General features: G+C 44.9%; 1 protein-coding gene across 1 annotated transcript; it reads left to right on the top strand.

Moving 5' to 3' along the window:
- Positions 1-32,561: 32,561 nt before the first annotated feature.
- H3-3A (H3.3 histone A) lies at positions 32,562-60,664 on the top strand. The gene is made up of 4 exons (XM_069608688.1): positions 32,562-32,678; positions 34,350-34,507; positions 45,590-45,743; positions 60,004-60,664. The coding sequence occupies exons 2-4, from the start codon at positions 34,380-34,382 to the stop codon at positions 60,130-60,132; spliced, it is 411 nt and encodes a 136-aa protein (XP_069464789.1). The 5' UTR covers positions 32,562-32,678; positions 34,350-34,379; the 3' UTR covers positions 60,133-60,664.
- The last annotated feature ends 11,425 nt before the right edge of the window (positions 60,665-72,089 follow it).

Below are 72,089 nucleotides of genomic sequence, written 5' to 3'. Positions count from 1 at the left end.
TGTTTCCCACTTCAGGGGTCAAGCCTACTGCCATGTGTAATACAGGAGAGCCTGCCTCATTCGCAGTCATTGTTTCCTTTACGGCGTGGTGCCCTTGGTAGGGTCTCAAGAAATGTGTGTGCCTCTTCTGGAGTGTAGAAAAACAATGTTCTCCCTTCATGTTCCACTCTTAGTTTGGCAGAAAAGAGCATAGCATATTTCATGTCTCTGTCTGTTAACTGCCTTTTGATGTCGATGAACGTCTTCCTAGTGGACTGTACTTTGTCCGCTGAGAAGTCGAGAAAAAGCAGCATCTGGACACCTTGGTATGTCAGAGGGCCCTTTTCCCTGGCCTTTCGTAAGGCCAGGTCCATATCTCGATAGTTAAGCAGTCTGGCAATCAGAGGTCGAGTGGTGCCCCTTCAGGCACCCCCACAATGCGCAAATTATTGCAGCTGGAGCAGGATTCCAGGTCATCCTATTTGTCCATTAGTTCTTTGATCGCTTATTTGATCGAGGCCAGATCTCTCCCGGCGGTGTTAGTCTCATCTTCAGTTGTGGACACAAAGCCGTCAACCTCGTCTAATTGGTCTCCATGCTTGTCCAGGCACACCTGCATATGATCCACCTTACATGTTAAAGTATCCATCTTGCCATCCAAGGACTGAATGCTTGCTTGCACCTGGCAAGCATTATCTTAATGTCACTTAGTGCTCCACCTGGATCCATCAGTGAAGGCTGTGAGGTCTCACCCGGGGAGCAGCCCTCGGATGCTGAGGGTTTGGCCTGTCTCTAAAAGTGCAGTTTGGTCTGCTGTTTGCCCGATTTCTGTGATTTAGACACCAAGACTCAGTCGGTGCCCTTCTCAGGGCTTGCCACACATCAAGAGTTATCTGGTTATGTTGGGCTGATTAGTAGCTGCTGCCTTCTCTCCAACCCCTCCTGTTGTGTTTTCCGCGTCTTGAAGGCTGATCTGCAGAGTCTGAGCTCCAACCCACCTGCGCCTTCCAAGCAGTATCCTAGTAGCGTGGTGCTATGCCCTCCAGGCTCTTGGTACTGATCCTCTTGCCAGCCAGGGTTTGCGCCCCCAGGGTCAGAATCGTATTAGTGAGGACAACACTCTTTGATTATATGGCACTAGTGATACACAGATTGGTTTCCCCATTGCCAGGGCCCCACACCTCCCAGTTGCACAGCGTGCTGTTCAGGATATCAGGTAAGGCTAGGTGCCACCCTCAATTGATCCTCGTCTCCTCACCGTGCTAATTCCCCCGGCCGCAGCATCTCCACTCCCGGTGCACTCCCACACACCGGAATTGGACCACCGGAGTGATCGTAGTGCTATCCACTTCATTATAAGGCACTGCAAGATGAAGAGACTGTTCGAGCGGCAGGATAAAAGACTGGGTTTATATAGTCTCACCCAAGAGCTCACAGCCTTGCAGCCATCTTGACTGGGCTCTCTAGTGCCCCTTCCCCCCCAGTTGCATTTTTTTGATAGTGTGAAAGTGGTAGGGGGGAGAGCAGCTCTCAACAACTGGTTAAGATCAGTACATGTAAATCAGTAGATGTAGGTTTATAACAATCCATAATGATCTAGAATTCCTCTTGAAATTTAGCAGGGTTCTCTGGGATCTTTGGAAAACTTTAGACAATATTAAACAAGTCAGTAAAGCTTCATGGTGCTTGCACGGTAACTAGTGTGTTTCCTTTCCGTATTAAGGGGAACATGGTAGCAGCATTTTGAGATGGTGTGTTCGGAAAACCTTCAAAAGTCACAGAGGTGCCAGTGGACGGGGAACCAAAAAGATTGGGCAGTTGCCAGCAATCACGTAAGGTAACAATAGCCGATATCGATTGTGTGGAGCTAAGTGTGGATTGGCTGTGCACTTAGGGTTGAGTCTGGGCTTCATGTCAGTTGGAGCTGAAGTGGAGACCTGAATTGGTTCGGGTCACTTTTCGAGTACAAAATTCAAAATAGCAGGATTGTATGAATGCAGAATGCATTTGGCAGCTTCTTTCAGTGGAGGACCGGATACAACTTTTCCTATTTCTGGGGACTCCCAAACTAGAACGTTCAGTTTTTAATTCTTTTAGCTAATCCTGGAGCTTTTCTTGAGCGTCGTTGAACGGATGAGATTTAGACTCAAACTGTCTATTTGGGGAATTTGACCCACGTATACCGATTTAACTACCCCGATCATGTAAGCAGTGTTAAGAAAGATGTGTGGATGGCTGGAACTCCTTACACCTGTCCTGGTTCAGTAAAATGGCTGTTATTAAAATTAATGTTCTCCTAAGAAAAAAATAAAATAAATAACAACTGTCTCTACTGATTTTGCATACCAGTCGAAGAAAGAGTCCCATTGTTGCTGGTGCACCTATTCACCTTTGGGTTCTAGGGACCCTCATAAGTGGACCACTCGGTCGAGATCAGAAGTGGCTAGTCCAGGGAACTGTTTTTCTGGGTCTCCATGAGTAAAATAGTGCTATTTGTCCAGGAATTTACATGTTTTTAGAGAATAGTGTGTAAACATGAAGTGAAATTGACTCAGTTTGGAAGGGACTGGCCCTTCTCTCAACCTTCCTGTAACCATTCTTACAAGGGAACAAAATAGATGGTTTACCCCATACCTAAAGCTTTCATTTTGTTATGAAATTAATGTACATGTCTGGTGCCCTTCACTGTTTCTTTAACCACACTTGCAACCAGATATCTCTTTCTGCAACAAGGTCTCCTGTGTACCCATTGTTTTTCAGAGCAAGTTTGTACCTACTACATGTTTGCCTTAATCTGTGAAGCTATGTAATATCTATCACTGTCAAAACACGCCAACACCCCTTTCGATCTGGGAGCAAATAATATCTTCTTTTGTATTCAGAGTTGTTTCCTCTCCACGTATGTAAAGGACATAATGTCATGAACGGATCGTGGACTTGGTTGCTTTGGCACCGTTGGCGTCACGTTCACGGCATCTCTTCCCCTCGTACCAAGATGGCGGCCAAAGTATCAGTCAGCTGTCTAGAGCTTGGGAGGGGATCGCAAAGAGTGACTCCACCCCTTTCCTGGGAACCAGTATTTCCGAACAGGGAACCGGAGCGGCGTCGCGTTGCAACTGCTTTCAGACGCTACGCTCAGTGAGTTTGAATTATTACTCGGCTTTTCTTAGTCTGAAATAATTTCATTCACTAACTTTCTGTCCCTCTTCAGCTCACCTAGCCTCTCCTCTGACGTACGCGATCCCGCTCTGTTTACCTCCGAGTTCGGCGGTCAAGTAAGCAATTCCCATTTAAGCCTTTTCAGCTCTCGGTGCTGCCCCGCTGAATTCAACATCTTGTATGTTTTCCCTCATTAGTCTTCAATCACCCGAACCCTCGCTCGGATCCCCCTGACCAGCATGCATCTCTCCTCTCCCGAGAATCATTTCTCCCTCGGCAGAACGATCCCTCCTCACACAAGGAAAGGTAGGTTTCACTTTCACTTTTCACACAGCACCCATTAATCTTGCTAAAACAGATACTTACGTACTCTCTTTCCCAAGGGTGCACTCCTGTGCTTTCCACAAAGACCTCCAAGGTTTATTGAATGAACACGACTTCCAAGACAGGTATATCACCTCATTTAAGTGATTTACATCCCGCACTTATATCCACTCTTTTAATCCTGCTGTCTCCCTTCTACAGCGCTTCCAGAAAGATCACTGGGGTCACGCAAGTTCTCCCTTTGCTTCTAACCAACGCTCTCTAAATTCCTTGAAGCCAGTTTCATCTCAGCTTTCGTGCTCCCGCGCAGCAGGGGTTTTTTCCCCAGGAGGGTTTCCCTGGCGTTTTCTCTCCCAGTCAGGTTTGTCTTAGGATGGTCGAGAGAACCTCAGGTGAATTACTCAAATCATCTATATAACCCGAAGAACAGGTCAGTGGACTGCTTTATCTATTGTTTGCGGGCTGAGGGCTGTTTGTGTTACTACCTTACTCTTGGAATATCTATTTGATTCATGTGTTTTCTATCTAACCTTGCACAATTCTAGCACTCGAATTGTGCACAGGTTAGACATAATGTGTCTGATTAAAAATGCTGATGTATGCTGACATTCTCAGTCATGAAAGCAATAAGTGTTTCTATCTAGATGCATATGCTCGGAGCATAGCGATGAGTGTGTATAGATCTCTTAGCATAGGTGAGATCACGTATGGGTTATATTGATTCCCAAATATCTGATTCCCAGTTTAAAAGGGTAATATTCTCTAACGATTTCCTTAGCAGTGTGTGGACTGATAAATTCAGGATTTCCATCTCAGCGACATTAATCTTGAAACCTGAAACAGAACTGAATACCTCAATTTCGCTCAGAACTGCTTTTAACGTTCTTTTGCTCAGTCACTCTTCTCAGGGATATTTGATCCAAAAGTAGCCTATTCATCTTCATTCTAGAGGAGGAATTCATGTAGCTGGTATGAATCATTGTTTGTGTCTTAATTCTGAACCCCATCTTTGTTAGAACTGCCTTTTTGGTGTGCCCACTCAACCCTGTCTTAACGCCTTTTCAGCATCTAGAGCCAACACTGATGGACTGGGCATTCTCTCTGATGTATCGACCAAATGCAGATTATGCCTAATGTTGCCAAAGGTGTTCCTTTGGTGAATATAACCTGATTGATCCTGGTCTATTTGATATTGCAGTACCAATTCAAGTCTGTTTGCTAAAATGTGTATGTGTAAATCTTTGTAAGAGTAATCGAACAGAAGGAAGTGCATAAACTTGGATCCTTCCCTGCCTTTGGTATGAGCGTTTTGTGTGCCTCTAACATTGTGGGAGCTAATTCACCGCCTTCCCTAAACGAGCAAAAGAGATTTGTCAGGAGTCATGCCCGGACTGGGGCCATTACTCAATGGAATAATGCTGTAAACCTGTCTGGGCTGAGCTCTTCCAAGTTTTTTGTAATTGTGTCCAGTACTTCTTGGACTGTTACTACATCTTCGAGTAATTATTTCTGTGAGTCATTTAGAGTTAGAAGATTAGCTGAGTTCAGATACTGCATTCATTTGCTAGGGTTCACTAAATCCGAGGAATATAATGATTTATAGAAAGTATTGAAGACACTTCATCACTGCTTTCAGTCCTTTTCCCATCAATTGTAGTTTGTAGGTTTGTGCTTGTTGGGCTTTGATTCCATTGGACAGCAAATGGCGTCCGATTTAGTTGGCTCTTAGAATCATTCTCTTTGCTGCATTCATTCTCAGTGCATTTAATTGGCCCCGTGATGCTGTCAATTTCCTATGCAGCTTCTTTGTGGGTGAACTAAATGCTGAGTCATTACCATTTTCAATTTGCTTTGGCGAGCTTTCTCAGTTGTTTTAACTTTTTCTTTTCAAGGAACCGGGGTACTGATGAATGTTGACCTTGCCACTAGGTTACATTTGGTGATACACTATTTCTACAAAAACAATGTAGAAACAGACTATGGGAGCCAAACGTGGGCCTCCTGCTGCTAATCGTTTCATGCATTGCTATGACAAAGAGTGTGTCACACTGCTACTGAATAGCATATTTAAAGACAGAATACTAATCTGGCAACACTAATCATAAACTGATGATGAATTGGTATTTTCGAAAGGGACAGAAGAGGAACTCCACATATTCAATGCAGAAATTAGTCAGAATAAATGAAAACGTTTGCACACAGTAAATTACCAATAGATATAGCTAACTCATCTTGGACTAGAACTATGCATAGATAGAAATCAGCTACACAATGGCAAGTTCAGGAAATAATGTATCAGGAGGATAGCTCAGGGGCAACGTGCTGGCCTTGGAAGCAAGACAACACGGAGCACCACAGGTTCGATCCCTGGGTCCTCGCTTAGAAACCTCTGGGTATTAAGCACATTATAAATAACCTATCATATCATATTAATGCTATGTTTAATGTGTAAAACGCACACAAAAGGTTGCTCATTGAAAATATTCCCAAAGGGGAGTTTTTTTTTACCAGGCGTGTTTGCAATCAACATTGGCAGTATTTTACAGTAGCTGACAACATTACCAACAGATTTCTAGAAAAAGGATACCTGAAACTTGCAGTTATTTATTTATTTAATGTGATTTAGTCAGAGAAAACTCAAACTTTACACATATTATAAAAATATAAATTATATATAGAATAACTCACACAATTATACAATGTATATATAGCAGTAATTCCATAATTACAATTTCAATAAATCACTTTAAGAAAACATACAGCTTAAAATGAGGAGTAATAGAGCCAACAAACAAAACAAGAAGTCCGAACTCTACTAGCTTATCACTTACTTACTCATCCTACCTCCGATCATAATTCCCATCACCTCTCAAACTTTATCACTCAATCGACTCTCATCTTCGATTCTATTCAGGTTCAGCTCCTGCTCGCCAATATCTCTCTTAACCAATTCAATCTTGGTTTCAGCCTTAAGCCATACATTATAAAGGGCAATTAGTAGACACATATTCCCTGAGTTAATACAATAGCACCAAAAGGATAGCTCTTTCAGAGAGTCCAGATTATGCACATATTCACCCAGCAACAAATGGATCATATTGTTCATTTCATGACAATCCGTTAATAGATGTCTGGCTGTTTCTAGTTTGTCCATTTGTTTGCAAAGCCGGCAAATACGATCTTGGATAGGCATCTTAGATCTACTCCCAAGATTCATCATGGTTGGTAATTGTTCCATTCTCAGTAGGATGATAAATCTTCTAAGTTTTTTAGCTGGGCAGAGGTTCAAATAGTTCTGTGGCTGCTTAAAGGTATACATTCTGTTTTGGACAAAATGATAATTTTTCAATGTACTTAAGTGAGCAAAATTCTCGAGCCAGTCCCACAAATCAACTTTCTTATTCAATGCATTAATAGCAGATTTTGTAATGCTAGTTCCTGTATGATTCCAACCTATGTCCGCTAGATATTCCATCATGGGTACATATAATCTATCCCTAATGTATTTTTTATTTAATTCCTGGTGCACAGCAGATAAAAGGGTATTGGAGGTAGTATTCATCATTTTTAAAAAGAACACCACTCTCTTTTTTAACACCACAGCTTTTAGGGAGGTGAGTCCTAATTCCAGTCTTATAAAGGCCATAGGCACTCCAGGGGGCAGCCCCAAGATCCTTCTCCAAAATTTGCCTTCAATGATTTGTAGCCAGTTTAAATCAGAAGTTAACAACGCCTCCAGGCCATAGGTAATCGTAGGGATAAATACTTGGATGTACAGTTGACGTGTTGCCCATACCGTAGATCCACCCTGTTTACGAGTGAAATTGGCCATTAAAGCTGTAATTTGGGCTGCTCTGATGGTACGTATTTGTCTACAAGATTTGTAATCCCCGTGGGGTTCGAATTCTACCCCTAAATAGCGATAAAACGGTGCATAGAGAATGGTAGTGTTACCCACCACAAGGTTAACCCGGGATACTTTTTTATGAGTGTATCTTAACACTTTCGTTTTCTCTAAATTAATGGTCAAGCCATTCTTACTGACATACTCCCAAAAGGCTATGGCCGACCTTCGTAATCCACTTATGGTATTATCTAATATTACCAGGTCGTCTGCATAAGCAAGGACCACACAAGGGGATTCTCCTACTTTAGGGGGACAATTATCCACAGCAGCTAAGACTATTGGAATGTCATGAACATACAAGTTATATACTAACGGGGCCGTAACACACCCCTGCTTCACCCCTCTGTTCTGCAAGACACTACTGGTCAAATGTCCTTCCTGATCTAATTTAAGACGGACTGAGGTATTTAAGTGGAGAAGTCTAAGGTAGTATAGTAGCCTTTCAGGGCAACCCATACTTTCAAGTTTTACCCATAACCGTTCTCTAGGAATGGTGTCGAACGCTGCCTTAAAATCGATATATAATGCATACATAGGCGGCTGCCCCTTAATGCTTGCTCTAGTACGCAAAATGTCTTTAATTATCAAATTGTGGATCGTGGAATATCCCCTTCGAAATCCGCTCTGGAATTTGCACAGGATGTTAGCTTCATCAGCCCACTTCTGGATTTCGCTCAACAGTAAAGAGGCAAACAGTTTTCCAGTAATATCTAGCATTGATAATAACCTGTAGTTATGAGGATCAAGCCGATTTCCCTTTTTAAAAATGGGAATTAGGATCGCTGTTTGCCAGGTATTAGGTATTTCTCCTACTGCCATGATCTTCTTAAACAAGATAGTAAGCAAACTGGCCCAAAAATCTGGATAGTTCTTAATAACGGCGTTAGACAATCCGTTAGGGCCAGGGGCTCTTGAATCTTTCAAATCTTTAATTTTATTATATATCACCTCGTATGATACCTCAAACGGCTGCTCATATGGAATTTGTCTTTTCGGCCTGACTTTATCTACTTGACTTTTCAGATTACGAGTTTCAAGGAATTCTACCCATGCTGCCCCATTTATGGGATTGACCAATTGACCTTTATTCTTACCCTTAGCCTCGCTTAGCAGCGCCCAAATGCTACGCGAGTGTCTAGACCCAATTGTCTGCACCAATCGTTAGTACAATCGTGTACTCTCGGTCTTTTTGATGTTCTTAATTGTTATCCTGTATCTATTTTTTATTTTCCTAGTCAGTTCACTATATTGAAGCATGGGTAGTTTCATGGTCTTAATTCTTCGTAACTCGGCTCTGAGATCCCTTTTAGCATTTCTTATTTCTTTATTAAAGGATCTCATATTGCCTTCTGTTCTTAACATTGTCCCTATGGAATTGGAAGCACGTTTGCCGGAGAAGGCCAAGATCCAGTCTTCTATTGCATTAATGTTCATAGCCTCAAAATACAAAGGGTTCAAATTGTCAAGCTGGATCAGTGACTCCGTTGCTGATCTTATGTTTTTATCAGACCAGCTTATACGTGTACCAGCGTTATTAACTTTAATATTACCCATATAAGATTGAGGAGTAGGGTCCAAAGCAATTTTAAGCGCGCACCTTAAAATTGCATGGTCACTCCAGCTGTTATTGATCACTTACATGTCCATCATCTGATGTAATAATATTGGACTCATAAAAATATAATCCAGCGTACTCGAAGCGCTACCATTGGACCAAGTGTGCTTGGCTGGGGAATCACTAATTGTGCGACCATTAATCATTTCTAATTCCCAACAGTCAAACAGACTAATCCACCCCTGTTTCTCCCCACTCTTCTTCACATGTGTCATAGTACATTTTTCCTTTAATTTAGGATATTGCATGTTACCTCCTTTACCCTTCATATGACAGTTAAAGTCCCCCAATACGATTACTGCTGCATTTCCTGAGTATATCATCCAGTCTGTCATAAGCTCTTCTAGCGCCTCTTGAATTTGCTCATAAAATGTATCGCCCGGGGGGTTGTAGAGGCTTAAGAGAAGCAATCTTTCCAGGCTGCTCTCTCTTCCCAACTCCACCTCTACCGCAATAAGGTAATCATCAAAGAGTCCATGCCACCGTTTGGAGACTAATGCATTTGTCACCCCTATGATTAATCCACCATACGGGCGACCTCTTGTGCCCCTTTTTACAAATGCTTGATGAACAACAAAGCCGTCTAGTAATAAGGGATCTACTGCCCATGTCTCCTGTAAACAAAAACAACTATGTTTTGATAATAGAGCCGTAGATCCCTCATCTCTAAGTAGGTGTGTGAAACCACGGCAGTTCCAAGACAAGACAGTAAAATCTCAGTGGTTCTTTAAAACCCCCGGCAAAGATTCCAGCACCCACTTTAGCACTAGTTGCACATCAGCAAGCTCAAGTTTTTTCCCTTCCAAATTCTTGACATTGACTGTTTCGCTTTCTGGGGTGATCAGTTGCTCTTTGCAGTGTAATGCAGAAACATTGGGATTAGGGCCGTTCAAAGGCTCGACAAACAAGAAGTCTTCAGATGTTAATACACGTAGTTGAGGGACGCAATTGAGCCTGTTTAATAACTCTGATCGTGTTAGCCATTTATTTTTGCCACTTTGATATAGATTTTTTATCAGGCAGACCCTATTTTCCGGGAGGTCTTCCTGATCTTTGATCATATTAGTCGGCGTTCTCATAGCTTTCCCTTCTTCCAGATTTTTCATAGATTGTTCAGGCGGCTCTATTTCAATTTTGTCTTCTTCTTGGTCATCAAGCACCAAAGCTTCATCTTCTTCAGCTACTGTTTTAGTTACTTCTTGATCCTTACGAAGCCAGCTTGTAAGCTGGCCCTCCGCAGGTGGATTCTTATTCCTAGCTTTACTCGCTCTTTTCCTTGCTTTTTTAGAGAGGGATTCGAAGGCAGGTGATCCTTCTAAACAGCCCGGTTGAGGCTTCAATTTGGCAAGTTTTTGAGCCTTCCTTGCCAATCTCCGCTGCTTACGCGAGAAGAAGACATGCGCGCTATGTACATATTGGGTGTCCATCTCTTTATCTGATTGTTCCTCTGACTCTACAGGGGTTGTTGTCTCCGTTTCCTTCCCCAGTAGTACTTCTTGTTCTTTAACTATTTGTATAACTTCCTCGTGTATGGCTTCAGTCTCTTCTATTTCTTTTTCTTTAAGTTCATGTACCGCAGTCAAAGTTACGGTGTTAGCTAGAATGCGTCCAGACATTTGTAAGAGAATATTAAGTGCAAATTGTAATGCCGCTACTGAAGACTGGAGCTCGGCGATCTTGTTTGTCATATTTATTTGACAACCCAGCTCTTCTATTTCTTTTTCAGGTGCGTCCTCCATGGAGGTCATTACCAGATTCGGGGAGGCAGATAGCCTCCCTGCACTCTCTGTCAGTATAGGTAAACCAGGTGACGCACACATTACACTTCCACTTGCTGACTGATGCAGCCCTCCATTTTCTGCTGTTAATCGGGTTTGCGATGCCATCTCCTTTTGTATACTCAAACACAGCTCCAATAGTGAGTTATTGTCAATATCCTCATAATTAGAGGAGCTCATTAGTGCACTACTTCTAATTTCGTGCACCTCTTCTTCCTCAGTAATTGTTAAATTGATATCGGCTGGAGGGTATGGAGGAAAAAAGCCAGTTATTGTACCTTGGCCTGCGACCATGTTGCCCCTCTTTTTCTTTCTAGACTTGATGTTTTTCGTCATAGGTAATTCTTCCTCACTCTCCTTATTTGGTTGTGCTATTAAATTACGAAGGTGGTATCGATTCTTTGCAGATCCTCGGCCCGCTGGCATTATAATTCCAGTCAGTACCAACCACAACAGCGGGGGAAAGGGGACTACTTAAGATGTTATTATCCAATGCTACTACCTGTAGCAGTCAATGAGTCTTAAATTACTATGTTGGACTGGCTAGCCTCCCAAAGACAAAGTATAGCGTAGCACCCAGCACCCTCAGCTATTATTTTCCATATAAATGAGAGAGCGTTGTATCATGAAACGTATGGGATCAAAGGTATAACGCCCACAGGCTCCCAAATGTTTTTCCCCCGCTCCACTAACAGTTATCAAAATTAATGAAGTGGGTAAAAGGAAGGTGAGAGAGGGGAGACGAGAGGCAGACAGCTAGTTCACAACTAGCACTGGGTGATTATCAGGCACCTTGTCCTTGACGTTGCTCCCAGACTCCCTCTACTCCCTCCACTCCTCCTCTGCTATCAGCAGTCAAGGCCTGTAAGCCACCCTCACTGGCGGCCACCCGGAGTCCCCGAAACCCAAGGCTCAAGGCCGCGTCACAGGGAGGGGTTACAGCAGGCAGCACGGGGTAGCAGGGGGGACACAAAAGTATCCCGGAGAACCACTGGACATCAACTGCAGGGCTCCGGGCTCAGGGCTCAGGGCTCACCGTCGTCCAACCCAGCTACTGGGCTCCGGCCCAGCCCAGCCCAGCTTACCACTGTCCACCACAGTTGCGCTCCTCCTTTGTACTCCGCTCCGCACCGCTTTAAGATGTAGAGTCGATGTTGAGCCGCGTGACGCTGCTCGGTGCTGCCGAGCACTTTCTCCCCAAGGTGGGTGCCTCTGCACCCTGTGCCACGAACGGGGTCCCCAGGGATCCACAGGGTTCACACCGCTCGCCGAACGCAGGACGCAGCTCGCCGTCTGCAGCTTCCTCCGTCGCTGCCAATCTCCGCCTCTTCGAAAAAGGGACCCACAGGTCGTCAAGCCGCACCAGCTTCCGTAATACGGAGCACGTCAAACATCAACGCTGGCCGCTTCCGACAATCTTGGGCCAGTCCCAGCCGACAATCTAAAGCCAATAGAAGTTGCAGTTATACAAGCTAGAAGATCAGCAGTAAAACAGTCAGGAAATCATTGACCTAAATTGGTAAAATGCTGAAAAAGGCACTATTCATCTCCAAGTACTCAAGTTACAATCCAGGTGTAACTAAGATCCCCTGCAGTCATTGACACATATTGAAACTAGGCAATGAATTGGAACCATGCATATATCAATACCCCGAGTTTGTATATAAGAGAGCAGCCCCTATACATGCTGAAATATGTCTGAGTTTTCTTAATTCAATACATTCTCATGATGGTACATGGCTTTACATGTGGCTGTTATAAAACCAGCGAATATGCCTTGGTTACAACTAAGGGGATAATCATCATTCAAACTTTATTTCGACATTTCGACACAAAAGTATTTGCATAGATAAACAAATATAAAGTTTTGCTATAATACGTTGGGTGGTAATTAATACATCATTTTGAAACCTGTAAAATGCCTGTGGTAAATAAGCACAACAATAGTTAACACAATTTCCAACATCTTGTAGTATGAACATAAAAGAATCACATATCAAAAGTCCCAAGAATAACCGGACATAATTGTCTGGGCTTATTGAGCATTGGAGATGTTCCTCCTTCTACACCAGGCTTTATAGAGACGGAGGCTTTATAAAGATATTGTGAAGCATGGAATACAATGTCCATGCTCTCAGTCGTTTTATAAAGGTGTTCAGCTTGGTTTAAAGTCCTTATCCTATTGCTATTTAAAACAGCCTTAATCGTTCTACTAGGGAGTCAAGGGACACAGAAACAAAAAATGTTGAATGATTTATCTTGAGATTTGACACCCATCATGTTAGGCAGAATTGCATGCAGTACCCTCTGGGACCACTACACACAATTAGGACTACAGGTGTTAGCCAAACAAACCTTTGGTATAAGTCTGTACCACACAGTTTTTGGTAGCGAACTGAGCAGCCAGGCTTATCTCAAGAGTGAATGTGAGCAGTACAAGTGGTTACACAGAGGACTTTCAATTACAGTAATTCAAGTAAACCCTTTTACTCAAGGTTTCTTGGTTAAACACTTATTAATTTATTATACAATCATTTAGAAAACATCTCACTAACAGAAGACAACTTATTTTCATATACCAATACACTGCAATACAAAACTCTAAGATTTTGAGACAGTTTGAGTTCCCCTGAAATAGGAGCCAAATGGCAGTTCGGTTACTTAGAAATGAGCAAAAAGGCTAAATAAAGTAAGTAGAATAGATCACATATACTTGTTAGACAGTGCAAATAGATTCAGTTCACCAGAGGAGTTCAATTCAAGTCAATAGGCCAGGCCAAAGTCAATGGGCTAGTGTTCTGGATGGGAAAGAGCAGTTCTGGTATCAAACGGTAAAGTCTCTGCGAAAGTTCTTAGAAGTAGTGTTTAGGCGAAAAAGGATCATATGTCGGGTCACAAGCTGATTAGGCCTGTAAGTTGGGAAAGTTTCACGAACTTTCACTGCAAGAGTGGCGTTCTCTCAATCGGGTTGGCACAGTACCTTTTGTATGAAGAAACAAATGCTGCTGAAGTCGTGGTTCCTGGCAGTTCCTGCAGATCTCGCTGTTCCTGAGCCTCAGTCGTGGGGACAAGAGGGAGGACGTCGGGGGACACCGGCACTGCACGGGATTGTTGAAGAAAGCAAACAAGATGGATTCACTTCATTTCCAGTAGCTGCAGATTCAAGGACACAAACTGGTGTCCCTCTCCCTGATTAATCTTAACCAGCCTTGAGAATGGTATCCAGGGGCCTCATTACACAGATGGCGGTAACCATGGCGCTACAAGCGCCATGGTTGCTGCCGGAGTCCGGCATGGTGAATGGCGGAGTTACCGCCCCATTCCAAGGTTGGCGGGGGATGTAATTCCCCATTCACCATGGCCCTTCCCCATTCCCATTTGAGCCCCCATAGGGCTCAATGGGAATGGGGAAGGAGCAAATAACGGTACCGCAATTAGCGGTACCGTTATTTGCTCTGAAGTCCCTCAGCGGGTCCTGTCCTTAACGTGTGGTCTGACCACACGTTAAGGACGGGACCCGCTGAGGGACCTCGTAGTAGAGCGGTAAGGGATTACCGGCACCGGTGCCCTTACCGGTGCTGGTAATCCCTTATCGCCATCCGTGTAATGATGCCCCAGGTGTCTTATGAGTTGATTGGTCCCACCAACTCAAAGGAAGAAGCCGTCCTTGAAGGACCTTCTCTGACGAATGGAGTTTGGCAATACGGACCAGCAGCAGGGCTTCACTGGGCAAACCAACGGTCCAGGAGTTGCAGCAGCCGTCCTCTTCCAGCTCGTCTTTGGTCCTTTTGTTCCAGTGGTCGACTCTGCCTTTTAGTCCTGGAGACTCGCCTTTTAAACAGTTTTCTCCCTTTCATTCCAGCCTAGCTGTCACTCACTCAGCAGGGTGGCTGTCCATGCCGGACAGTCAGCCAGCCAATCATGCCAGAGTGCATTTGGGTCTTCTAGGAGACTAAGCACAGGGAGTTTCGGGCACCTCCCTCACTTCCTGCCCACCCCAGACACTCAGATGCCAGAGGTGGTCTTCAGTCCTGAAGACCGCCAAAGGCACACGAACAAAGGGACCAAACCTGGTTTGGCGCGCAGAGACAAATACTAGAAGGACCTTTCCAAAAAGAAACAGCGAATAAAGAAGACCGGGACCTGTTTAAACAAAGGGACTTAAGGTGCCATCTTGAAAAACATGGCTCCTGTGATTTTTAGCTACCGGTGTTCGCGGTCGGGAAAAATCATGGTAGTTCGTTGTAAAACCACTGCCACCAGCCTTTTCAATAGGAAAGGGTAACATTTGACTGCTACATGAGTATTTAGACACAGGGGGTACTATGTAACCCCTCCAGCACTCCATTGTAAGATGGTGTGTGCTGAGTCTAGGAATTTGGAAAGACTAGTAAAGTCAATTTCACTTTACATTTTCTGGGAAACAGTAGTTTATCCCAGAGAAGGTATTTAAACCTGTGGGACGTCTAAAAGACAACTCTGTGTCACTGCACTGAGGGTGTTGTGTAACACACAGGAAAAGACAAGTTGGTGATCAGGTGCAAGTGGATGTAGGTGACATGGCCTTAGCCCCACCCAACTTCTTAGACCTGCCTATTCCCTTTTGCTCTTAACTTTTAGATCAAGCGCGGTACTCGCCGGGGCAGATGAAGTGAAGGGCAGACGAAGAAAAGGGCAATTCCTGTCTGGGAGGACCCCAGGCCCAAACCCCTGCTCAGTCAAAAAGTGAGCATGCGCTGTCATGTGTTTTCTCGATCTGTCCCCACAGGCCAACCCCACCATCACCAGCAATGCCAACCTTAAGACATCGCCCCACCTCTAATGCATGGACACTGCAATGCAGCATCCTCGCCCACATCAGTCCCAGGCCCATCAGCAGCCCCTCACCGTCCACAACATGGAGGTTGATGCTTGCCAACATCCGCTCAGCTATCACCCATGCAGCAACACGGCCAACCTCATTAATACACACAAGCTTGACACCATCTTCATCACCGAGACCTGGCTGACACCCACCTCTACCCACATGCTAGACGTCCTTGTCCCCGACGGCTACAGCATCCAAGACAGAGACAAGCCAAACAAGACTGGAGGAGGCCTCGCAGTCGTCCACAAGACCTTGTGGCCTTGCACCAGACTTGACATCGACAAACATTGGCTCCTTTGAAGCCCTCTCCTGCCACTTCCTGCTCTCCTCGATGGACACAGTAACCATCCATCTCATTTACAGACCACCCAAACCCTGCCTTCATTGGAGACTTCACCGACCTGGTCCCCACCATGTCCCTCACGCACAGCAACAACATCCTCCTGGGCAACTTCAACCTCCCAGGCAACAAGGCCACCAGACCAATGAAGGAAGCTCTCCTCGGCCTTCTCAATATCCTTGACCTCACACAGCACATGAAAGACCCAACACACGAGAAAGGTAACGTCATCGACCCATTCATCACCACACTGCTACTCTCCACTACAGCTCTCCTATCCAGTTTGACTGGTCTGACCACCTAGCCGTGCCTTTCAACATCCTGCACACCACCCCAGTCAAGCACTGCAAGCAGAAACCCATCAGACAAACCTTCATGTCCTTCAAAAACTTCCCGGTGGAAGCCTCTAAGAAAAACCTTGGCAACGTCGACCTTACATGGACCGAACACCGCCCAACTGCACTGCAACTCTCTACTTAAAGCACTGAACGCCACCCTTTCAACATCCATCGACCGACACACGTCTCTGAAACAACGCACCTGCAAACCGAAACCGTCAGCACCCTGGTACACGCAATAACTCAACCTCAGCAAAAAAGTAATCAGGAAACATGAGAAAATCTGTCTCTGCTCCAGGATCGCATCCGTCCTGGTGCTCCTCAAGGAACTACGAGCAACCCGCTGACAACTAAAAAGCACAGCCAAGGCCTCATACTATCAGAACACTATAGCAGAAGCGGACAACAAAGGCAGAGCCCTCTTCAAAGCGGTCAAGCACTGCGGAACCAGCTGCACGCCCCTGCCATACCACACTCCATTGAAAAATCAACTGCCATCAACACCTTCTTCATCAACAAAAATGTGCAAGATTCACCACCACATAGACACCAGCTCTGCATCCACAGACCCACCTCAACTCCCTCATCACGAAATCTCCACAGCCTGGACAACATTTGAGACACTCTAGACGGAGGACCTGGTAGAAACCTTGCCCACCCTCAAAGCTACATCGCATACAGACGACATCCTCCGAGCATCCATCCTCAAGACTCTTCCTGCAGCAGCGCTCTTTTCCTACCTGGAAATCATCAACAGCTCCCTAACTCAAGGCACCTTGCCATCGACCCTAAAAAAAGGACAAATCATCCTCTACTAAAGAAACCCACCCAGATCTCGACAACCTAGGTAACCCCATCACCCATCTTCCCTTCCAAGGTCAGAACATCGAGAAAGCGGTAGCCGCACAACTGCAGCAACTCATCGACACAACAATCTCTTCCGAACCTACCAATCCGGGTTCAGACCCAGATGCAGCATGGAGACAGCAACCATACAGGTGGTCAACAACGTCCTCCACATCCTTGACGACGGCCACCCCTGCCTCCTGGTTCTACTTGACCTCTCGGCCGCTTTCGACACAGTAAACCACCAGGCGCTAACGGACACCCTACATTGGCGCATGGGAATCAGTAACTTTGTCCTATGGTGGTTCAAGTCCTACCTCTTTCACAAAAGAACGGGCAATGGGGTATATATATATATATATATCTGTGGTTATAATAACTCAAAACGTTACTGTCAAAAACACATCAAGACTGTTCCTATTCAGAAGCACACCCTGGCCCTATCTGGGCAAACTCTCCCTAGAAATCTGGTGGTGCGCCGCCTATCTAATAGGGATAGAAAGAGATCTGTCCCTCATCTAAATACCACACTCACATTGATCACAAACAATTAAAAAGCCAGTGCAGGTATTAATTGAGAATGTTAACATTAGATCATGTCTCTTTTTGTATGGGTGGTTACTTCTCGCAGGAATTTCTCTATATTGTTTAATCACCAATTAAGTAGAGACCTCCCCAACAACAGACCTTGAACTGGATAGTTAAAACAACAAACACCCGAATACTACGGTGTGCCCCTAGCAGCAGTGAGCCTTTCTAGGAAAACTTTTTATTCTAGCGTGTTCAATTTTGCTAATAGAAACATTGTTGTGGTCATGATCTGAACCTATGGTCGACCGGTTTCGATGACCACTCCAATTGGGGTCCTCATCTTCAGGACCCGGTGGTTTATCTTGGGCGTCACTCCGTGAATAATCCGCTGTGGCGGATCAGGCAGTGCCTCCATCCTCTGGGGAGAGATAAAAGAGGTAGGATACTGAGATTAATTCTCAGTATACTAGACACTCTTCCTATTTTAGAGTTTTTATGCTCAGTCTCTGTGCTTATTTTTTTACTGAGCCTTTCATTTGGCTATGTCTACTGTATGGGGCTTCCTTAATGCCCTGCACTAGAGAGACCCTGACAGGTAGGAGGAGGGGAAGGAATTGGGGAGTGTGGAGTGAAGGGTAGTCCCAGAGATCCCGGATTTTTAGAAGAGGGGCCATCTAAATGGTGTCTGATGTTGTGTCACACAAAATGTCGTCTTAATACCACATACCAGTGTTCCAATGGTTAATGTAGCTCTGGGAGGCGGAGGTTATGAACCAGGTGATGCAGGCAAGTTATTGTGCTTCTTTCGTGTTCCTGCTGTGCAGGGATAAAGAAGACTTCAGTGAAATAAACTGAATAAATGTGACCAGATCTTTATTTCTACAGGCTGTGGCTAGATGGTCCCCTTAGCTGTAGCACGCCGTGGTGCAGCGAGCTTACGCGTCTCACTGTGGGCAGCTATTACCTTTGTTTCTGTAATACAAGAGAGAGGGATCAACAGAACCGCTCTCTGAGTTGTGTAAAGGAACGGGTCATGCTTTTAAGCTCCTAATCTCTTCTTACCTGTGACTATTCGGGGCATTATTCCTCTGACGCCGCTCCGCTTGTGTTTACACTGACTGAAGCCAGCTGGCGGCTTCATATTCGTTTGGCAACTCGTATCCGCGTATGTGAACAAGTGGCCGTGGGTATGCGCGTGCCTATTTTTTGTTGTAATAGCATGGCAGACATCTTGGAGCAGGGTTTTTACTTATACGGAAATGTCGTAAATTCTCAAGAGATTAACAGGATTATCGAGATGAGAGGGTCTTCACCTTTCAGCCCAAACATGACAACTACTACAAAACTACCTCTAGAGAGAGCACTCCCAACAGCTCCCCACAGAGCTCAGATGTGGACAGTGAGCCGGAAAACACTAATCAAGAATAATCTAACACAGACAACACCACAGAGGAGGAAGTAAATGAACCAGAAGCAATGACAGCAAGCAAACAAAGAGGATACCGTGTTTTAGATGAAATCAAGAAATACAAGAAAGGGAACAAACCAACAAACGCAAAACATGTCAGGTTTCAAGACCCTATCGAAGCAAGTACGTCAACCTCAAGAACAAACACAGAGGTAAAAGAGGCGGAATTAAGAAACCAAACCGCAGAAAACAAAGGAATTTTAAGACTAACCAGATCGAGAACCCAGCTACAACAGAGAGACCAGAGACAATGAACCTGGTGATGAACCTATCCTGACATAACGGAATCAGAAACAACCATGCTGAACAGAGGCCTTTCATTTGCACCAACAACAAAAAATTGAACTATACAAGTGCTAACATAGACCTGTTCAAGTTCACTCGTAAACTAAAATTGAAAAAACACTTCTCAAAGAAAGTAGACTGGAAACCAAAACCAGCATTCGAACCAACAATCAGCGAAGTGACAATGGATACTTTAGAACAAACACATCTCCTTGTCAACCTACCATGCCAAACCCAAGAGCAAGAATTATCAAAACAATCAGTTATGCAAGACCTGGACATAGAGGAATGCAATTTCAAAATAAAGGAACTGAAGAAAAAATCAAACTGTACACCCAATCTACAGGGGGACAATGCTATTGACATTTCTTCTAAAACAGTAGCAAGAGGCCTGGAGAAAATGGAAGATAAAACCCAAAAAGGGAACAAGAGAGGACACATGAATCTTAACAGCAAACAACTCAGGTCACTGAAAGTTCTACAGACAAAGGGGGTAATATAGTGATAATGGACAGACAGGACTACTTCCAGATGGCCATGACCCACCTACGAACACCCGGATGCTACAAGACCCTACTATCTAACCCTACTAACACCATCAAAGACCAAGCAACTACCCTGATCAAGAAATGGCATCTAAGAGGATTACTCACAGATGATGAAGCTAAATACCTCAAAACAGACCATCCTAAGACTCCAACCATATATTTTCTACCAAAGATCCATAAAGCATACACAGAAATACCTGAAGGAAGACCAATTGTGAGTGCAATTGGATTTATTAATGAACCTTTTGCCAAATACATTAATGGTGTTATAGAAAAAGAAGTCCCTAAAATCTCCACCTACTTACGGGACACCATGCACACATTGGCAGTACTACAAGAAATAAAATGGAAACCCGGTTACCTGTTGGTAACCCTAGATGCCAAGGCTCTGTATACTGCAATTGAACATACACAGGCACTAGAGGCGATAGACTATGCTTTCATACAAGCCTCTGCCTCATACTATTTGCACTTGACCATGACAAAAGAATTGCTGGAATTCTCACTCGCCAACAATTATTTTCTGTTTAACGGAACATTCTATAAACAAAATAAAAGGAATCGTCATGGCTGCCACATATGCTCCAGCAATTGCGAATTTGTTCATAAGCAGATAGGAACAAATACATGCCTTCAGTGATGACAACTACAGCAGATACATCCTCAAATGGTATCGATTCATTGGCAATATTCTCCTTATATGGACAGGAGGTAAAGACAAACTGACCCAATTCAAAGCATACTTGAACAAGAATAGTTTTGGGATAGAATTAACAGGAACTAAGAGTGAAAACACCATCAACTTTCTGGACATTAGAATCTCAGCTACGGCATCAGGCATTGAAACAAGAACCTACAGAAAACCGACAGAGGTTAACTCTGTCTTATTCTTGACAAGCTGTCACAAGAAAAAAGTGATTGAAAACCTACCAAAAGGAGAGTTCATTCAGGCCAGAAGGAACTGCAGCACTATGCGAAGCTACCGAGAGGAATGTGACCTCCTTCAAGATAGATTCAAGAAGAGGGGATACAAGACAACCAACATTGAAGAAGCAATTACCAAAGCTATTGGGACACCAAGACACAAACTACTCAAACCAAAACCAAAGAGCGCCAGGGACTTGACTGGCAACAGTATCAGATTTGTTATAGAATACAATGCAGACAGCGGTAAACTCCAAACAAATCCTCAGGAAACATTGGCATATTCTTGAGGTGGACAAAGATATACAAGAATGGGTGTCAGATGTACCGAAAATATCGTTTTGTAGAGCACCCACTTTAAAAAGCATACTGAGCCCCTCATTCATGGAACCTGAGGTAACAACTAATTGTCTTTCAAATCAAATAAAACCAGCGTTCCACAAATGTGGCACCTTCTCAATGTACTCACATGCACTTACCACCAATTGTGTAACCTTTGGATCAACATATGAGAAGAAAATCAAACAATTTATTAACTGCAGATATAAGTTTGTCGTCTACTCAATCATATGTATTTGTGGCTTAAAGTACCTTGGGAGCACCATTCGGAAAGTACGGACAAAAATAAGAGAACATCTGAACTCTTTCAGAACACCGGAACCAAAATAACCTCTTTCCATCCACTGGCAGGAAAGACATCAAATGGACAACCAAAAAGGGATCCACTTCGTCAGACTGGAGATCATCACAAAAGATTCCAGAGGCGGCAACAGGGCCCTGAAACTTCACCAAAGTGAAGCAAGACTAATCTGCAGAACAAGGAATACAGAATTCGGCCTAAACACGGAACATGAGTTGAATGTATTCTTATGACCCACAGAAGGAATGTATAAACCTTACCATCATGCTCAGAGTTAACATGTACATCCATTATGCAACAGCACCAACCCATCCTGTTATACTCTCCAATCTGTTCACTGCCAAACCCGCACGGTTTATTTATTTAAAGCTAGTCTGGAACTTCGAATATGTAGATCCAGTATTACCACACAACCAAAGTGAGAAAATTAAGTTAGGCCCTTCAGCATACTCAGGTATGCATCCTCAGTACAGCAGCAAACATGTGGCTACTCAAATAAGTGTATGTATGTTTATACTGATGGATATAAATCTCCAATCTTAGGCCATGCAACACCCACCAAACACCAGGCAACACCATTCTCTCAAATAGGGGAGAAGCACCAATATTAAAAACTCAGAGAACCACCACTTATGAGCAAGATATCTACTAAATAAGCCATATATAGTTTTCATTTAACTCTGCCCACTCGGATGGAAAGCCTCCTCAGCCGGACTCCCATATCACTCCTCGCAACACCTCAAGTGGCTCATTATTATGGACCAAGCCACTCACTGGTTAATAGTAGATCAAATTAACAAGTAATCCATCCCGAGAACAAAGACCCAGCATGCATGTTTTTCATGGAAACCAATTCATTTAACTAACTGAATGGATGCCCTCCGTGGGAATTACGCCACATCCCTAGTCAGGCACAGCGTCACTCGGCACAAACGCACCGATCAGCCTCCAGGAGACAAACTAGGCCGATGTTGGGAACGCCCCGCCAATCAACAAGCTCTGTTTATTTAATGGACCGAGGGCGAGAGCTCTTTGTCAACACCAACGCAGACCAGAACGATATGAGGAGCATGACCTTGAGCTATTCAGCTCTTTCAATTTAAGGTAAGCGAGGAGCTTTCTAACCCTTACACAAGGGTAGCTCAAGACTCCTAGAGTCAACCACGGACCCCTCCGCTACATTTAAATGTAGCAACCCTTGGAGGGGTCCCAGGGCATCCATGCCCATTACGACTGTCACTCTTTCACTAAATAATACGCATCGGCCTAGTATGACCACCACTGAGACCCACACACCCTTCCGGATCCCTCTGCATTTTAGCAATACCAATATTAAGAGGGGTTAGCTCATGCTGGCACCACTGTCCTCTGACCTTGATAAACCATTTATTTTAATCGATACCTCTGGCTTTCCAAATCACAGAAAACCCAGTTGAATCCTTGACTTCACATGCAAAAGCCGGCCTCCACGCACCAACCAGGCGTAGCAGGCGTAGCAGGCATACGTAAAGTCAGCTGAAAGTTGCACCACCGGATCACTTCTACTTGTCACATGTTTGTGAACACCGAACCAACTCAGAACCTGCAGGGGAAATGTGCTCTTCTCTCGTCCCGGCGTCCCTTAAGTGATCACACGTCCTCATGAACTACCAGCCTTGTGCTCTCCTCCTTCTGCTACTACTGCCAGCCTTTCAGCTCCTGCTCCAGCTCCTTCCCCAGCTGCTTTTCCAGCTCCTTCTCCATTCCCCTTACTGCTTCAGCCTTTTATGCTTCTCGGGTGGGGTAATTGATTTTCGGTGTAGGCCCTTAATGTTAATTGCCTAACTCTGGTCAAAGCTTGTTAGGCCTACTTACCTGTCCTCTACTTCTGCAGGCCTCTTCAGTCATCTTCTTTGTCTCAGTCCCTGTGGAATTTTGGGACATGTAGTCTACTTTAGTGAAATTAGGTTTTCCCGCAACTTTTACACTTTTAAGGGTAGTTTTAATTCCCTTATTATTTTTAGAAGAGGAATTGTGGGTTTCAATGTTATTAGGGACAGGTGGTGTAGAGGCCACATTTCTGCCATTCCTTGTACTATACCTTTGATATTGAGGAGGACGCGTGATCTTGGGGATAAAGAAGATTCTTTCCTTGGGTGTTACCACCTTAGTTTTAACAGGAGGTTCAGGGATATTAATATGGATGTAGGCCATAACCTCTTCTGGCATAGTGGTAGGAGGAAAAATACTGCGTTTCACCCCACATATTCTCCTCCATACGCTGAGCCATATCTCCACCCAGGTGATCCTCCCGCAGTAAACCACCCCCAGGATTGGGATCAGCAAGCGTCTCCCCTCTCCTGGCCACCTGGGGGGAGACTGTAGGCAAGGTTTTGGTGAAGGATCGTAGGATTCTTCACAATGTCTTGTAGGTCAATTGACTTTACGGTTGAGTTGTCCCATCCTTTTCAATATCTTTTTCCTGCTTATGTCACTCACTAGTTATTACTTTTCATCCATAAACCAATGTATCATATCCCATCCTCAAAAACATTTTAAGTTCCTTTAATACTATATTTTTAACAATTAAATTTGTAGTGTAATATTACATGTTGTAAACTGTTATTTGGAAATTCCATCCAGACAATATCACAAGACAGAAAAAGTTCTCAAATTGGGTAGCTACTGAAACAGTGAAAACACCTACAATTGATTTAATGGAGACACACTACTGATCTATACGCAAGACATATTCCTTTCCGAGAGAAAGGTTTTTAAACCCTTGCGTAGCGTGCTCACAGGGCTGACATGCCGCAGGGAGAGGGAGGAACCCAAAAGCAGTTAGGTCACCACTAACGCAATCCAATGGGTTCTTAACAAATCCTTCACCAGTCTCCAATGGTGCCTCCGAAGAGTCACGTCATTATGGTATGCACACATAGGAAATGATGAAAGGTGTTTTTGATATTACAGCTGCAGTTGCATACAGGTTCCTGGCCAGACTGTACTTCCCAGCAATTGTAGATTAGTGTTATGCAAAAGAACAGAGAGCATTTACTTCTGCAAATTAAGTGGATTCATCGCATGCAGTGAGATACATATAATATTCTGTTCTTATATATCGCTTCGTGCTAGATTCCTCCAGATTCTAAGCACTGCAAAAATAGGTGTTTTAGTAGCCCATTTTGAATGGTCACTGTATGAACACATATGTGTTCTCCTGAGACCTTTATGTAACTTGCATGCATATGTTGGAATTCTGACAGGGCCATCTTTGCCTTTAATCTTATTCAGTCAATAAAATCAGTACCATTTACTTGGGTAACAACAAAATCTATGGGCCTCATTATAAGAATTGCGGAATGGGTTAACGGGTGCCTCTAATGGTGGCGGACCCGTTAAACCCATTCCGCAATAATATAAGTAGCCTTTTGTCAGAGAATAGCGTGTGAGACCGGAGGGTTAGGGGGAGCTGGTTACATATTGCTCCCTTTTTTGACCAATCCCCGGGAGACCCAGATTCTGCAAAACACAATGATGTTTTACATAGTTTTCCCCCACACCCTCCTGAAATTCTGGATACTCCCCAGTCCCCTTCTCAAGATAAAGATTGAGGACCAAAAAGGGGGAACAAGCTATTTCCCACATTATTTTAATTGGATTAGGGGATATTTCAGAAAAGGGAACTGTAGGGATGTACACTCGCAAGAGCCGAGGGGAGGAGCCAAACGGCAGGGTCATCCCGCCCATGGCCTTGAGGAGAACCATCATGTGCAGAGCCCATGCAGGGAACCCGGGGAGCAATATAACAAGGAGATGGGTGAGAGAGTCGTACTGGTGGCCAGGCATGGACCTAGATATAAGAGTCATGACTGAAAGGTGCCATGTGTGCCTCGATAGTGACAAGAGGTTGAAAGTGAGACAGGCACCACTACACCCCACAGAAATCCCAGACGGTGTGGCAGAAGCTTGGACTGGACTTCATAGGTCCACTGGAGCCCATGGAACCTGAGAGCAAGCACGGGATTGTGATGGTCGACTACCTATCAAAGTGGGTGGAAGTCGAGTTTGTCCCAGACATCACGTCTGCCACAGTCATTGGGGTGTTGAAAAATATCTTCGAGAGGGAAGGACTGCCGGAGGAATTAGTCACTGACAATGGTGTCCAATTGCTTACTCGTAAAATGGACATGTTTCTAAAGGACAACAACATCCATCAGGTGAAAGCAGTGCTGTACCATCCCCAGGCCAATGGCTTGGTGGAACGGGCTAACAGATTTATCAAGGGGGCGATGCAACTAGCCACAGCGTCAGGGATGGATCTCTATTGCACAGTCAAGTAAGCAGTAGCGGCCCACCATTTGACCCCACAATGGCACTACCAATGTGTCCCTGTTTCGACTGGTAAGTGGACGCAGAGCGGCATCCACCTTGATTCCTCCATTGTTGGCACGAGTAAGGGAGGATGATGAGGATGACATGGAAGAACTGGTATGGAGAATGAAGAAGAGCAAGAAGCCCATGAAAGAGTGGAACAACAAAAGGAGAGCGTACCGGATCAGTGAGGTATACGAAGGAGATTGGGTGAAGATAAAATTGTCACATAGAGACCTTGTCACAAGCTCCAAATTGAGCAGACCCATCAGGGTGTGCCAAAGGGGTACCAATCATGTGTGCACTCAAGATGGGAGGAGATGGAACTTGGAGTCAGTGGACCTATTCGAAAGAAGACTCAGGGAAGCACCAGATACCACAACTCAGGACCATGTGCACGACATTCAAGAGAAAGGAGGAAAGAAAGAAGAGGAAGTCCGGGTGAACAAGAGGAGGGCTGCCCAGCACCCCGGGAGGAGAGAATTGACTGGACGCCTGAAGTAGAGGCCCCACAAGAGGAGGCGGAGAGCAGAGGTCGTCCCCAGAAGGAGAGAAAGAATCCAGCATGGGTCACAGACTATGTAACGGTTTTGTCTCCCAAAAAAAGGAGGTATGTGTGATGTTACGAGTGGGGGCGGATTGGTTTGGAAGCAGGCCCTCACCGCTCATAACGTTCGGGCCTCTTCGGGCCCCCTTTCGCTGCGCACAACGCAGCAGAGTCGCCAGCATACAAAAGAGACGCGACCACCGTGATCGGGATCAACTCCGGACTGGCGCCGTGACGCCAGTTCCAGTTAAAACTTTATTCCGAGTCACGTGACCTCCGTCTCGCGGGGCAAGTGACACCACATTCCTCCCCAAATTGGAGGTATTTACACGGCTGTCAAAAACATACATCTTAACTGGTACTTAACATTATGGTCAAACTTGCGGTTGCAAACATACATCTTAACTGGTACCTTAACATTGTGGTCAAACTTGCGGTTGTATTCAGGGTTCGCCTCGGTGTGATTTTGGCTGGCCTATTCTGTCCACTACGTATCCTTTGAGGCGGGACGACGGCTTGGGCTTCTCCCTCAGATGATACCGTGTGTTCTTCTTCTCTGGCGCTTCTGCTTTGGGAGACGAGGCCTCGTCTCCCCCTGTTCGCTGATGTGAATTGTCTGATGTTCCTAGGATGGCTGTGTTCCTTGGCGCCATTTGGTCGGGGGGTGAAGGCGGTGTTTCTACTTCTTCTCTAGGAGACATCGGTCGCTCTTCCCACTGTTCTGGGGGTACCTTCCTGAAGTGAGATACGTTCCTCGTCACCGTCTCCCCTCCTCGGGTGGCTGTGACCATGCTGTGGTTTGCGGTGCTCACCGTCCATGGTCGGAGTTCAAAGTTGAGGGACATCTTTTTTTGTGGTGCTCGGTTCTTGACGATGACGGTGTCTCCTGGCATCAGCTCTCTGTGACAGGCTCGCCTGGCGATGCTTTCTTGCTCATTTCGCGCGTCTATGGCAGGGATGTCTGGTTCCGGGGCTATCCATTGGGGGTGTATGGGTAGTTCTGCCTGTATGGGTACGCCTAGCATGAGGGCCGCCGGGCTGATACCTGTGGAGGAGTGTGGGGTTTGTCTGTGTGTTCTCAGGAACCGGTAAACTGTTTTCAGACACGGGCGTCCTTGTTCTTTTGCGATCCTGATGACTTTGTTGAGTGACCCCATGAACCTTTCGGCGTCTCCATTTGCTTGGGGCCACCTCGGGGTGATTCGCTGGTGTTTGACATTTACCTCTTTGAAGTACTCGCGTAATTCTTGACTGGTGAATGACGGTCCGTTGTCACTTTTCACTTTTCTCGGTATCCCGTGTGTGGCAAATATCTTTTCCAGTGTGAGGATGGTGGTCTCTGCATTGGTGGATGTTACGTGCTCCACTTCCGGGTATCGACTAAACTCGTCGATCACTACGAGGAGATATCCTTCACCGGCAATAGTGCAGTGGTCCATGCTGACCGCGTCCCAGCGTTTGCAGCTTCTTGGGGCACTGCTGATGGGTTCGGGATTTTCCAATCTCCTGGATGCTTGGCAGGCTGCGCAGGCATCTACTAACTCTACCACCCTTTGTTGCAGGTTCGGCATCCACATTCTGGACTTCAGATAGGCGTTGGTTTTAACAATACCTTGGTGTCCACTGTGTGCTAGGAGGAGAGCTCTTTCTTCTAGTGACTCAGGCAGTATGATCCTGTGTCCCTTGAGTAGGACACCTTCTGGGGCTACCGAGAGTTCATGTCGAATCCCAAACAGGGCTCTGAGTTTCGCTTGGGCTGGCGCGGTGCGCTGGGCCATTGACGTGAGAAAGGTCTTCCAGTTTCCGGATCGGACGGTATTAGTGGTATGTTGTAGGATGGTGTCTGCTTCCGTTTCGGTGGCTACTTCGTGCATGGTCAGGGCCCGTGGCCTTGCGCAGGTGACTATGTGGCAGACATGTTCGTCGGTTTCTTTTGCTTGACGCCGCTCTCTGTTGGTGGCAGGCCGCGGGTGGCGGGATAAGTAATCTGCTGGGTTGTCTGTTCCTGGGCGATATTCAACCTCGATGTTATAGGGTTGCAACTGCAGCATCCATTTCTCTATGCGCGCTGGTGGGTGAGGAGCAGACCCCCGGAATATAGGGATCAGCGGTTTGTGAGCTGTGAGGACTTCTGCTCGTTAGCCTAGCAGGTACACTTTAAAGTGTCGGCATCCCCATAGAATGGCCAGGGCTTCCTTTTCTATGTGGGCATAGTTTTGTTCAGGTTTTGTAAGAGCTCTGCTGGCAAATGCAACGGGGAACACGTTTCCTTCGTTGTCGGTCTGTATTAAGACTGCTCCGAGGCCGACAGGGCTGGCGTCGACCAGAAGTTCGGTTTGCCGGTCGGTGTTGAAAAACGCCATGGTGGTGGACGCGGAGAGGGTGTCTTTAATTTGTTGGAACGCCTGCTGGTGAGTTTCGGTCCATTCCCACTTTTGGTCTTTCTTCGTTAGTTCTCTGAGTGGGCTTGCTGTGCTGGCGAGGTCGGGGATGAAACGTGCACAATACGTCGCCATTCCCATGAAGCTTCGAACTTCGGAGGCTGATTGGGGTGCTTTGGTGTCTTTTATATCCTGTACTTTGGATGGGTCCGGGGACACGCCCTTGGCGCTGAAGATATATCCGAAGAAGCATATCTCTTCTTTGTTGAACTCGCATTTTTCTGCGTTTAGCGTCAGGCCCGCTTCTTCCAGCCTTGTTAGGACCGCTTCCAGTCGTTTGTGGTGATCTCTTTTGTTCGATGCGTATACAAGGATATCGTCACTGATATTGGTAGTGCCTTCTAACCCTGTGATAACTTTGTGGATTTCGTGCTGGAACACTTCTGCAGCAGATGATATTCCAAAGTTGAGTCGTTTGTACCTCATCAGGCCGAGGTGAGAGGAGAATGTGGTGATATATCTCGACTCTCTGGACAGTCTCAGTTGGTGGTAGCCTGATCTGAGGTCGAATTTGATGAAAATAGTAGCTCCTGTGAGGTCTACGATGAGCTCGTCTATCGTGGGTGTTACATGACGTTCTCTCCCAATGGCTGCGTTGGGAAGCCTCATGTCGATACAAATTCTTACCGCGTCTGGTTGTTTGGGATTCTGGGCCACTACCATGGGCGAGATCCATCTTCCTCTAGCTTAGTCAGTTCTTTCTCTACGGCTCTCCTCAAGTGGAACGGGATTCGACGATGTCTTACTGCCTTAGGTTCAATGGTGGGGTCTATGTGGAGCTTGATGGTTCGCCCTTTCAGACACCCGATGCCTTGGAACAACTTCTTGTGTTTTCCTAGCAGGTTGTCAAGATTGTCCTGTTGGAGCCCGAAGGTGAAGTGGATCAGCTCTAGCTTTTCTGCTGTCCTGCAGCTCATCAGCGTTTCGCAGCCGGCGTAGATGCGCGCTCTGTAGTTGGTGTTTTTGTGAGCAAAGTCCAACTTGAACGATCCTTGTACGGGCAATGGTTTCTTGCTTCCGTAGGCATATAGCTGAACTTTTTTCCTCTGGAGCGTGGGTTTCGGGCGGAGTTTGTTGAATGCCGTCACTGGCATGACGTTCACAGTTGCGCCGGTGTCGATGACTACCTTCAGGGGTGCTCCGTTGGAAAGAACTGTGCACGATGGTCTTTTCCTTTTACGTGCTCGATGTGGTTTTATTGCTAAGATCAGGTGTACTCTGTGTATCCGTTTACTCCCTTTCTTCCGTCTAGGTTTGTCTCTCCTCTCTGGGGACGAGTCGTCATCGCTGTCGTCGCTGCTGCTCGTGTCCGGGGATCTTTGGAGGTCGTCGACGGCTCTAGCTTTACCTTTCCGTTCTTGATGGCGGGAGAATTCTCTAGGCGCGAACTTTTTCCTGCGATCTTGTGAGGGCTGTTGTGTTGTGTCATTTTTGTTCGGTGGGTTCAAACAAACTGCAGCGTAGTGGTTAAGACGATTGCATTTCCTACACGTGGAACCACATGCTGGGCACGAATCACCTTTGTGCCATGGGCCTCCACACCATTTGCAGTTTCTGTCTCGCCCTTGTGTCGTGGTGGGCCTTTGGCTTTGTTTCATGCGATTGCTCTGATGCTTGGAAATGGCTGCAACGTCTTCCGTGTGTTTGGGGTTGTCTAGTGGCAGTCTTTAGATCACAGGTTCCATGATCGCTACTTGATCATCCGTTTGTTCACGGAGGCGTGCCATTTCTAGGATGCGAGAGAGACGGATGTTTTTCTAGGACAGGATGGCTCGTCTTAGTTTTTCTGAGGATATCCCGTTGATGATCTGGAGACGGATGGCGAACTCCTCATCCGGGAACTCGCAACCTACTGCCATTTCTCGTAGGCGAGCGTGGAATTTGTCTACGGTCTCTTTCTCGCGCTGCCTCGCCATGCAGAAATGAAAGCTTTCGTAGTCTGGGTTGAGGTCAGGTTTGAACATATTTGTAAGTGCGGCTTTGGCTGCGTCATAGTTGTTGTCGTTGCCACGGTTTGGGGTAGCGTTGAATAGGCATAGGGTGGCTGCTCCAATGTTGAGTAGGAGGAAAATGCGCCTCTTTTTCGCTATGGTAATGTCTCTCGCATCAAGATGCATCTCAAATTGTTGTAGCCAGATCTCCCACCTAATGGCTGCACCAGTGGTAAAGGGGTCGAATGGTGGCATAAAAGTTGTTTGTGTTGGGTCTGGAGGGTCCAGGGTGAGGCTCCTCCTGGATGACGAACCTATGCTGGCTCTCGTGGGGCTGGTGTTTGGGCTGGACATGTTTTAAAACGCACCTTGCTGTATTGTACTTTTACTTCTTCCTTGCCAATATACTCCTTACTTGGTTTTAGGGTGTGGTAACTCTTGTGGTGAGGTGGGTCTTGTGCTCTCGGTTCTCCACATGTGGGGTGCCTGGAGGTGTTGGAGGAAGAGATGCTTGTTGTGCGTTAGCTTGTTGAGTTTCCTCCACTGCTTCCCATGGAGATAAAGGAGTCCTAGGAGTGGTTGTGTAGACTTGTGGCATGCAGGAGTAGTGGTTCGTGTGATGCACCTGCACGCCGTGGGGTCGTCGTGTGGTCTCCCTGGAATGGATTGAGAGGAGAAAAGAATCTATTCCTCTGCGTCGGTGAGCGGATGAATGATACGCGGCACCGCGTGTGTTTTGGAATGCGGGCCGATCCCGCTTCGTCGCCAGTGTGATGTTACGAGCGGGGGCGGATTGGTTTGGAAGCAGTCCCTCACAGCTCGTAACGTTCGGGCCTCTTCGGGCCCCCTGTCGCTGCGCACAACGCAGCAGAGTCGCCAGCATACAAAAGAGACGCGACCACCGTGATCGGGTTTCAACTCCGGACTGGCGCCGTGACGCCAGTTCCGGTTAAAACTTTATTCTTCCTTCCGTGTCACGTGACCTCCGTCTCGCAGGGCACGTGACACCACAGTATGTAGGGACACACTCTTGCGAGAGTGGAGCCAACTCTCGTGAGAGGGGAGGAGCCAGACGGCAGCAGGGTTCCAAGAGGCATTCAGGCGTGGGCTATCAGCAGATAGACTGCAGCCCCAGTGTCTCTGCAAAGAAGGCAAAACCCTCTTTCCCCACTTGCCATCCACCCCTATTATAGGCCCTCATGCACACCTTTTGTGTGCTGCCACCCACCATGACTCACATTGATGTAACTGTGCTATCACATTGATGTAACTGTGCTGTCACATTGATGTAACTGTGCTGTAACTGTGCTGTCCCAAAGGCCACATTCACTCCAGCTGGTGTCCGAGTAATTATTGTGGGGCAACGCAAAAAACAAGTTGATAAAGACGATCTTCTTGGTACAAAAAATTTAACTTTTAAATGAAGGTGTGTGTGCACTAATTAGTTTGTACACAGTACCTGATTTGTAACGCCCCAAAATAGCATCACTTTATCTTCACTGTGTCCCAATTGTGCCAAGTGTTGCACACGGGACACCTCCTACACCCATTTCGAGTCTGTATTGAACTATTTTTGAAAGCACCAGTGGAAATACTATTTACTATGGTGTCCCGAAACCTCATTCACACACCGTTTTCCCTCTGCAGAGGTTGCAGCGGGGCTGCATGTCCTATTGTGTTTGTATACACAGGCTGGGAGGCCAGCCTTCCCTCCATTGTGTCTGATTGGCTGCGACGCACCGGGAGGGGGCGTGGCCCGCGGGGGCGCTGGGATAGCCCAGTGTCAGCCATCTTTCAATTGTGTTTGCAGCCAGAAGCTTGTGTGTGTGCGCTCCCGTAGCCCGGCTCACAGGAGAGGTAAGTTACCATTCCCAGCCGCAAGACCCCCAAAACGGCGGCTCAGAGCACAAGGCCGCGCACCCCAGCATGGAAGAACCCCTGGAGGAGGCGCCGGGTGCCACCTGCCCCCCTGCAGGAAACTTTCCGGAGCAGAGTGTTGGAGCTGGTTCCCCTTCCACCCCGCTGCCTCTCCCTCTGCTCAGCCAAGGAGCCTGTTTTTCCTTTATGCAGAAACCCCCCTGGATTTTTATTCGATAAAATCCCCTACAAAGACTGGCCATCTCCCCCCAAAACCATCACCAGAGTTGGCACTGTGCTCTCATCTGCCAAATGTGGGGTGCATTCTTGGGTTTTCAGTGAGGGAAAGTGCAGAAAAATGGGTGCAAATGTATCCCCCTTTCCGGCTGGCTTATTTTTTTTCTTCGTCTGCTCCCCAGTTGTTTTCTAGCTTCACCATCTTGTCTTTTTTTTCCTCTGGTCACCGACCATATTTTTTTTCTAGTCTGAAATGCACAAGGTAGCATGGCAGCTGGAGAGAATCCCTCAGGTGACAATGTCTCTGATGGTGCAGACTGTTGAACCCCCTTCACCAGGGACCAAGAAAGCACATGTGGATGCACCGTAGCTTTACATTTGGGGGGTTTTGGGGGTAGCCATATCTATTGTGCACCCTTCTTTGCCTGAACATGGTACCAAGAGAGCATGTGAGCTTGTCAGCCTTGGGAACAGACACCAACATTGCAGATGATTTGGTGGGTCCCAGCAAAACTCAAGCTTCACAGATCATAAGGGTCCCCAGGTTTTAAAATGTTATTGATCCCTGGGGACTCTCCATTTTATATTATTGATTTTCAAAAATGCCATGTTCCCCAATGCAGTGAATGCCAGTCAGAAACCAGCCATGCTCAATGGGACGGAGAACCAGCTTCTATGCTGCCCCCAAGTGTGTTTTTTTTGTTGCAATGAGGATCTGTTGGCTTATTTGGTGGAAGAGTAATTTGTTTTTTGGAAGGAAAAGCGGGTTAAAATACGGTTTTAGATTTTATTGCAGGTTTCCATTATCAACGAGCATAGCTATGTAAGTAATGCTTACCCGTAGCATGCATGCATATAAATGCTTTGGCACTTGGAATAAGGTGCACATGGAGGGTGACGATATTGGCACCGAGTAGTTTGGGTTTGAATTGTGAAATAAAATGTTTTTGTTTAAATTGTAGGATTTGCATGGTGGAGCTGGCTTTGCTGCTGCCCCCTGCCTGGGGGAGGGACAGCAGCTCTTGTAATGTGAGACATCAAACATTTCCCTCGTGCTGCGGCATGCACCCTTGCCCTGACATCCTGCTTGCGGATCCTTGCAGGGGAGCTGGTTATAGCATTTTTGGGGGGATAGGATTCTGATCGTTTTGCTTTTTTCTCCCCCCTCCCCAATTCGTGCATTTGCAGATCTGTGTCTCGGCCAATCGGATCAGAGCAGGGGCAGAGGGAAGGCTCTATCACTAAGAGCAGCAACCAGCGCCACCGTTCAAATGGAACACCATCAAGAACGATTCAGTTCTTTTAATGTCGATTTATTTTCGTTATTTGTGTTCGTTCTGAGAAGGGGGTGGGTGGGACCCCCGCCCCCCTCCCCCCTCCCCCCTCCCCTTTGCTTGGCTGCTGTTACAGTGCAGACTTTCTCCGCCCCGGCAGGTTTGAGAGGAGGAAAGTCCTTGCAGGAAGATGGCTCGTACAAAGCAGACCGCCCGCAAGTCCACCGGAGGCAAGGCGCCCCGCAAGCAGCTGGCCACCAAGGCGGCCCGCAAGAGCGCGCCCTCTACCGGCGGGGTCAAGAAGCCGCATCGCTACAGGTACCACGGCCACGCCGTATGCGCTTTACACTAGCCTTTTCAAACGCAGCGCTATGTGATATATATATATATATATATATATATTTTTTTTTTCCCTCCGAAAGCCGTGTTCTAGAAAAGTACAATTTGTCTGTTGGAACAGTGCGTTTTATAAACCTCACAAGCGGCTTATATTGTCTCGGGTAACTTTTGGACGTCAGTGTATGATTTTTTTTTTTTTTTTTTTTTACGTTACAAGTGGACTTATATTCTTTTGAGCGGGGTATTTTGAATTAATATGTATTTTTCTAAATAAACAGTATGCGAGTATTGAAACTAATAATGCAAGTTTTTTTTTTTTTTTACATTTAAATGTAGGTTCGTTTCTAAGTCCTAAATGATTCCTGTAGTTTCATTAGTGGTTTTCATAATTGCTTAATTTATTGTCCTTTTTTTATTTTATTTTTTTGCTACCACTTGTTTTGTCTATAGTAATGTTCATTTTCTGTTACTCATTTGATTGCATGTGACCCATAAAACCGCAGTGCACTGGTTAACGAATTATATTCGCCACTCGTAGCAGGTGCTTCCGTCCCGCTCGATGGAGCACGCGATTTAGCGCCCGCCGGTTTTTAACGTGTATTTTTTTTTTTTTTGTGGTTTAGGGAAACCGTTGCGAGCAGCATCCGTTGGAATGCACAACGGCCGTGCTCGAGTCATCGGCCACGCGCCTCGCTCTCGCCGTGATCTTTACGTTGGGGGGGGGGGGATCGCGGCGTTGCCGCGGCGCCTGGAGCGACGCCCGCGGCTTCCCGCCATCTGCGGCCATTTCTGCTAGTGGGACGCGAACAGTGCCCCCTCTGCGCCGCTAGGTGGCGGGATGCTGGCCACGCAGCTGCACCGTAAACGTCAGAGTGTGAAACTACTGCCGAGCAGAATGGCCGCTTGTCACGCGCGTGCTCATTGCACGTGTTAAAAGTAGTGAACTTATTTTAGTGTCTTATTTTCATTATCGAAATAAAGAAAAGCACAAACGGAATAAATTGTTGCACGTTCCGCCTTTAGGTCATCACATTACAGCAGCTGTCCTTCTGTGAGATGTCAACCACACCACAGACAACCATAAACGAACTTAGCAACAATAAGCTATGTTGCCACTAGGACCGTGTGATCTATTTCTCCGCGCGCTCCCCACCCCCCAATCTTCCTTATGTTTATCTATACCTTCTATCTCGTGGGACCACTAAGTGATTCTTCTAGTAAATCTCTTGAACCCTACGGACTAGTTGCATTCTTATTTTTATTTTATTTTATTGATTATTCTCCACCCCCGCACTTTTTTACCTACAGTCCAAAGACCACTGCTGTAGATCCATTCTTTTGTTGTCGGCAGTGCTTTTCTTTTCTAACGAGTCTCGCTACACATGCTTGAAAGCTTAATTAAATGTTATAGAACATGGACCCATTCCCCACCTTATCTTACTAGGGAGGGAAATCCATATACCCTAATTGTCTTTGATTAATGGCAGCACTCCTGGCCAACATAGAATTGCAACTCCGCAACATGTGCCAGAAACTCGCCATTCCCATAGTCTAGTCAACATGTTCCTTCCACACCTTCATGCATCTTCTAATATCCTCACGGGCAGGGGTGGGCGAAACAGTTGAAATTTGCACTACAGAGAAATTGGACAATCTGGTCCGGCCGCCTGCTTTTGGCCAAGCAGAATTGGCCATTTTCAGTGTTTTCGAGCTCAGTTGACGTTTTTTGGCTAAAAGTGGTGGACTGGGAAATAATCAGCTCCACCAGGGCTCGAAATGGGGGGCCTTTGGGTTTTTTTTGTAATATTTTTTTTTTTCCTTTAGCCCACACATACTTGCAGGAGGCAATTGTCAGTGGGTGTAGTAAACACCATAAATTGACTTGGCAAGATAGAATTTTAAGACGGATCATGTATCTGTGACAATAACTTGATATGCAATGGCCCGTGTCTTGCGCCCATCTCTGCTTACAAACGGGAGTCCTAGGATCTTCACATTCATCACATATCTATAAGGCCTGTATTACTCTGGTGCAAGACTAGAATCTTTTCGAAAGATGTAAAGCCCCCCCCCCATTCTTCAACTTACATTTAACCAAAGTACACGTTTCTGCTGCAGATGTTGGAAAAATAAGCAATTTACCTATATTTGTCACAAATGTATCAGTGACCTTGCCTTGTCTCCACAACTGCCACTCTCAAGTCCTATCTCAAACCAACCCTGGAATCTACCTGTTCTCGCCTTGTACATCAACTGAGGAACTCGGAGGCAGCCCATTGAGGACATCCACAAAGTCGGCTTGCCCACCAACCCCTTGGGTCGCCATAATTCCTGTGTGGCTCTTAATGGATGTTATCTTGTTAAATTAAAAAATCGTGGACCTTGGGATGCACAAATATTCCACTAACACAATCTGTCTAATGTTGTACTTTCATTAGTAACACTGTTTGTTTTTGAGGGTCTCGTTTGGCCATACGAAGGTCAGTTGTTATTTATGAGGTCGTAGCCTTGCATTTCTGGCAAGCCAAGTTCTTTATTTAGGCTGAATCGGATCCCAATATGGTTTTCTGGCCCTTTTGCCATTCCAAAGTAACCTTAACTAACGGTTTCAATTCCCCTATGCACAGCTTCTTTTGGAAAACTGGCTACTACTTGGATTAAAAGGAGTGTTGGTGAGATATCTTTTCAGGGTGTACATGTGGCCCAACCATGAGTGGTCGCCCCCTCTACAGATCATGTTTAATGTCTTCTTACCAGGGTGGGAAGCTCAATTGATATGAAGCTTGCAAATCGTCACTAATCTAAGCCCTAAATATGTGCAAGTCCCTGAAAGTCCTGTGTTGACGCCGTGCCTTTCTTTCCTATGGGTAACTACAATGAGTTATGGTTAACCTTTCACACCCATCAACAACCATATTTTTGCACCAAGTTCACTAAAGCCAACAAGGATGATGTCGGATATAGTAATGATGGTTATTTTATACTTCTCGCTGTTTTACCTCGATCCCTTTTATGCCATCATCTAGACTGGTGGGCGGGTTGATGATCATAGTAAAAGGAGGATGAGGGGCCTTCCTCTTTGTACAATTTGCCTCAATGAGACCCAATTGGTACTACTGGGTGGCATGACACTGAGCCAGCTTGCCCAATATCGGGCAAAGCCACTGGCTCTCGATACTGTGAACATGGATTCCAATAGACTCAACCAAAACGCCTTTTTGGCATCTTGAAAGTAATACCAGTTTGGCTGTAACTCGAATAGTTTGTCTTTTGGACTTGGTCCAAGCTTACCTTATCCTGGTGTATTAGACTAGGTAACATATAACCCCTAGTTTTCAATATCTGGGGGAGCAATCCGGGGGAGCATTTTCAAATCTATTTGTGGTTATTAACTTAACTTTAATTATAGGTTTCTGAAGTGAAAACCCCAGCTCCTATTAGACTGAGCCGATTTGTCTTTCCCAGAAAATAATTTGATTTGGTGGAATATGCGGTTTCCTCCTGTGCATATAAATCGTCATAATATACGTTGTCGTTTTGGAGCTCTCAAGGGCTCAACTTTCACTTATCTGTCTATCCATGATCTGTTGCCGCAACTGCTTGGCCAACAAGAGATCTAATATTCCCTTTTTGCATAAAAATAGTTTTGGACGAACCCTGGCTAATGTCTACCATTTTGTTGGGTGTTTAAAAAAAAAATGTATTCACTCATATTCATGTTAATCTGTTAGACTCGTTTTTATACATCCGATCCAATGAACGCATGCCAGCCCCAAGGACCTGCGTTTTTAGATCTAATTTGCATTTGAGACTCATTTCATTCCTTGGGGGGTGGGGGGGGCGCTAGACAGTAGGTCTCTGAGAAGAGTATCACTCCATTTCCACCTTACCCTCCGGTTTATGCAGCAGTGAGGTACGTGGTGTGTACCCCCGTATCACGGTTCAACAACGGGACATGTACTGTCTGCAAAGCCTTAACCAATACAATTTACAATCTCGTAAAGATGGAATAGCAATTTCTCCCCCAAACCTATATGATCTTTTACTGCATCCTGTCCACGAGTTGTCATAGTTTAGTGGGGTATTTCACCTCCGTCCATAAGTTGTTGAAGGTTCATTATTCCAAGTGATACTACCTTTTCTAATAAGGCTTTTTTAGGCACATGGTACTAATAGCATTAACCGTTTTGGCGTTCTGGTGGTAATTGTAAAAAGAATTGCGGTATAGTGAGGGTGCGATCTGTTCAGTAGGTCTCTGGCATATTACTTCAGGTATATGATAGGTTACCAAAAGGAATATAGTACAGTGCAGTAGTGTAGAGCAGCAGGTAGACGTACAAGATTAAAGTATAAACTAATGCAGCGTTGAGTAGTGCGGTAGAGGAGGGAGCTGATAAAAAAGTCTCAGGAATAAATGGTTTATTGTCTCCTGAGCGGTGAGCCAGTTTCTTCTTCTTCTTTCAGGGGCCTAAATTGATACACAGAGGGTTTTATTAAGGCCGAAGGTATAGAATTCCATAATTTGGGTGCTTGGACCGGGAAACTAATATACACACACCCCTCCCCCAGCCCCCTCGCTTTTTGTAGGTCGAATCTTGGGTCTCTGAGGCAGTGTAGTTGAGCAGCTCTAGTTGGCTGGTCAGATTAGTTTTTAGAGAATCTGCCTGTCGAATTTAGGTGCTGAATTAGATGGGCATGTAAGAGTGCAAGTTTTGAAGGATATTCTTTTCTTAATCGAGAGTCACCGAGCATTGCGTCTAGTTTCGGAAATGTGGTGGGATCTTGGAATGTTGAAGGCCCATCTAAGAACATTATTTTGCAGTACTTTTAAGTTTGCTCATGTTTCCCTTGTGGGTACCTAGATGAAGTGTATTACAATACTCCAATTTGGATAAGTGCTCTGGCTAACGCGGAGAAGCTTGATGTTGAGAGGCAAGGTTTGCTAGTGTTTGAGCTTGCAGGTATCGGCAGTCGCAGAGGCTGTCACGTTTACTTGCTTAGTTGATGTTAGGGATGAGTCAAGATGGAAGCCTAGTGTCTTGACTTCATTGGATACCAAGCTATTAATGCTGTCTGCGTTAAAGGCATTCTATCTGGTGTCATGTTTGTTTAGTTTTACTCGGGAGCCAATGTCTTCTCATCATTGAGGCCATTTGTGGCCATCCATCCATGCCTGACTGATGAGAGATATTTGGTTGAGTAGTTTGGTGTCTTGGTCATCATTCCCAGAGATGGGTATGAGGACTTGGGTGTCATCTGCATAGGTGACACCCAAGTGGTCTAGATCACAGTGAATGAGAAACTCTGCCCTCTCAAACAATGTAACCAACACTCAATAGTTCTTGTGTTGTAATGTAAACCAATCTCCTAAAAACAATTCTCTTGACACAGACAAAGCTACAGCCAGTGATGAGGTGCCTTGTCTTTCCCGTTTTTGTCAGTAGTTTACAATATAGGCAGGTACGTTCAAGACTCCCAATTCCGTACATAGGTCTACAGAACCGTTTCTAGATATTTTTTAATCCATTCGGAAGGGAGGTCACAGTCAATATGATCAGTTTGAGCACATCGTAGTTCGTCTGTTCTGTCAAAATGACAGTCCAGTTTGATTTGATTGCTTGTGTTAGCAGCAAAGCTATGTTGAACTGGATTTTTAATTTTTGTTTTTTACCTTGTGCTTGCGTTACGTGCAATCTTAAAGTGGGGAAAAATGTATTAAGCTGAAAGCATTGTTCTGAGTTTTAGCTTGCACTCTGGTGTGCTAAATTGGGCTGGGGCATCTTTTTGAAGAGAAGTGCTGCGATTGCACTGCTTTTTTTTGAATACAGAGATATTCCCTGTTTTCCACTCTGATTCTTATTTTTGAATGCAGTCAATACTAGTGATGTTTGACTGCATTCCGATTGGCTGAGAGGCTGTCTGTAATGACTGCCATGTGGTAACGCACTATATGCCCCAGGTGGTTGATGGACAAAGGGAGAGGGGGAAACGTGAGAGTGGTCTAGAATAATGTAAACTTGAACCGTCTCCAGCTTCCTATCTCTAGCTACCTCCAGCTCTTTCGTCGTTATTTACGATTACTCTAAACGGTATGAGATGAGAAATCCAGAAAGCCCAGTCACCAGATGTTGGCTCCACCATTTTCGTTGATCATGCCATAATTATATAGAAACAACATCAATTCGCCCCTGCCCCACTGCAAAAACGATACAAATTGCTGCCATGTAACATTGCCCTATATATTTCATATTCTACTTCACGCTTCAATATTTGAAAACTGCACACTTAAAACCGGTTCCTGCCCACGGTATTATATTAGGGGGGTAGGGGGTAAGTGCCCCCCCCCCCACTTTTTTGATGCACGTCATTTTTGCCCTCCTCATCCAGCAGGGGCCCCTTTCCTTTAGATGTCATCTCCCTCACCCACCTCTCCCATTTCACTTCCTGGCCCAACTTTTTAACAAATGTACTCCTCTGTTCCTACCACACGTCTGGTATTTGGGTCAGATTGCTTTCACAAAACCTCATATAACGGTCACCCATTCATGTAAATGTATTTCTGAAATCCTCCCCTCTCATTGGCAGAGTTTTGACGTCTTGTATTTTTGAAGACCTGCTGCTTTGAACCTCGTTCTTTTGCTTTCATGTTCCAAGACGTTAGTCCTCTATGCTTCGTTGCTTCTTCACCTTCTTTTTCCACCCCATTCCCGTTAAGGGTAGCTTTTTAAGTAAGCCAATACGTTTGTTTCTCAACTTTGAACAGGCGCATAAACCTGTATCTAATCCCTTTATCTTGTAACCACATGGTCATTGATCTACATTCCCTCTGCTGGTCTAGGATCAGTGCTTGAGAGTTCTTGAAAGATATGACTGTTGTGTTCTCTATATGGTATTTGGCCTGATGCTCTTAATTTCTTAAAGCTATGACAATGCACCAGTATTGTATCTTGTGCCATTAGATGTGTCCTCATCGATGGGCTCTGTTCCTTCAACCTATGATGGAGTTTTTTCCTCACCCTCCTGGAGCCCATGATCGACGTGTTGTATCTTCTCTCCCGGTTTGCAATGTCATCCATTTTTTGAGTTTGTTTACTTGCCTTGAGTTCCAAAAGATCTTCCAGGTACAGTAGCCTGAAGTGTCGTCATCTCCCCACCCAATAATCTGACACTATATATACACACCTAAAGATCACTCTTTCTCAGATTGGCAGGAGATTCTTTGTGTCTTTGAGGTTGAAGAATCATGATATTTGTTCAACTTCCCCTCTTCTAGGCTGTGATCTGCAACATTTTAACTCAGATTTTCCCCTTGCTTACCTTTAAGATGGCAGGTTTATGAGTTCTGAGCTGGTGATCACATTCAGAGTAACATTGCTTTTTGGTTTGTGGCTTTCCTCCCTTCAGAAGGAACCAGAGGTCAAAATATTTGGCAAGCTGGGTTTCCAAGCCACACAGGGGCACACAGCCTGGTGTCTGAGCCTCAAATGCTTGAGGCCTGGCCTCCTTTTCTGGCAAGATCCTGAAGTCTGAGATCCGTGACTTTCTGTGCATTAAAATATTGAATCGCCAGGGCACGGGGCTCCCCAAATTTATCCAGATGGCAAAAGGGGTTGGATACTTATCAAAAACCACCTTCACTATGGGAACTAGAGAGGACGGTTATTTGGGGGCACAGGGTGGGGGTTTAACTTCAGTATCCCGATCTGTTTATTCGCCACCGCAAGGGCTCTAGACACTTACTTTTTAACATATACTGATGGACCTTTGGGGAAGGTGCCCAAGATGCAGTGGGAGAAGGCCTTATGGACTGACCCATAGCAACAATTCCATCTGAAGGCACACCCCTAAACGCTCACAACAGAAACAATGCAACCTGCTAGTGCAAAAGGCCCAAGAAACTCTTGCAAGGATAACGCATTTCTACAAAAATAAGTGCTTCAGCAAAGAACTCGGCTGCCATGGAATGTTCTGGCAAAAAATGTGCAAGCAGGATCTTATAAGGAGACACTGTATACAATAGAAGCACACGTGGCTGGTTGGTGCAACCCTATATATGTTCGGCCTGCTCCATAGTGGATGCCAGGCCATTGGTCCCAGCCCTGTCCGTCTTCCATCGCGCGGTTCTGTTGGGCTCATCGTTTTGTGAAGTGCTTCTCATTGTACAGTGCACCAGGCATGCTTGGAGACTGGCATGCGGAGGACTTGAGATTAAACCGACCCACACATACTTCACCCACTCCTGATCGCGTCATCCGCACTCAAGGCTTCCACCTCTGCTTTTGTACTATACTTTATCCCTCCCTGTACCTCGCGTTACAACCATGTCATTATAACTAAAGTTTGTACTACCATGCTAATTTTTATGGTTGATTGGTTTGTGGTCTGGGGTGAACTGGTATCTTGGAATTCAGAGGTCTCGGGACTAGGGCAGTTTTAAGGGCTATACCTAATAGCTGGGTGGGGTTGGAGGCCTGATCCCGTCTGTTTACGATGATACATACACCACTGTACCCAGTTCTGTCTCTTGGCCTCCCAGGGCACATTTTTCGTAGAACAAACATATTGGCAACAATCTTAGAACAAAGAAGGGTTTCTGAAGATGCTGGTGGCGTGGGCTGCTCATCTGCGCTTGATCCTGTCCAGATTTCCCCTTCAGGCTCGCAGCCTGTGTCTAGCGTACTAAATACTCCATGGCCATTCATGCCCTGTGCTTTGACTATGGCTGCTAATAGCTATAAAAATGGTGTTCGCTTATGTACGTGCACTATGTCTAAATTGCATACAATATTCTGATGTGTGCAAACCTCTAGGACCACCCCTGTTGTCAGTCCCAACAGCTCATAAACCTTCCCTTGACCATCAAGTATCTTGCTGACACCTATTGCGTAAATCGACCGTATACAAAAATGACCCGTCCTGCGCCCCGCACCCTCTGAGGGGGGCTGACCTGAACACCCTCCCTCTTGAAGTAAATGCATCGCTCAAGTGAGGCATTTTCCCAAGCACCCTAAACATAGGACTTAACTCCGCTCTCTTCTTTTAAAAAAAAAAAAAAGGAAAAAAAATAGGAAAATACCTAGACAGCCTCGCAAACTACTGAACGCTCACTAGCGTCCGCATTCATTTGAAAATTTCGTTGGGAAGTCGGTTTTCAACCAACATGGCTTGCTCTGCTAATCTGGGCTCCGGCCATAATATAGCACTAAAACAGCGGTAAACCTGGTCATAGATGACACAAGTCTGGACAAAGGACACTCGTGCCTCTGGACCCCCCTCGCTCTCTGCTGTGTTAAACACAGTGAACCACCTCATGCTGACGTCTACTCACTAGCCAAGTGGACTTCTTGGGCATGTTTTCAATTTGTTTGCATCTTACCTCTTAGAGAAGTACTAAGCCACCCAAATGGTCTGCTCAGGACAGGCAGCTGCCCAGTCACAGCAGGAGTCTCGCAAACCTCAGTACTCCTGCTGCTGATCTTTCATCTCTACATGGAGCCGTTGAGATCACTTCTCAATGACTCCTCCTAATGCGAGAGTGATCCACAATAAGTGTTATACAGGACATCTTGGCACCATATACATTTGCCTCCCTTGCATTCAGACATTGGTGACAAGCACATTCCTGAAGCTCCTTCCCACAAAGATGTAATTCGTCCTACTTGGTCACCCACCCAAGCAGGATACCATTCAAGGGAGGCTAAACGACGTGTACTTTTGACAACTTCACAGATCACCTGGCCCGACTGCCAAATCACTATGGTTCAATATGGACCACTCTCCTCTAGTCCATTGACCTATCGACAAAAAGATCCAAGCTACCTGGCACCAGCAAACCGTCCCCCGGAAGATGAAACCCTTCTTTCCCACTGAGGACTCTACCTGCTTACCTAGCTGCAAAACTCTAGCTTGAGTGGGATATTCCTGCAGGAGCCTGGCTATTGGTATGCATGAGTCGAAACTGGTGTGGGAGAGGGCGGGGCGAGGGGGGGTCATATGCAGTGGCTAGACCCCTGGTTTATGGAACACCATGCAGTGGTAATCTGAATAGCGCCAATGTGCTCTAGGTAGGAACTCTACTCTGATACTGTGGCTTAGAACTGGAAGTGGATTTTTACATATGGCTTACTAGGTGGCGTTGTGGAATATGTGACCTTGGTTCAAATGGACTTTTCTCTCTGTCTCTGTGTTTGTGTGTGCATATTGATCCCAAAGTAAAAAGTCAATACCTTAGTCATTTATTTTTCTTATTTGTAGGCTTTCGTGGAATGTCTCCACTTCCTCAGGCAGGGATGGAATGACGCTCTTAAAAAAAAAAAATAAATAAATTACAGCTTACAAAAAACCCTTTATCTGTGCCTGTACAGGCTGAAGGAATAGACCAATTCGCAAGTGGGGGTGATTGCTACATAAGTGCCCTTTTGGGGTAAGGCTAGGGTAGAAGTTGGTCAGCTGGTGTTTTCTTGACACCCGTATGTCTCCCAAGTTGACCCTTGTTGGTCTTCCGCTGGGACCTAAATCCACTACGAGGTTTTGGTTGCACTTTGCTCCTCCAGGCTGACCCAGCCCTTCAATCGCCTGCAGTGTTCCCTGGTTGCCCTGCATTCACTAGGGTCCTCCATAAATCTGGTCAAGTTCCGACGCCTCTTTCTTCGATCTCAAGCCCTACCTGCTTGAATTGAGCAACCCAGAACAAATCTGCATGCTTTGTGTCTCCTCAGATTTCCACCTATCCCTTCCTTCACCCTTGTACCACAGTCCTTTGGGCAAAATGTTAAATCCTCCATGTCACGACCCAAGAATAGTTGCATACACTAAGACCATCGGTGCTTTGATCACGTGACGGCTTTGATTCTTATCTGTTTCCATCGCCAAGGAATTATTCCCTTTGTGTGCTGTGAATAAACACAGATGAATGAATTTCATGGTAGGGTTTGGCCCAATTATTGAGATATGTGACTAATATCTTTGTGAGGTAATGGACCATTTATGCTGCAATCGCAAATTGGTAGAACTGTAGTAATTTCTGTATTGACTGCATGCCATTTTTATCTCCGTTTCCAGGCCAGGCACTGTTGCCCTTCGAGAGATCAGGCGTTACCAAAAGTCTACTGAACTTTTGATTCGTAAACTGCCCTTCCAGCGTCTTGTTCGTGAAATCGCCCAAGATTTTAAGACGGATCTACGTTTCCAGAGCGCAGCTATTGGTGCTTTACAGGTAACGTTTATTATGGACTTTTATTTTAGAACGTTTATTTCTTATTATTTCTTCAACAGTTTTAAATTGCACAGCCAGGCAGTGCCCCAAGCCTCTTACTATAGACTGCGTTTTTCATTAAAGAGCTTGGCTGGACCTCCTTTGGGCCCACTAGTTCGGGGTGGAGAGCAGAAACAATATTTTGACTCAAGGGGGTGGTGGTGGTGGGGGGGGGGGGTCTGGGCTCGATATGAAAATTTGAATACCAATTCTCTAGGGTGCCAATGGTGGGGGACCTTGCGGGTAGGGCAGAGCCAGTGCCCTGGCCTAGCTGCAGGAGCAAAACTTGAGCCAGTCCAAGAAATTGGCGGATGGCGGGGCGGGACTAGTCAGCGACTGTTTCATAGATGTGGATGGTGGGGGAGGGCTAGGGCAGAAAGGGTGGGGATTGGATGCCAACTTTTCCCACTGGGCTCAAGGGCGACATTTGCTGAAAGGATTACATGTGCTGTGAACCCACCCACCAAATTGAGGACAATTGCATTAGAATTGGAAACAAGCAGAGTTCCCTTTTATTTATATGGTTCGTTTAGTTGACCAGATTTATTGCAGGAAAACCCTTGAAATTCAGTGTGCTTCCATAATGCCGTGTCCCCTATAATGCCATTTTGTATGTGATTGTGAATTCCTTCTTTTATAATATGAATGTACTTGTGGGCTTTGCAACAAGAAGGCGGCAAGTTTAGCCGTTCATGATTTCAAATATTGCTGAATTTGAAGGGTTTTGTTGCGATAAATCTTGTCAACTAAACTTTTTAAATTTAAGGGTTTTGCTATACGTTTTTTAATATTTTATTTTTGTGTGCCCATGGCCACTGTATGTTACCTCCAATATGTTTTACACCCCCTACTATAAATGTCTTTTGGACCCTTGGCTGTGCCCACTCCATTTTAAAACCCCACTGAGCCACTAGCCATGACTTTGGACGTGGCCACTGCGCAGGTCTTTCTCTCCCCCACCCCCCTCCCCAATCTCTGTTTTGGGCCCACTAGCCAGGGCCTAGCCATAACCTAAGTTATGGTAGACTAATACAACTTGGTCTACTTTTAACTCTGACAACCGGTGCCAGGCGAGTGCACATGTCATTTGGAATCCCCATAATAACATTTGTGATTTGAGTCACTTTTTAAACTGGAAATGTGTTTAACCAGTTACCTAGTGTGGTGCATCCAGCCCTACAGAAAAGGGTGTATTGGTTACATTTACTCCCTAAAAATAAGCAAATACTCGCAACAAAAAAATAGGAAACAAACATGTCGGGCCTTGTGCCCCTGCTCTCGCCCACAAAGCTCAATTGCTGTTTGGCCAAGTAGTGCAAGTTGTACCACCGGAAATAAACTATTATTACAGCCTGCTCAGAAGAGGTAAACTTGCATCTTTTAATGTGAATTAAGTGATTAGATGCAAAGCAATAATTATTACAAAAACACTTCCTCTTTCCAGATAAAACAATATTTGTACTCGCTTATCAAATACTCCCATTGAGAATTAGACTTGCCTATTTACTCCTAACTTTAAAAAATGGAGCACTGGGTACACCAAGCAAACGTTTTATTGGCATAATACAGAGCAACCACCAATCCATTCTCCTGCTGTGACTGGTGTATAGTGTGGTTAAACCTAGTTTCTTCTGTAGTTTTGGGCCCCTACTTGACATTACCCATAAAATAACTTTTTTATGATTGTTGGTCGGGTGATATAACTTGAATCTCCTTTTGGATTTGCTGATAGTTAACCTTATGTTTGCTACTAAATCCTTGTTCTCAAGATGTACTATACCCAAGACAGGTTGCAAAATTTAAAGTTGCAAGCTACTAGCCAACCATGAAGTCACTTGCCATCTCCATTACTCATCTCCTATACTCTCCGACAGCACATCATTTTTAGCTGTCCAAGAGTCGCATAACACTAGGCAATGGCCATTGGCGTGTGCACATTTTGCACCCTGTCCAAGGGCTACTTATTAGTTTTGGTTTACCAACTTATTATTTAGATTCTTCTGCCTGGTGTGGCTGTGTGCTGTAATCTTGCTTTACTGTGACTACACTTGCTGCAGCATCAACATTAGGCCTTACTAGGTGACAAAATGGGTTACTTCAAGCCTTTCTCGTTTTTGTTCTAATTTCCAGTTTAAATTTCTTTGCACGTGTAGGGTGGGTGGGTGTCGCAATCTACTTGTTCACGGCTACTGCATTGCCTTTAGCTGTCTCGGCAACTTCAGCATGAAACTGTAACAATTTCCTTATGTAGACCATTGTGGTGGTGTCCTTGAAGAGCACCCTTTCATGGCTAAAAAGACTAAGGGAGCAGAGCACACACGCCACCTGGACCTCTGATCATGTGAAGTCGTGGTGAAAAGCAGTGGTGGAAGAACTCGGTTGATTGAGAGGCTGCAGTTGGCTTGTAAAAGGTTATTTATTTGAACAATTTAAAAAAGCGTTAATTTCTTTCCTGTAGCGGAATAGCTTTTGCTACCAGGGTGTCCAGGAGGTTGCAGTTGAGCACTGACTTCTAAAATGGAAGAATATTGTCTATGGAGAATTGCAGGTTGAACACTATATTAATCCCCTTTTTTTATTTTAAAAAAAAGTTCTTGCTTGCGAGCTTAGTGATGAATGCATTATGCTAATCAAATTTGCACTCTGCTTAAGTTGTCATTTTTAGTAGAGCCTATTTCAAGTGAAGCTGACGAATTGACTTATTTTTTTTCTGCATCACTATCTGGATTCTGGCAAAGTCTGGAAGCATAGGTTTTGTCAAGTATCCTCCAGTGCTACAGCTTTTGGCTTAGGTGAATCCATTCTGTTGCAAATATTCCTTCCACTAAAAGGATGACTACCCGTCTGGAAAGTGTTAGTGGATAGACCTTTCTATTCCGAGAAATCTTGATAGAGAAGTTCGATGGGATTTCCAGACCTGCATGACCTTTTTGTTTGGTTTTCTTTTTCTAAGCATGTACGAACTGCTGTCCTGCTCCAAGTGCTTTTGATATTTGTGCACTGCGTGAAATAGGCGGTTCAGATTCCCTCTGTGAAAGGATGGAAGCTTGGTAGTCCTTTGACTTTGTGTGCTCCCCTTTTCCCTTGGGTTAGTTTCCTTTGCTTCCTGTTAAAGCTTCCTATCCATGAAGTCTCAAACTACCAGTGGCTTTTCTTTGTCTGTTTTCGGGTTTCACCTCTGTGCGGTGGTTGGTAAAGGACAGCAACAGCTTTTGCAGTCATTGTACTCGTTATGTATCGAATACATAGCCTTACCAAAATTATAAGCCCGCGCTAGACAAGGGCGCGTGACTTTTTGCAGCGACTGTTTCGCTGTTGCTGCGCTCACTGCTGTACCTACTGCTGTACCTACCTCATTTACCCACTGTGCCACCCGCATCTACACGAGCCCAAATTGGGACGGAGAGTTCGCTTTTGCGGAGCACTGGGCACTGGAAATCAAAGCCTTCCCCTGCTCCTTTAAGCGACTGGAGTCGCGAGGCTCCGCCCAGCCAGGAAGCAGGAACAAAACACCGACCGAGCCGCCCTTGCGGCGATAAGCCCGCGCTAGACAAGGGCGCGTGACTTTTTGCAGCGACTGTTTCGCTGTTTGCTGCCTTGCTGTCTGCTGGCAGCAGAAAACAGGTTCGTATCCTTAGTGCCCCCAAGTCCCTGGTGATCACAAAGACGGGATCGAGTAAGAGGAGCTGCATGACACTTTATAGATGGAGCCGCACTCAGAAAATGTCCCAGAGGCGGCGCTGATGGATGGCGGACCGCATACACGCAACAGACTACAACAGTTAAAGCGGCAAAAAATGAAGACTGCTACCGCAAAGGTAAGCGCTCAAAACTGCAGTGTCACCACAGTGCTACCTCACCACACCCTTAAGCCACCGGATACACCCGTTGCACCAATACTGGTACAAATTTCAAGCCCGGCCCCTGCTCTAGTCCCGAGCTCTCCCCCGGGACGTGCTTCTGTCTTGACCTCACAAGACGCAAAGTAATACGTTCTCAGAGGCAGAGATAGAGAGACCAGCGACCCAAATAGACTCAGAAGCCGGCATTCAATTATCACCCAAAGGTGTACTGCTGAAAATACCGAGTGAGACAATGAATGAAAACAGTACGACTAACGATGGCGAAAAAGAGACAGTGTCAAAAGACAGTGCTAAAATCCATCCTTCTAACCAAGCAAAGCATGCCCAAGTAGCAAACGTGAACATAACAGATGACATTCAAAGGTCTGAAAAGCGATTGTCCTCTAATCTGCGTCCTCCATCAATTTATCTTGACGCATCAGATGTCACCTTTTGACTTCGAAATAACCGATGCTGATCTATTAGCTATACGCTCACCGTCAGAGAATATACAAATAACCCCCAATCGGTTCCTGACACAAAAGAATGCTGCTTTGCAATCTCTAAACTCAACATTGTTTAACGAAAGATCGATCGAACCGGGACCAGGAATAAAAATCAGTAATCCTCAGCCGACCAGGGATTGCCACAAAGCACCAATGCTGGCGAAAATAACAAATACGCCTCACTAACTCCAAAAAGTTCATGTAAAAACAAATCATGAAGTAAAAATGGACAAAAAAGAATTGGCGGATGTTCGACCTTTAAACAAAGTTGGAACTGTAGAGACTGTAAATATCACTACGTCCAATGAAGCGGTAGCAAGGGAAGCGTGGCTGACAGAACGTCTAAAGGCAGATTTCGTGCTGATGCGCGATCGCCTAAATGAAAGCTTCGCAAACAAACAGGATGGAAAGTTAGATAAACAACGAAAGACAAGCACTACAATCAAGGATGCGCCTATTCTAGGCAAGAACGAACGATTGCGGAAAGACTCAGTTCCGGTTGCCCGGCTAATAAACTTAGATTCAACTGATGTCTGTCAAACGATAGGTCATCAAAGCAGTGCAGATGACCTATACAGAAACAGAGATGACACAAACACGACGATTGAAAAAGAAACAGCAGACCAAGGAACAGGCAATCGTCCAGAAGTTGATCACACTGGAGACGCCACGGAAATAAAAGGTAACATCTCCATCGCCGCAGGACTTCAAATTCATAATAATGTTCTGGCCGCCACCTCCATTGCTTTAATGCCATTTATGAAACTATATGAGGCATTAAATGATTCGATACAAGACCAAAACTCCTTGATCTGTTCAACCAACAGTAAGTTACTTGAATTGGAAAAATTCAATGAACATCTTGTACAACGCCTCAACGCAGAAGCTGCTGCGTCCCATGGATGGCACTCTCGCCTAAACGAACTAACAAAAAGAGAAGTACAGGAAAAAGTTGACTTGAGCGAAGCAATAATAGAATGCACAAAGTGGATTAGGCACAATGTTGTAGTACAACCGCGTGACAACTGGTTGGCCAACAAATGCACTTGTCAAATGCCGGCCACGGAGGCGCCGAGGTCGCCGCAAATAAACTCCCAGCCAAAGGCACACGAAAACAGGGAAGTGCCAGTAAACGACGAAATTGCACATGAGGCAAAGAAATCATCAAAGACCAACAACCGGAAAAATAATCAGGACAAAAAAGGCGTAAAAGAAAATCCACAGCCAAAGGACGGAGGAAATACAGGAAACGAAAGTCCTTTGCTAGGAGTAAAGGATTTGCTAACTCCGCAACAACCAATTGCTGACCCTGTTCGTGTACAAACCAAGAACCCAAAAGAACCTTCAAACTCAGCTGTTTCCCAAGAGTCTAAAGGACAACCGACGTTGGTGGTTCCAAAAGTGTCCTTTGGAATTTTTCATCGTTCTGCAAAATCGTTTGAGGCCAAAGCTGCAAACCCGGCCTTGCTGAAAAGTAAACTAATCAAACCACAAAAAACTACTGCTAAAGGGCCCCCATTAAAAAGAACACGATCAAATGAGGCAAAAAAGTTTATCAGAAATTTGACAACTCCACCGCGTCCCGAGGCAGCAACATCAACTATAGCTGCAAATGCTATAGAAAAGTCAAAGAACAATACAAACGGCGATCAAATTCCACAAAAACTCAAATTCCACAAAAACCCAAATACATATCAATAAAACGAAGACGAGTCTCCCAGTCCTCCTCGTCTACAAATGAGACACATATTTAGATTGATTTATGCGACCTATCTACATATTCAATTGATGACGTGGGCGCGTTGGAAGACCTTGAGGAAAAAACAGAAGACGGCCCAGCAATACCCCATGATGCCAAAGCAAAACTGAAAATTGATTTAAAAAAATCAGCATCGGCATGGCATTCCACGAACTCCCTCTAGAAACCTAGCTGTACCAACAAAAAAGCACCCACATACTGATATGGAGGAATCATCATGGGTAAGACGAAAAGCAGAATCGTCAATTGTTCCCAAAGCCACAATAACCTTGAACCCGAAACAAACAACAACACAATTGCAAAAACAATTGCATCTGAAAACTAAAGAAAAAATCTCTACCCGTGAGTTTGTGAAATCCAACTGGGTAAGATTGGAATTGGAAAACATCTTAGAAGATAAGAACGAAGTTAATCTCAACAGAGCAAATGTAATGATTATTACATTATATACCAGCTTTACGCAATATAACATCTGACGATATTGCGATCGTGGAATATAAATCTGAAGCTAGATCAGACTGGGTTATCCTTCATATGAAGTCGACAAAACATGCAAAACCTCTCATTGACGCCAAGGACGATTTATTATTCTTTGGCTTCGACTTATCGATATGCGAGGATGAGAATCCACACAGATCTAACAAGCCCACTAATAAATCCTCAACGAATACAAAAAATGCGGATCGAGCAGAACTGTGGAAAGAGCTGAAAGCTCAATCTGATCCCACAAACGCTACAAGAAACATCAGGAAAAATGATTAGGATAAAGAAGGGTCAAAAAGCTTGGCCCAGTTACTTACGTCATGGAACACTCGTGGCTTTGCCCATCTTTTTCAAGAACAGTGCCATAATCAGTTAAAAAGCACAATAATCTGTCTGCAGGAAACATGGCTACAAGAAACACCCCTAAGCGATGGTTATTCCGTCTATCTAAATCCAGCTGGGAAAAACCTATTTGGACGTCCTTTCTCCGGATTATTAACCATGATTGATAATGCAGCAGGATGGAATGTAATAAGAATGTCCAATCCAAATCTCTTTGTGCAGGCTCTAGTTTATAGAGAGGAAAAACAACAACAAAGACAACATCCCCAAGCAACAAATGCTGATCATAAACACTTATTGGAATCCGGCAATGATAACTGACCCCACTTACTTAGCGGCCATTACCTCGCAAATTGATGAATGCCTAGACGAATATGATAAGCTGTTTATTCTAATATGTGGCGACCTAAACTATTCGTGGTTTGATGATGCCAAAGTACGCAAAAACTCAGATAGGATTAAAGTGCCCACTGAAATGGCAGACCGAGGGACAAAGTGGGAATACGAACTAACACAACGCCATTGCATCATGATAAATGGATGCACTAAAGGCGATATTCCAGCAGGAGACACTTGGCACCGTGAAGAATCCAAAAAAACTCGTATCTGAAAATCTACATGCATATATTCGAAAGTTATCTATAAGGCATTCTGCAAAAAGCGACCACAACGCTCTAATACTTCTGTGGGATGTACAAAACGCAAAACAGTTGAAATACAAATATCCACTAAGTATAAACCAAGGACAAAACAGATTACGAATAAATTCTAATCAAATTACTAATCTGACAAAAATGTTTATCCAAATGAACATGAGACGTGGAAGTTAACTACGCACCCCTGCTGACGCAATTTTCCAAAAATGCCCAAAAACACAACTGGACTATACCAAAGAGTAAACATCCTTTCGACCCAGTATTAAATGAGGCGAAGAAAACTCTAAAAAAGGACTTAAGGCTTCTAAAGAAAGCCAGTGGAACAAATCAACACCTGCTGATGACCAAGAGGCGCTTGAAATACCGAAACTGGCTAAAGTCATTCAACCAGATACGGCTACAATCACAAACTGAATACATGTTACAGCTAATCATTCAGAACAATACCCGGAACATCTGGCAAATTATTAACTCGGATCATTTAAACCAGGCATTTGCGCTATCTAATGGTGTAAGTGAATCGGAGTGGGTAAAACATTACTCCCAACGTCTTTAACAACCAAAATTTAACATCGATTGTAACAACAACAACGGAATTCTGTGACTGGGCAGTAACGGAAACTGTGGAGGACATTGAAAATGCTATCCAACATCTAAAGACCTCGAGAGCAGCAGGGCCCGACGGCATTTCCAATTCAATGCTAAAAGCCAACAAAGAAAACTGGGCGAAATTTATTAAGGTGTTATTTGATCAAATAGCACTAGTAGCAAAAATCCCAGATTCCTGGCGGAGTGCGATCGTAGTTCCAATTTTCAAAAAGGGCAACCGTGAAGATCCAACAAATTATCGTCCAATTGCCCTATTGGATACCACGGGAAAAATCTTTGCATCCTTTCTTCAGCAGAAGATCGCAAATTGGGCAAACAGCGCTAACATAATCGATGAAAGACAAACAGGCTTCACAAAAGGAGTCGGAGTGGAGCTCAACCTGGTTCTGTTGAACATAGCGAAATTGGAAACCCTACGACGCAAAAAAAGACTTTTTCTTGCGTTTGTTGACCTGAAACAGGCATTCGATAGTATAAACCGTGAACTCCTATGGGAAAAACTTAAGACATGGGGTTGCCCACCAGATCTACTATCGCCACTTATGGCATTATACGCCAATACCACAATTAGAGTGCGCTTAAACGCCGAGGGCACCTTGTCTGATGAAATAAGAACATCTAAAGGTGTAAAACAAGGCTGTCCGCTGGCAGCTCTACTGTTTAAACTCTTTATCTCGGACCTCCCAGTGGCACTTGAAAAAGCAAAGACCTTTCCACCAAAAATTAATGGCAAGCCCATAAGTCATGTGATCTATGCCGATGATGTAGTACTCCTAGACTCAACGGAAATTGGGCTTCAACGGCTGTTAACAACATTGCAAGCCTACTTAGTCGGAAACCAGCTTGAAATAAATGTGACGAAATCCCAGATCGTTGCAATTGGCACAAATTCAGGGAGAAAGAAAAAGAATTTTAAGTGGAGGGTGCAAGACGAGTCCTTGGCAAAAGTCGAAGCCATCCGCTACCTAGGAATTTCCTTTTAACATCTCGATAAGAGAATGGAGCTGGATAAATGACATAACAACTTGCATGAAAACCTTCGCACAACAAGGAGCAAAATTGCAGCTAATTATGGGCTCTTCTCTCTCCAACCTATAATAACATTCTACTTGCAAAAGGTCACACCAGCGATCTGTTTCCCAACCGAAGCTGGCTGGAACATCGGCGAAAATATCTGGCCGACCCTTGAGGGCCTGTTTTGGAGAAAAATTCTGAAACTCCCACAAAGTACATCTATGATAGCAGTAAGACACGAACTTGGCCTGGATTCATTACATTCGATGATTCAGTGGAAATCAATATTAGTATTGCGTAAAATGCGCCTGTCGCCAACCGCAAAATCGTATCAAATACTACACAAAAAAAGCACAGATCCGTCAGCATTCTTACTAAATATTTGGGAGAAGAAAATACTGAAAATCTTAAAAGCAGCGGATCTAAGTTTGTCTCTAGTCCTGCAAATCCCACAAGTGGCGAAAGTCAAATTTAGTAACTGGTACTGGATAACAAACATAGAAAAACGTAGCCAACTATCATCGGTAATTGATCTGGGAACTTCAGGTAATAAAATAGGCGAACTACCAAGATACCTCAGCAAATTTCCTTCTCGATATCATAGGAACCAGTTCCTCAGACTACGTCTAAACCTCTATACCACCAACGAGGTTCTATGGAGAAGGAAACACGCAAAGTGACAAATGTCGCTTTTGTGCAACAAGCATTGAAACAAGTAAACATCTGATAATAAGATGTCCCAAAATAGTAGCTCAGCGTTCACTTCACCTTGGGAGTTATGCACCAAAAAATGGGAACATGGGAGATTGGTGGAGCTACCTAATCTCAGGAACCAACAACAACTGACTTGTGCAGTTGTGAACTTCATGGACATGATCCTACCACATCATCTCTATTGATGTTTTAAATTGATGAGAAATAGCATGAAACGCAGTGAAAGTTGACCTCGAAATAGCGTGAAACGCAGTGAAAGTTGACCTCGAAATAGCATGAAACGCAGTGAAAGTTGACCTCGAAATAGCGTGAAACGCAGTGAAAGTTGAGCTCGTAGCTGAAGTGGATAAGAAGAATGACTAAAAAGTTTGTCCTTTTTTTGCAAACTAAAGGTCAATAAGAAAAAAAAAATTATTTTATTTTTTTGCCCCTCAAATGTTTTTGCTGGTAGTGATTTTCTTATGCTTCATGTGGAGTTTGGCTGCTCTCAACCACACTTGCCTTCTTGTGGTTGCAAAAGGTATGTGCATTGCTGCGGCCACTGGCCTAGTTGTCCAATGCACATACCGCCTTGCCTCCATGTCTACTTGATAGTGTCATTGCTTCAGTGACATCTGTAATGGATGCCCTGTTTGTCTTCTAGACCAACAAGTGTAACTCTTTGTAGAGTTATTCTTTGTGTACTGGTAGTTATCCTAAGTTTGGATTCTGGTCTATAGCTCTATAAATTTACGTAAGTGGATGGTAGAGGCTGTTATTTAATTCTTCTTTCCGCTATTGTAGCCCGAAATGCTGTGTGACTGGCGGTAGAATATCAATCCCCATGGCCCTGCATGTCTTTTTTGATTTGAGTGCATTCGGCTTGACTGGGCCATTTCTGAGTGAAGGTAGGATCTATAGTGAGACGTAGCGGCCTGCACCGCATTGTCTGAGCCACCAGATAGCCCAACATACAATCTGAGCTACTGACTTTGTGAATTGTAAGGGCTTAGCCTCTGGGTTCTGTGTCTGTGCATAAGGGAGTACCAGATTACAAAAATCTCTAGCTCTTGTAATGGGGCTCTGTGAAGATGTCCACAGATCTTTTTGTACTTGTTGAGACATCACATTTGAGATGCATGAATTTCAATATTGGGGTCTTCAGAAATTGACTCCGCCATAAATGTATTCCTTTGCATATTTGGCAATCATTTCTGTGTGGCTCAACTGAAATGAATGTAATACTTAGTTTGGTTGAGTTACTTTGATCATCCATTGGAGCTATCAAGAGTTTGGTATCGGCCGTTAGTTGGCCCTGACGTTTTCTCGGTTGGGAATGTAATAGTTAAGGTTAGCCTGTTCATTTAGTAAAATGTGAAGAACTTGTTTGCCTCCAACTTGTGCATGCAAGTTCAACAAATTTGGGGAAAAAATGGTTGGCTACATCCGAGCCCAGTTCTGGATTTGGTTAACTTTGATCGACTTTCTGTTGAAAAAGTAAAGGGGTGCGTGTGTCCTTCCTACATATGTCGGATCTGGCCACATATCACTAAAGATGTGTTCAGTTTCGCGTCTAGAAACACCTGTGTACAGGCGCGTTATAAATACCACATCATATCAGTCTAAGTGATAACTAGAGCAGTTAATCCTGGAGGCATGGTATGAGTGTGACTGCACCGTTTTGGCCTTGATGCAGAGTTAAGTGAATAGTGGGAATAGGAGTGAGGTTATTCATCAATCGCAGACGTATGTTGCTGAGAGGTTGCTCCATTTCTGCCAGTTTTGCAGCATGTTATCTGGTACGTTTCTGGTCCTACCAAAAACCCAGCTATTTTTGAGGTTCCTGTGACGCACCTTCCTGCTGCGTAGCTTAAGACTCTGATCCCGAAGGTGTTGCTGTCTTACTTGTCTAGATTTTCTGTTTGATCCTGAATAAACTTGCTGTATTTTTAATGGAGCAGAACTGGCTCAATGGCACAACTAGAATGATTGCCACACATAGGTGCTTTCACTGAATGATTACCATACCTTGCTTCATGGATTGGATGTAGTGTCTATAAGGAGGTCCGTTACATTATTCGGGAGCAGTATAGTGGCGATCTACTTGTTCGATTATAGCCTAGGAAAATGAGGCACGCTTACCAAATGGCCAAGGAATACGAGGATATTGAAGCAAGAAAAAATACTTTCATTGACTGTGGCAACAGTAAATATCTAGGTAAAGGTTAACACACTGACTCTTATTTGGCTAGATAGCTAAGATTCTGTACCAGTGCAAATAGTCTGGCATGAAACGACATATATATATATATATATATATATATATATATATATATATATATATATATATATATATATATATATATATATATATATATATATATATTCCCTTGCAGCATAGAGTTCCTTTAGTCTGCTTATGCGGAGGTTGACTGTGTGGAGACTAGAGATGATTTTGTGCACAGGGCTCCGACCAAATGATTGGTTAATTAATAATCAAGTAAACTAGGGAGGTTGCAGTGTGTGTATACAACCTCACCACAATTACTAGAGATCCTGTGTGCTACCATTTTCACATGAACAGCAATTCTGACTCAGGGTGAAGTGCTATCTTTAAGCTAGTAATGTGAGCAAGCCCAACCAAGAAGTTTTGAGATGGCTTAATAGACTAGACACAATTTTTGCAGGTAGTATAATCCACTGATTTGGTATCGCATTTCTCCCTGCCACACCGCGTGCTTATGGATACTAGCCGGAATTCCCGTTGGAGTGGCTGGAAGGGATGGCATTCCATTCAGAGTGCACAGAATGTAGGCCAAAACCTCTGCATGCTGGAATAGTCGGCTTCTTGGATTTGATTTGGAGGCTAGAGGGGGTGAAAATTGTGGATTGGGGATGCATTCCACCTATGCTGAGGGGGAGGGTGGCTCTTGCCTTCTGCTTTGCCACAATGATAATGCTGCCCACTGTAATCATGGCAAGTATTTTGGCGTTTGGAAGGGTTTAGGTTTTTTTTTCTCCAATAATGCAATCTATCTTAAATGTGTGTTCTTGCTATGCAAGTTTTAAACTACTTGGCTTTAGATGAAAACTATTTCAATTGGACGTAAGCCGTTGATTGTTGTAGATGGCAACCCTTGATTAGTTTTCTTTGTATTTCTACTAAAGTCACATTTTCTTTCCCCAAAATGATGTCTACTTATTATACTTTGTCTATAAATTATCGCTTGGATGAAATGGGGGGGCTGTTAATTACGTATGAGACACATGCAGGAGTGTGGCAATAGCGTTAGTCAAGAGATAACGGGTTGATGGGCATACATTGTTTTTCAGCGTAAATTGGCAAAACGTCACGCATATGTGCATAGCAAGGCCCCAGTAATGCAACATGTAGACGGGCACATGTTTACTTGCTTACAAAATACTCTCGTTAGGTTTTTACTGCCTAGAAAAAAATATTTTACTCACTTTTTAAATAAAACTTAAAATGGGACCAGTTGGTAATCGTGCTCAAAGAGAAAAGTGACTACCTAAAATGAAGTTGCCTGATGGCAGTGGCAAACCTGGGTAAAAAGATACAATGTCCTAAAGAATGGAACTCTTGGCAAACGCCATAAGACAAACCGACATCAGAGCTCTGGGCCTCTGAGATAGAATGGAAGGTACATGCCATAACTCCTTCATCAAACTGGATTGAAGCTCTGGGGCTCGACCTGGGAGCGTGTTGACTAGACTGCATCAGCAACCTGGTTCTATGGATATTTGAGAGTGGTAAGCTGAAACCTCTGGTGAGCAACAAGATGCCAACCACTGAGGTATCCAAATGGGCTAGAATTAAAGCCAACAGACGGGCGAGAGAGTCCTACAATGACAGACGGCTAAAGGAGGAAGAATCTTGAAAGCTGTCAAAAATGAGACTCCCAATATGTGGGACAAAATGTGCTGCATTTCCCCATGGACAGTGACGAGCTGTATCTCGAGTCTTTCGGGGAGCTTTCTGGCTTAGGGGCTGGGGGGGTGGCGGCGGGTCAGGGCTTCTTCCGATTGGAGCAGTATATCTTCTGAGAACCCTTGAGAGTAGGAAAGCTCCTACATTCTGGGAATGGGCTACAAGAAACGGCCTGAGGTTCATTTGAGTGCTGGGGGGTGGGGGGTGGGTATAGGTTCAGCTAAAAATAGTTTTGTAGCCAATTCAATATTTGCATGTTTATTGGTCTGTTTCGTTTTGCATTTGTCGGTGTCATTGGGACATCTTAAATGCCTAGCTACGCAAGAAAAGGATGTAAATAACAATTGTTTTTCCCATTTCTGTTGCAGGAGGCAAGTGAAGCTTACCTTGTGGGCCTGTTTGAAGACACAAACCTGTGCGCCATTCATGCCAAGCGCGTCACAATCATGCCAAAAGATATTCAGCTAGCACGCCGCATACGTGGCGAGCGTGCTTAAAGACCACCACCAGGGGTGGAAAACATTGTCATTATTGAAACAGAAAAATCTCTTCTTCCTGGTATTAGTAGTGATGATCGTAGATATTTTTTTTCCATGGGGGTGGTGGGAGGGGGCATTTAAAATAAGTGTATGGTTGTCTATGAAAACATGAGGAGCAGAATTGGGTATTGGCAGTTATTTTATTTTTCCATTCATTTGTGTGTGAATTTTTAATATAAATACAGAGACACAAAGCATTAATGCAGTCAAAAAAATCTTTCAGTGAACATGTTTCAACAGTTCAACTTTATAGCAATTATAAATAAGTCTGTTTTCAATTTTTCAGGACAATGCCAGCATTTGGATTTTTTTAAACGAGTAAATTTCTTATTGATGGCAACTAAGTGGCGTTTGTAGCGTTTTTATCACACAGATTCCACCCATTCATTATACTTTTTCTAACTCTGTTGTCCTACGCAAAATCCATGTTTTTAATGTTTGTCTTCTGTGCTGTTCCTGTAAGTTTGCTATTAAAATACATTTAACTACACCTACTTTTCGTTTTAATTAAGTGTAATGCAGCTTATGCACATTGATGTATTGTGGCTAAATATGCTTTCTAAAGTTTAGACGTCTCTGCCTTATGGGCACTAGCAATGTAGTCCAAAAACCTTGCTTTGGCACTGTGTAATTGATGGTGCTTCCATTCACCCTTTGCCAAATGACCTGTAGGAAACATGCAAAATCTGCTTTATTACTTTCACAATGCTTAAAATCTTCTTTAGTGTGTTGCCGTTTTAATTTTCTGTGCATCAGTTACACTGCAATACACATTGTTTTTTTTGTGTTCTTTTAAACCATATTTTCACCCCGTATTCTGTCCATATGTCTCCAGAATGCAAAAAGTGCCTACAGTGGGCATCTCTTTTAGGTTCCTGTGCGGTGCAGAAGTCCGTAACCTGTCGTTGGTCTATTGGCATTTTAATTTAGTCAACCTTTCAAATTAACATTGGGCCTTAGAAGGTTAACTGGATTCCTATGTGATGTCGTGCATCTCCTGCAACGGTCACATGTTGGGCAAGATTGTGTGCAGTACCCTTTGGGTGCACTACAGCAACCTTGACCTCCTGGCAATAGGAACCCAACCTTTGGTATAAGTCTGTACTACACAGGTTGGTAGTGTGGCTGAGCTGCCAGGCTTATCTCAAGAGGGGTCCATGTGAGCACTTGTGTTGTAAGTGTTTCACAGTGACAGTTATTCAAATACACACTTTTACTCGAGGTTTCTTGATTAAACTATTATTAATTTATTTAAGTCGGTTATATAAGCGTTCTTCAGAAAGAAGCAAAACATGTAACAATTATACACTTCAAAACGCACTCTTAGTTTCTATAAATCGGATGATACCCATTGGGGATGGCACACACACTTCCTACACCCTCAGGTGACTTAAATGGCCAGGACACTGTGGACATTGATTTATCACTGGTACATAATACTGAGTTTGGTGTAAAGGTTAGATATGGGAATAAAACAAAGGTTAAAGGAATGGTTTGCCCAAAAAGATTGGCAATAATAAAACAAATGGATGCGCACTTTTTTTCTCTTTTTTTTTTTAAGTTCCTATGTAAAATTTTGAGCAATTCAAGCTCAAAAATCGAAAAAGCAAGCACATGGGCGCATCCATTTTGTGAACTGGATGCCCGCCTGTGCTGGCTTTTGCGGCACTAATGAAGGGAAAGCCAGCCAACTGTAGTAAACAAAAGCTACCACTGGGTGGCTTTTCCTTCATTGGTGCCGGGAGGACGCGGACCGGAGACTACAGGCAGAAAAGCTGCATCTTTTTTTTTCTCTAAGTTTTCCGGCCTGGATTTATGTTTTTATATTTGTTTGCGGTAGCTTTTGAATCGACTGCAAACATAAATACAACGTTAATGTGTTTTGAAAACGCTGTGGTTTTTCTTTCTAGGAGCCTGAGAAACTTTGAAAGAAAAACTGCAGCGTTTTCAAACACAACCGCGTTGTTTCTGCCTGCCGTGGCTATCACTTTGGGTCTCCGGTGCTCCAAGGGACCAAACCATGGTTTGGCGTGCAAAGTAACTCTCAAGAAGGGCCTTTCTGACAAATGATGAAAAAAAGACCAGGGCAATTTTTACAAAATGGCAACCCATGGGTGCCTTAGTGCAGCTGCGAACGCAGCCCGCGGTAAAAACACACAAAGGTAGTAAAAAGTAAACCCCTGCCACCAGCCATTAATTGTAGAAAGGGTAACATAAAAATGTTAAATGAGAAGCTAGACCAAGGGGATACCAAGTAACCCCTCCAGCACCCAATGGTAAGATACTATGTGCTGTGTCTAGAAAGTTACAAAATGTAAGTACAGTCAATTTCACTTCACTATTCTTGGAGACTAGTTTCACCAAGAGGAAGGTATTTAAACCTTTGGGAAATCTAAAACTTCCCTGTGCCATTGCACTGAAGGTGCTGTGTGTCACAATGCAAAGATGCCGGCAGAGTATGTCCAACTCCAGTCAAAAACAGTCCAAATCACAGGATAAGACGTGGGAGTGGGAAAGGGGTCTCACTCTCTCCAGGTTAGAAATTAAAAGTCCTAAAGTCCAGCAAAAGAGCTGGGGGTCTCTAAGGTAGAAGGACATTGGCACATTTCTGAGAATTCTCCCCAACACTCCAATTGGATGCCTTGATTATTATTTTTTTCTTGCAACCGGTTTTTGTCCTGGAGAAAAGGTAGAGGATACAGACTTCAGCATGTCCCACAAAGTTTGCATGTTAAATGCTTGTATTGCTTTTCGTGTTGTGATGTTGGACAAGTCCTAAGGGGCATGGTGACGACACTGAGAGACCAGAGATTCAGACGCAAGGTAAGGGAACTGGGGCCTGAAATAAGTTCAGTGTTCGACTCTGCTCGGCAGAAGTTAGACTTGGACTATTGGGCTCTTAAAAAGGAAATGAATGTCAGAAGCCATTAACCTACCTAAACACAACTGTGATCAAGACAATAGCATCAGACCGGACTAGACCCATGTTAATGTCTTCACAACCTTTTTTATAGCATGAAATATATCTTTTTATTCATATTAAAACCACTATATAAAAACGATACATAAGTGTACAAAACTGCCTTTTTAGATCAACAGACCCCTCTCTCCATTCCACTGAATACAAGTATATCCCACAATTCATAAGCATTTGTTACTTCTCACATACAACCAACCGGTTACAAGACCATACCCAGTCTCATAGCTGGGATATCCAACTACTAACAACAATGTATTATTGACCACTACCACTACTAATTAAAAAAAATATATATTTATTTCTTCGACTGTGTTTCAGCCAATTCTCGGTCGCCTTCTAGTCGGGCTAAATACTGCTCTGGCCTTCAGGACGTGAATGGCCTCTAGATGGTGTACCACTCGAACTACAAATCCTTGTTCGTCTTTTACTTGGCACACACTTAATTTCCTTTGTCGACCCTCTTCCTGGCCTAGCGATTTACAATGTGCCCTCTCCTGAGGCTTATCTGATCTGTGCCCACCTCTGGCAGCTTGAATCAAAAGGTGGACCGACTGCCTGGTTCACTTCTAGCAGATAGTACAGGAGTGAACTTCCTCTCTTGCTTCCAATTTACTTTTGGGCGAATGTCATCACTTCCATAACGTCACCTTGGACTGCAGATATAGTTCTGATGTTTGTCAATCTTCTTAGAATCACATGCTGTGCATAGTCCGACATCCAGTGGTAACCGTGGAGTATTGCATCTTGTCTTTCGAGAATCGAAAGGGGACGTCGCCATGGGTGTGCCTGTAACACTATCCCTACATGACGTGTAGTGTACCCAAGATGCCGCACGCGTCGAGGTACCTCAGATTTTTTTTTTTTTCCACCCAGCTAACTGGTCAGCCATATGCAGAGTTCGTAAAGAACATTGCTTTTGTCCCACGACCTTTGGTCGAGTTTTTATTTATAGAACATTTAATATTACCCCTTCCGTCCATTGTCTCGACGGCAGTTGTAGTCCCCGCCGAAGACCTTCGAATTTCGATGGAAAGTGATCCGCCAACCACGTGGCTGGGCCTTCCACCGGCCTATACAGTAGGGAGAGTGGGGTTGGGTGCACATTTCCTTCTGACAATGTCTTCCCCCTTTCCCCGTTGGTCATAGTCACTCTGGGTCACCTCAGCTATGGAGAGGACTCGTTTAGATTTTGCCCTATTTGTAAGGGAAAATTCCCATGGAGGGATAAGCAGACGGTGCAACCGTTGCTTGCTGTTCGATCATAAAGAGGAAGGGTGCGCAACATGTAAGCTTCTCCGCCCCAAAACTTTAACGGAGCGTAGAGTTAAAATGTGGGTGGCCTACGGTATGTCCAAGGCCTTGACTTCACCCACTGCTGCCACCACCGAATATGACGGCGAGAGGGACTACCGAACCGGAGGTTGTCGACCTTTCTGTCCCCGGCCCGATAAGCAACGTCCCCCCCCCCCCCCACCCGGTGACAAAGACCGGCACGGGCATGACACTAAAAACACAATCCCTAGCCTTTCATCAACTAAGTCGAAAAAGACTTCAGTGCCAACGGGTAGACCGGTAGTTCCGGTCATACCCACCGATCAACAGCCCTCCCCGCAGCCGCCTACGCACCTGACTGGGCATTCCAAAACAAAGGGCGCTATCCACAAAACTCACAGTTCTGCTGACACGCATCAGAGGAACGCGTTCGGCAATGACAAACAAAGGGCTCAGGAGAAGGCACCGTCGAAAGTTATGGTGACCGATAAAGGCAAGGCCCAAATCCCGCCAAACAGACTTCTGTACAATCAGCAGATGCACCACCCGACGGGTGAGGAGGTCGAAGCCAGTCTGGCAAGGATTGTAGCCGCCGATTCACATAAACAGCAGGCTAGGGAATCCCCGGTGGTCTCTGAAGGATCCAAACATCCGTCGAAATGTAAGGACAGCGTTCTGAAGGAAAGAGTAGGTCACAGACAGACCCCACCTTCATCAGTCCTGTCAGAAAAGGGAGAGGATGGACTCTCTTCGATGCTGAGGGACACAGCTCTACGTTTCTCGACGGAACAGAGTGCTAGACACGGAAAGAAGACCTAGAAAGACAACTTTCCACCCCTAGACCACTCTAAATCTTCAGTCTGGACTAGGAAAAAGTTTGAGGACTGCATGGAAAGGCTAGAAAAGTTTGTCTCGCATGCAGAACAACCTACACCTAGAAGGTCAAGAGAGGAAAGCCCTGCCTACCCCAGAGCCAAATACCCAAGGCTTTTTGACCCCTCTTTAGAGGACATTTATAATTATGACTTTACAGGAGAGGACACTCCCACCAGTAAAGTTGGAGGAGAATCCCTTCTATGAAGAAGAGGAACTCGAGGAGCCCATTCAAGATGAGCCCATGGAAGGATGGGGAGTGGAGCCAGATGTGGGTGAACTCCAACCCTGGCAGTCTCCAGAACCACAAGAACCGGACCAGATATCCTGGCTTTGGACTCCCCTCAGAATGCTCCTGCTAGGAATCCCTCTCCTATTGATGACCAACTAACATTTAATGTGATGCTACGTAAAGCATCTGACCACTTTAAAATTGCTACTGAAGAGGCAGCGCATGAAGCCGACTTTGTTGAGGATAGCCGCCTACTAGCCAAGCCATACCACTTCTCAAGTAAATTGGAAGACGCATTGCTCCATCTTTGACCACACTTGCCTTTACAAGAGACCTAAATCCAAGGATTGAAAAACTCTTTTGCCCCTCGCCATCAGACCCTCTTTACATTAGGTCATTCTACCCCAGATTCTTTAGTGGTCACTACCACAAGAAAAAGGGCAGGGGTTCCTTTATCCACAGGCGAGTCTCCCCCTGACAGGGGAAAAGACTGTATGCCCTTTTTAAAAAGGGTTACCACAGCAGCAGTGTACTCCACACGCATCAGCAATAACACTACCTTATTGGCCAGTTGAGCAGTGGGCCCTAATACAAGAATGCCTACAGGAAGCACCAGAACCTCTGCGGACACGCCTACTTACCACAGTCTCTGAAGGCAGACAAGTCAACCAAAGTATTTTAAAGACTTTAAACTCAGCCAAGACAGCCAAGGCATTCTCTTGAAGAAACCTGCTTGGCTCCGGAATTCGGGGTTTAAACCTGAAACGCAAGCGGCTCTTATAAACAAGTTTGGAAAAGCGGTCGATGAGGCCTTGGAAACCGTGAAAAAAGAACATGAAACTTTAAAAAGCTTAGCCCAAATTACTCAAAGATCTTCCACAAGACGAGGATTTGGAAACGGAAGGTTTTTTCATGGCCAACGCTCCACTCATCAACACTGCCCTTCTGGAAACAACTGCAACTCCCAGCAAGAAACCAGTACTTGCAATACCCCATACCCCCAAAGTGGGCAGTGATGCAGTAAAGGAAGAGGCAGGAACCCGAGCCCCAGAGGCTCTCCTGCCTCAGGCTCCAAATGACTCGAAGATTCGGGTCCCCACCCTGGTGGGGGGCCGGCTGTCATCTCTGAAAGCATGAGAGGGAATAACCACAGACAAGTGGGTGCTAAACACATAGCCCATGGGTACTGTGTAGAGTTCAGCCAATCCCCAGGATGGACCTCCACGCCCACGAAAACGAACAGCAGACCATCTTCGCAGACTTCCCCAAGAAGTCGAGATAATAGAACAAAAAGGAGCCATAGAGATTTTACCTCTATCACAGGTAAAGGAGGATATTTATTCAGTGTACTTCCTTGTACCCAAAAGATCTAACCATGTGTCCTGTTCTAGACCTGCGCCCTGCAAACAAGTTTGTTAAACCACAAATGTTTCGCATGGTCACCCTGCAGGAAGTAATTCCCCTGCTCGCACAGGGGGATTACATGACAACTCTAGATATGAAAGATGCATATTTCGATGTTGCCAGCGCACAGAAAGTACCTCGGGTTCATGTTACAAGAAAAACCTTACCAGTTCAAAGTACTAACCTTCGGCATAGCATCTGCACCAAGGGTATTTACAAAGGTACTAGCGGTAGCGGCAGCACACCTGCGCAGGCAATCCATCCCAGTTTATCCTTACCTCGACGACTGGCTCATAACAGGGGACCCCTACAAGACATGTCTATCAAATACCTAAAAGACCATAGATCTTTTACTCAGCCTAGGGTTCTCGATCAATGAGAAAAAGTCCAGCTTAGACCGCAGTAAAGTCAAACAATTCCTAGGGGCTCTAATTCGATCAAAGGACGGCCTCGTATTCACCTCCGAGAGGGTTCAAAACATGTTTCAGATCTCTCACTATGTAGCCAGTCGACGGGTAACGGCACGCAAGGCTATGCGACTGCTAGGAATGATGGCGTCATGTATCTACTTGGTTCCTCACGCGCGCCTGTGAATGCATCCAATGCAAGAGTGGCCAAGCAACCAGTGGTGTCATGCCAACGGACAGTGGAACGATTTAGTAGTAGTCTTGCCGGCCCTAGTTCTCTCGCTTCGGTGGTGGTCGAGGGAGAACCTCTTGAAAGGGAAATCCTTCACCACCCCCGCAGTGGAAGCCACTCTAACTACAGATGCCTCCCTTACAGGGTGGGGAGCCCACCTGCTCCAGAGGAAAGCAAGCAGAGTTTGGTCACCAGACATGGCGTCCAACCACATAAACCTCCTGGAACTGCTGGCAGTGTTCAAAGCACTGAAAGTGTTCGAAACACAACTTCAGGGAAATACTCATTATCCTTACAGACAGCACCACGGCCATGTATTATCTGAACAAACAGGGAGGCACTCATTCTCCAGGGCTGTCCAAACTGTCTCAGAACATTTGGAAACGGGCTCTGAAACGCAACATGTTCCTGTTTATCACAACATGTTCCAGGGGAACTCAATCGCCTGGCAGGCGTACTCTGCAGAGACTTTCCGTTGCCCAGGGAATATGAATGGCGATTACACGGAGACATCGTCTCCACCGTTTTCGCACAATGGGGTTTTCCAGAGATCGATCTATTCGCAACCCTGGAAAACACGCAATGCCAAGATTACGCCTCCAGATACCCCCAGAACCGATCCAAGGAGAATGGACTCTGGATAACCTGGTCAGGCAAATTTGCTCCAACAACGACCCTGGTTTGCTCATCTGATGGAGATGTCCCGATCTCCTCCAGTCAAACTGCCTTTCCCGTACAACATGTCGCAAGACAAAGGGGAGACGTTTCACCCATGCCTACAGACACTGAACTTAGCGACCTGGCTCCTGAGGTCATAGCATTCGGACACCTGCACCTCCCTCAAAGATGTAAGGACATCCTCAGGGAGGCTTGGAAACCCAACAGTAGATATTGTTGTTCTAGTAAATGGAAACGGTTTGTCATCTGGTGTAACTCAAACAGCATCAACCCAATTTACTGCTCTCCCACTCACATTGTGTTATACCTAACTCACTTGATTCCGGCCTAGTCTTCAACTCAATAAAAGTGCACTTGTCGGCCCTTTCAGCATATACAACGTCACAACAGAAGGTGTCATGGCGGAAAATTCCAGTGATTAAGGCCTTCATGGAAGGAATAAAAAGAATTCACCTTCCCATTTGTATCCCGGATGGCACCCAAAAGTGGTGTTAACTAGGCTTATGGGAGCTCCTTTCGAGCCCATGCACAAAGCAAGTCTTAAGAACCTCGCCCTCAAGACTGCTTTTCTAATAGCAATCACCTCCATTATAAGAGTAAGTGAACTGCAGGCACTCTATTATAGATCCCTTTGTAACATTTCACAAAGACAAGGTGGTTTTGCGCACTCATCCGAGATATGCGCCTAAATTCATTTCCAAGTTCCATGTGAATCAGTCAATAGAGCCACCAAATTTCTTTTAAAATCCTTCAAGCCTTGCTGAAAGAACCCTACACACACACTGGATGTACTGAGAGCTGTCCTGTTCCATATGGAAAGAACTCTGCCACTAAGAAAAACTAATCAGTTTTTTGTTTCAGTGGCCACAGGAAGAGGAGGAGACGCAGTCTCAAAATCCACTATTTCTAGATGGATTGTCAATTGCATTACACTGCTACAAGCTTGCTAACGGAGCACTGCCATTAAAGCCTAGAGCACATTCCACTCGAGGCACTGGGGCATCCATAGCATTCATTGCAAATATTCCCCTTGAGTCTATTTGCAAAGCGGCAACCTCGAGTTCTGTACACACCTTTACAAAACACTATTGCCTAGACACTCATTCTAGGTCTGATACTCAGGTGGTACAGGCAGTACTAAGACTTATTTTCACTACTGTTCCTTCTCACAACCCACCTCCAACTCCGGGTACTGCTCGCTGGTCTATGCAGAGCATGTGATTCTATGCAGATTGACAAACATCAGAAGACATGCATTACTTACCGTAAAAGCATTTCTGATGGTTGTATCTGCTTAGATTCACATGCGCCCACCCTTCCTCACCGCTCGGAAGGAACATAGACGTCTTACTACTTTCTCTCTTTTCTGTATTCACTCACAATAGTTATAAGGCTCCCTCTTGGCAGAAAAGAAAAAAATAGCATCGGAGGCACCTCGACATGTGAGGGATCTTGGGTACACTACACTTCACGTAGGGATAGTGTTACAGGCACGCCCATGTCGACGTCCCCTTTCGATTCTCGAAAAACAAGATGCAATACTCTGCGGTTACCACTGGATGTCGGACTATGCACAGCATGTGAATCTAAGCAGATACAACCATCAGAAATGCTTTTACGGTAACTAATGCATGTCTTATGTTCGCTTGTTTGGTGCTTCTACAGAAAATGCATTCTGTTTCAAAGTGGCCACAGGGCAACGGGAAGGGAACATGTGATTGAAGTACATTAAAATACTCCATAAAATGCACAAATATAATAGTGTGGCAAGGGAAAGTACGAACCTGATATGCCTTGAGTATTCAGAACTTGAAAGTGCAGCAAGGAAGAGGGCACTGGGGTAAGTGCTGGGTTTGTCTGTGTTTGTGGGTGAGGCACTGATAAGTGCTACATGGCCAGGAGCCGCGTTGGGTGGAAAAGTGCGAGTCTCCAGGGTGGCGGGTGTGCCGAGGCAAGTGCTGAAGGTAGACAAGCTGGGGAGATATGGTGTGGGTGGTCAGGGGTGCAGAGCATGCATACGGGTCCAAGACGCCAATCGCAGCAGCGGAGATTAGCCAAGTAGGTAAGTAAGAGGAAAAGAGCAAAGTCTTGAAGTGCTTTTGGAATTTAAGAAGGTCCTGCTCAAGATGCTGTATCTGTTTACTACCATCACCTCAGTCGATAAAATGCTATTCCATGCTGGCATCAATCTCAGTATGGTACAGCATTCTCCTTCAGCTAACTTCCTCAAATTGCAATGCCATTAACATCTGCAGCTACCAAAAAAGTGGGAATCCCTATGAGTTTGGCGGTGGTGGAGCCAACCCATCTGTTTATAAAAGGCCTACTATAAGCTGAAGTAAAGACCAAGTCTTTAGTTCCCATGCCCCCAAAAAGGCATGCACGAATTACTTGTTTTTCTTTGGTGCTGCACTAAAGCATGTCTCAGAGCTGAAGCAAACTTTAGTGCAGCACCAAAGAAAAACAAAGTAATTTTTCAGACCTGAAACAAAAGGCTGGTGGTCCAGAACAGAGAGCAATACGACAATGTTAAATATGGGTCTCAAAAGACCTCAGGGTTACTAATTCAGCCAAATGTATAAAGAAACATAACCTCGCCGATAAGGTACAACTTGCAGACCATGTTAAGCCACAATGATACATGCAACCTCAGTGAGTTCATTAAGTCTTCGGCTATGATTATTTCATTCAAAATGCCTGTAGTCAACCTATGCTTATGCACTCAGCCTATAATTTTGCTAGGGGAAATGCTCTCAGAAGAGGAGCACATTGTAATCTATTATTGGGGCAGTTTTATTGAAGTCCACCCAAAGGACTTTGTAAAACTATCTCAACTTGTAGTATGTCTGTAATACTCAATGTAGAGGTAGGTAATGCCGATGCAGCCAGGCTTATCGTAGGAGGGGGAGAAGGCTGTAGGTAGGTACAAAGAACTTGTAGCATACATATGGTCCAAAGAAACACTTGCACACAAACGTTTATTATACATATTTCTGAGGCTTGTGGATCTGCTTAGATCACATGCTATTTATAGGCCAACATAAGGGGTAGTCGTAGAGTATTACATGATTTGTTTTCAAAACTCAAAGGGACGTCGACTGGGCATGTTTAATACTATCCCTAGTGGGGCATCTACTGTACCCATGGTCCTTCGTGCGTCGGTACCTCAGATTGTTTTTTTTCACCATCGTGGTCGGTCGCTGGTTGCAGAGTTTGTTTCTGACTAGCGCCTCCAATTAAACAAAGTTTAACTTTAGAATCCTTCCAACAACCGACTACTGCACTACCAACTGCTTAGGCGTCCTTTGATGGACAGCTCCATCGTTGACGATGCTTAACTGTCTCGACGAACAAAGACTGCAACCTACACAGGCCTCATCGGGCCTCAGCCCTTGACAGTAGGGAGAGTCCGGGGAGGTCATATATTTTGTACTCTTTTAAACAATGCCTCTTCTGACCCCTTTATCTTCCTTTTGTCGCCATTCTGCGCTTTCCATTAGCACTAGAAAATACTTATTTTAAATGTTGCCCTTTCTACAACAGGAAATTCCCTTGGAAGGACACGCACAAGGTGTGCAATCACTGTCTGCCAAGGGACCAACCCGAGACAAATTGCTAGTCCTGCAGACATTTCTGTCCAAAAACCCTAAAGGACCATCCACGCTTGGCTGCCCACGCCATGCAGGCTGAGACCTCCATAGACCTGGCTGGGCAATCCAGTGAGAGCAGCAGCAACGTCCTTGGTGACGCCAAAGGCGACAAGGGTTCGATGGAATCCCATGTGCTGGCGTCTGGCTCCAATAAGCAGGCCAGCAGCCCTGTGACCGAGGAATCACC

The sequence above is a fragment of the Ambystoma mexicanum genome, chromosome 4q (genome assembly GCF_040938575.1).
Source record: "Ambystoma mexicanum isolate Mex_15411 chromosome 4q, UKY_AmexF1_1, whole genome shotgun sequence".
NCBI lineage: Eukaryota > Metazoa > Chordata > Amphibia > Caudata > Ambystomatidae > Ambystoma > Ambystoma mexicanum.
The sequence above is the reverse complement of the archived record's forward strand: the minus strand, read 5'-3'. Positions and strand labels throughout refer to the sequence as shown.

Excerpts from the sequence above, each read along its gene's own strand:
- H3-3A (XM_069608688.1), top strand. The coding sequence starts at position 34,380 with ATGGCTCGTACAAAGCAGACCGCCCGCAAGTCCACCGGAGGCAAGGCG. Across the intron at positions 34,508-45,589 it reads AAGAAGCCGCATCGCTACAG|GCCAGGCACTGTTGCCCTTC; the intron begins GTACCACGGCCA and ends CTCCGTTTCCAG. Across the intron at positions 45,744-60,003 it reads CAGCTATTGGTGCTTTACAG|GAGGCAAGTGAAGCTTACCT; the intron begins GTAACGTTTATT and ends TTTCTGTTGCAG.